This window comes from Dunckerocampus dactyliophorus, chromosome 3 (genome assembly GCF_027744805.1).
Source record: "Dunckerocampus dactyliophorus isolate RoL2022-P2 chromosome 3, RoL_Ddac_1.1, whole genome shotgun sequence".
NCBI lineage: Eukaryota > Metazoa > Chordata > Actinopteri > Syngnathiformes > Syngnathidae > Dunckerocampus > Dunckerocampus dactyliophorus.
The window spans coordinates 3,633,104-3,705,192 of record NC_072821.1 but is presented as its reverse complement, the minus strand read 5'-3'; the positions used below and the strand labels follow the sequence as shown (position 1 = coordinate 3,705,192).

Here is a 72,089-nt window from a genome sequence, read left to right as displayed (position 1 = left end):
TTTATTTGCTGTTTTATTTTTTTGATGTTTTATGTTATGTTTATTATGATATTTTGTGTTTTATTATTTGATGTTTCATTTGATGTTTTATTTTTATGTTATGTTTTATGTTATTGTTTATTATTATATTTTGTCTTTTATTATTTAATGTTTTATTTTCTGTTTTATTTTTTTTTATGTTTTATGTTATGTTTATTATGATATTTTGTGTTTTATTATTTTATGTTTCATTTGATGTTTTATTTTTATGTTATGTTTTATGTTATTGTTTATTATTATATTTTGTGTTTTATTATTTGATGTTTATTTTTATTGTATGTTTTATGTTATGTTTTATTTTGTGCTTTACTACGTTATTTTATGTTTTATTATGTTATGTTTTATTATGTTGTGTTGTGTGCTGTCTTGTGTTAAACCAGGACGTTCGGCAATTCTCAAAGATGTCTTAATTTCAAAACATTTCAATTCTGCCTCCACAGTATGGATAGGAAATGGTTAATATGGTTATTACGAAATACTATTTATAACCAAAGACACAAATTCAAATTGGCTTTGCAGAGGTTACTCAACATGTTTAATTACTTATTATTAATAAAATAAAATATCTCATATAAGTTTCAGCCATGCTAAAATCATCTCTGGAATGAAATAATGATCAAAATAATGTCTCTTCTGTTTTAGAAAAACTGGCCTGTAAGAGAAGAATAGCTCTCCTTTCAAGTCCTACTGGACAAATAAATGACTAAAAAATAGGAACTAATACAAACTATATTAGCAAACCCAGCAGCCTCGCAGGGATTATGTCGCATGCCTTAACGCTGGTCAATTTAACGGCCCAATGAAAACCAGGACAACACTTTCTAACGAAAAAAAATCACAGGAAGGCCAGGAGAGGACGTGAGAAGAGGACATGTCCTGGGAAAACATGAGGTTTGGTCACCCAAATGTTATGTTATACTACGCTACGCTACGCTATGCTATGCTATGCTATGCGAGTAGAGTGTAGCAAGTAGGCTACTCGAGCTAGGTCTCATTTAAGTCCTCACACTCTGAAAATGAACACTACATTTCTGTCACCAACTCATTTTGTACTTGTTCAGTTGTTCTATGTTAGAATGGGTAAATGTACGCCCAAAATCTAGCTAGCTAGCTTGGATAGATGTTTGTGAGGGAGTGGGACACGTTAACGTTGGTACCAAGAGACGTTGGCTGAATGTTTGAGCGTCAGGATGCACAGAAAAGGGTCCCACTTGGAAAAGTTCACTTCTTCATGGACTTACAAATAAGTAATTGTGCCTCTTAACCCACTTCCCTTGTACACTCGCAATTTTTCCAAAGCCATGTGTGTAGCGCGCGTTGCGGCCCAAAACCGCGCTGTCATTGAAAATTAACCAGATTGACAGCAGCATAAGAGGAGGCAGGCGTGTTTGGAGCGTGTAAACAAGTTGCAAAATAGAAAAAAGAAGTAAGAGCACGAAAACCCTCGGTCGTGGTTCCAGTGTTGGTGGTTATTACAATAGTGATCAAAGGCTTGGCTGCTGGATGGCGGCCATGCTTGCAGTCCAGCCGCTGGCGAGCCACCATGGAGGAGCTTGATAACGCAGTTCATTTGAATACAGCCTTTTCTTGGAACAAAGCAACCACGTGCCACCTTATTCATGAGGTGCACATTCCCTATGGTTGCTGTCATACTGTAGCTGCTGCTGTGGTGGATGTAGTTCAGAACCAGGCCTGTGAGTTATCATGCAATGAAGTGAACTACACGAGCTACACCATGCTAATAACTGGATATACCAATAAAATAAGGACAAATAATAAGATTAAAGTTAATAAAATAGTAGCTAATTTACCTCAGGTATTGCTTGTGAATGCTGAGAGGTTGCGTTGAAATACAGAAATGGACCCTTCGAACTAGAGCGGTTTGTTGGTGAAACGATTCAGAAAGATTTCAACCTAAAAGTAGGGAATATAATACAGTACAAAACTTAAATGAAAATGAATAGCAGTGAAAGCTTCTGGAGCTGGTTAGTTAATAGGGGAAATTATTCCAAAATCGAAATAAATCGAAGGTTGAACACACGATACGGACTGTGTTTGAGTTCGGGGAGTACAATGAATTAAAACTATATTATTATTACACCTATCGATTCAGTTTAATAGCTTCTCATTGAATGCCTTCTTGACACACACACTCACATAGCACAATCACAGTTGCACAACACTTACTGGGAGACACAAGCTTAACTCTCAAAACGTAAGTTTCACTTTTTAAATGGGTGCGGCAACTGCTTTATAGCCTCTGTGTACTTTCATTCTGCACTTATATTGCTGTTATTTTTTAATACAATTTGAAAACCTTTTAAATTGTGTGATCAAAGAGAAGCAATAGCTTTTATAGGACCAAACCGCGACATTATAGCATATCAAAACCAATGCAAATATGCCCTTTAGTTGCTATTTGCAGCATTGGTGCATCATGTTTTGTTTTTTAAATTCATTTTCGGTAAAAAATAAATAAACAATTAAGAGCCGATAAGTGCGTTTGCTAAGAAAACTAATATTTCATATATCCCGAACTAGCTGCACATTTTGTGCTTTGGTTGGTTGAGAAATCCCCGATGACGTTGTATAGGTCACGATGACGTTTTTTTGTCTTTGATCTCATTGCCTTGTTGGTGAAAACGTTTCAAATATTTGGAAAATGATATATGTGTTTGCTGTGAAAAATAATTCCTTTAGAAATATAAAGAAACAAAACAAACACTTGGTTATTGTTAAAAAATGTATAGAGTTTTAGTTCGTATAGTCAGAGCGTATGCAGAGTCTTTGATGAGCAGAAGACTCACGCGAAATATGCTCCAGAAAATCAGTTTTTCAGGGAGTAACCATTTTATGTTCTCCGAGGAGAGGCTCACTGTGCCACCCTTTGAAAACGACACAATTCTATCTAGATACTGTTGCTAGATAGCTAGAGGGTTTGGGGGTTTTGGTGCTATCAAGTGTTTTTCTCTTCTCTAACATGTCTCATTTGATTGACAAGTCACTTTGCTCCAAATAGATATGTGCACACTCGTGCTGCCATGCCCCCCACACTCCAAAAAAAGAGAAAAATAAACAGTTTCGGCTTGTTTTCCGCACTGCGGGCCGCAACGTTTGTATGTTGTCCAGTAATGACAATGTCAGGCACTCGAACGCGCCCCACAGGGCTTTCTGGGCCGAGGAGACCGCAAAGTGACACATGCATGTGAGTGATCCAGGCGGAGAGGAACCCTCATCATGACTCTGTGCAACCGCCACCTCTGGCCTTCATAGCCAAGACGTGTTCAGTGACCAGGATAGCATAACCTCAAGTGGATGACATACTCCCATGGCAGACGCTCACAGAAAAGCTGTGTTTTTAAACAAGGGTGTAACCACCAGTTCTTTCTCTTTTTTTCGCCCCAGTGTTGTCGAGTCTCGGTCGTGAAAAAAACAAAGCCACATGTTTGATGTTTGCGTTGGGTTTATGGACCGATGTGATCCTTTAAATGATCATTGGAGTGTCACTAATTATTTCAGCACATATGGAAGGTTGTGGTGAGGCTTAATTACAACAATGCCCCATGTATTCTTGATACCTTCAACAGATTAGCATACGTGATTATGTTTATTCCCGTCAAACTAAGCCAGCAATTATAATATTTCATGTTTAACATATCTTTCTATCATTCATTAGACTACAAACATGAATCACCCTTACAAGACGCAAGGGAATTCACTCCCAGGAAGAAATCTCGAATATAATTGAGACTCGGTGTGGTGCAACAGGATCTCCCTCTGACAATTAAGCCTTGAATCGACCCCAGGCTCGGTGTGGGGCAACGGAGGCAAGGGGAAAACTCCCTTCAAAGAAGACACCTCAAACAGAACTGCGGACTCAAGTGTGGAGTGATGGAGGCAAGGAAAAACTCCCTCTAAGGAAAAAAGCCAGAACAGAAACAAGGAAAAATGAAAAAAGGAAGAAAACTTGAACTGAAGCGAGACTCATTGTGTAGCTGATGGAGGCAGGGAAAACCTCCCTTGGAGGAAGGAACCTCAAACAGAGCTGAGACTGAAGTGTGGAGTAATGGATGCAAAGAAAAACTCACTCTGAGAAATAAAACTCAGAAGGGAGACTCGATGTGGGACGACAGAGGCCAGAAAAAAACTCCCTTGAAGGAAGAAACCCAGAACAGGAACAAGACTTAGTGTGGGGCGACAGGGGCAGGGAAAAACTCCCTCTTAAAGAAGAAACCTCAAACAAATCTGAGACTCGGTGTGGGATGACAGTGGCAAGGGGAAAACTTCTACCTCGAACGGAAAGAGACTCAGCGTGGGGCAACGGCAGCAAGGAAAATCATCCTGTAAGGAAGAAACCTTGGACAGAACCGAGACTTGGTGTGGTGTGATGGTGCCAGGGAAAAACTAAGGAAGGAACCTTGGTGACGGAGGCAAGGAAAAACTCTCTGTAAGGAAGAAACCTCAAATAGAAACAAAATTACACACTCTTGGTGGAAACATGGTTGTGATGGGGAAAACAATAATCAGAATCCTGATGTAGCTTGATTTGAAACTCTAGCGTAGAATTTTAGGAGTTATTCTTTGGCCCATGCTCTGTCCAAGTTCCAAGTTTGGTCAAGTAGTTCTGGTTCTGATCCTGCTAACATAAAAATGAACCCCAAGCAAACGAAAACATTAGCTGAAGTAATAATAACAAGCAGATTTTCCCCATTGACAATGTGCTAATAACTAGTCAAATGTTCTAGTTTTGGATCCAGAGCCTCACTTAAGGGAACCCATGTATTGCACATTCCATTGTTAAATCACCACTGTCAACGTCTCCCAACAAAACTCCTCAGAACATTTTCCAGTTGTTGTCATATTTGTAGTCAAGAACAAAGTCTGTCTCATTGCCATTAAATATTACAGACACACACAAGGGCGCCAAGAGTGATTTCCAACATCGGTTGTTGATGAATTCATTGTTAACGCTTGACTCCACATCATAAATAAATACATACATACTATCCCATGTTAACCACTGAAATATTTCCCCGGGATAAACCAAATGGGAAAAGCAGTGATCATTTTCCATGCATTCATGTTCGTTGATTTGTGACTGAAAAGCTGGAACAAACAGCTGACGAAAACATGACTTTGGTTTGGAAAAAGTGATATTTACAAGATATAATTAATGCCATCAACATGAAATAAAGCCCAGTGTGTTGAGTTGAATGATGCTAGTAGTCTTTGTGACTACTTGCACATGAAACCGCTCGCTATTAGTTCTGAAAGTTTCCTGCAAGGAAAAAAAACACACACAATTCCGCTGTGGCCCAGCGCCGATTTTACCTGTGTCAAAATGTTCGACGCGTCTTCAGAAGTCCTTCACAAGTGCGACTCCCGCCTGACGCCGCGATTTCAAAGACGTACACCGAGAGCTGTGATAGAACACGGGACGGTTGTGTAAGTGATGAAGCTTTTACAAAAGAGGCCCCCAGTGGTCCCGGGAGATTGTCCTCGTCTTGGTGGAAAGAGGTAACGCGGAGGACAAATTCTACCGCACATCTCTAATGTATATTTATAGAGCTTCACTCGCATTTAAAAAGTTTAAAAACCCTATCTGAGGCTGATTAGGATCTTTGATCTGCTTCTGAGCGTAATGCAAACAGATAATTATGTTTGCTTTCTTATGCCTATTGATATAGACAAAGTTTTCCTTATGAACAGAAGAGTCGCTATCAAAGATAAGCCTGTTTCTACAAGGAGGCTTTGTGACTGCAATTTGTCACTGGGATATTTATATTCACTTTCATCTTGCCACTGGCGCCAAAAGTGTGGCCCATAAACACAATAAGATTGATATGAATTCTCCGCTGTGGTTTGATTTACAGTGATGAATTCGGATAATGACAATGTAGACTTCAGTATATGAAGAGAAGTCAAAGGATGCACCTCCCAATCAATTATCGGTCAGGGGGTGGATTTACACTGCAGGTCTAAGTACCGATTTTACTGTCTTTACATTTATTGAGCATTCCCTGCCCAGAAATGCGCATGAGCAACTACGCAAATGCCAATATCAGGTGGCTACAATGCAGAAGTAAACAGTACTACATAAAAAATGAAAAATATTAAACGCTACATACAGTGTACTCCGTTGGTTTAAAGGCAGATACACATTTTGCAGAGGCCTGCAAACATCCGATACAACGCATTGCAGTGCCACACCTGAATTGGGCTAAAAAGTCAGAATTTTGTCACTTTCTTGGACAATGTTGTGCTTTCAACTACTGTATATGGGAACAGTTTGAAACAAATTCCTAGGGAAAGGCCTACTTGGGAACACGGCGCATGTTGGTGTATCCCGACTTCACCAAGATGCAGCAATCTTGACATAACCCAGCAATGTCAAGACCATTTTAAGTATCTGTATTTCTTGATTACATCGTGGGATCAGTTCCTTCAATTCGCCCTGCAACTGACTGAGGGTTAAAAAGTTTAAAGTCCAGGGTAGTGAGGTACACTGGCACCGAGAAATATGACAGTTTGAAGTACAGAACGTACGTTACTTCTAATTTGTCCCGGAAAGTTAGGTCGGACTCCAAGCTTTAAGATGTAGTGTAGTCAAGGTACCGCTGTATATACTAGTATATCGCTATATCTTCTCTGCATGTTTTTTGGTTTGGAATCCCGACCAAATAGATTTTCAGCTGCCTTTGACTCTTAGATGGCATGACTTGGATGACTGAGAATGTACGCAGTTGGAGGTACCCCGATGCACAAACCCAATACATTTTCCTCATGTATTCATATTTGATAAAGAAAAGCAAACAGCTCATTTGAGTCCTAACAGCCATTAGACGAGACGACAGTTGTTTTTCTTACGGCTGACAGCCAATCAGTCACACCCCTTTTTCTCCAGCTTGATCAGCTCGGCGCGTCATGCTAGTCAATCATCTACAACAATAAACTAAGTTGCTTCAGGCGTTTGAGCGCAGCGAGCATACAGAGAGAGGAGCGTGGTGGCTACTCGTCTGACTAATTAAGCATACAGACGGGGGGGTGATGCCAGCGCCATAACCCAAGACAATTCCAATCACAAGGGCTGTAATTGAAGTGACAAGTTAATTACAGGCTGATATTATCGTGCATTCCTTGTAACAACCCCCCCATCACCAACACCGCGAGAACACGTCACGTCTCAGTCGCCTTCCCGTCCTCTAGAACCTGCTCTACCTCAGATGTGTTAATTAACAGAGGACACCACAGTGGAAGCCCCTGGACCCCTGACCTTTCCACCTGAGTTGGATGTATAATTAAACGCAAATAAGTCCACTTTGTCTCATTTTCATTTACAACATTTATGAGCTGCACTTTTGTGGGCTCCCCGCAGCCTCGACGGCGGCAGCATCAGCCACTCGGCCCTCGGGCGCCGCCCTCCTCGCCCGATCCCACCCAGCACCTCTGTGCACCTCTGTAATTAGTGCTAGCGTCTTCTTTAAACAAGCTACATAAAAGTTTAGTAGCGGGATTAAATCAGATCATTACCATAATATGGCTGTGCAATTTGCCCCTATCTCTCAGCTTTTCCGCCACATCAAAGCCTGGCGGAGCTCTGGTGTAATTGGGCCATGCCGCCTTGTCAAGATGATTCAGCCTGATGGCTGCTCCTCTCCCTGCAAAACCTCCTGGGCATGATAATTAATGGAGAAGAAAGTCAAGTCAGCGTGAGTAGAGGAGGAAGAAGACGAGGGAGTGTTGTGGTTGCAGGGTGGGTGGGGGTTAGTTTGGACAGCTCAGCATGAATGTTTCACACCTATGGCTTATTGAAAGTGATCAATTTGATGTTTAATGGATATTAGCTTTGCTAAAACTGTTTTGTTTCAATACAGATGTTTTTTCAACACAGTCCATGACCTTCTTAAGTGATGCCGCTGTATCAAAAGCAGCTTTCACAATGCCTATTAAATCAGGGAATTGTCTGCCTTTTTCTGTACTTGTTCTCATGGTCAAAGTTGCCCAGCATATTTGCCGTCTTCAGCGGTAGTATCAAAGGCGTAACAGAGGCAGGCCTGCGTCTGTGAAAGGAAATAACGTAAAGTCAGATCAGGGGAGGTGTCGGGGAAGTCTGAGGAAGAGTACCCACAACTCATATTTGGATCTACTGTGTTGAAAAACCTGTAGACTTATCTTGACACCAGGGATCCAGGCTCTTTGGAATAAAAGCCAGACACATCTGTAATGACGGCGCACTCTGTCAAACTACTTCTCACTTCCATAGGCAGGCCCGTGTCCCAAACAGGCGCCCAATTTAAATCATCCAAGTGCTTCACCCATCTGCGGGGTCAACTGTTCCAAGGGTCCTTCCAACTGGGCATGTCCCGAATGGCCTCATACCTAATGATCCCACTTCTGACTCCACAGACGTCTGATGAGGCTTACCCTCAAACCAGGCTCCTTGGCATGGTACCCTGAAAGCACACAACCGTTAAGCCTAGCTTAAATCTCTCGGGTCGACTGCAATGGGGTCACTTTTCCCAAGGGTCCTTCCAACTGGGCACGTCACTGATGGCCTCATGGCTAATGATCCCACTTCTGATGCCACAGAAATCTGATAAGGCCCACAGACCAGGGTCTTTGTCATGGTAGCCCGAAAGCGCACAACTGTTAAGCCTCGTGCAAATCTCTGGGGTCGACTGCACAGGGCTCAGCTGCCTTAAGGGGCCTTCCATCCGGCAAACTCACTCACTCATGGCAAATCATCTGAACTTCTTGCGCCATTTACCACAAAGTCTGAGGAGAGCTACCTTCAACCCAGATTTGAACCAGGATCTAACGTGCATCCTTACAACACTAAAGTACCAGGTTCTTTGGCATGGAAGCATGGCACAACTCTAAGGAATGCTTATCTCCCACACAGGTGCCCAATTCTAATCATCCAAGTTCCTTGCTCATCTATGAGGTCACACGTCCCAAGAGTCATTCCAACTGGAAAACTCACTCTCTTACTCACTGCTAACCATCCCACTTCTGACGCCATTTGTTACAAAAAGAAGTTTAACACCTGAGACTCACTCACTCCCTTTTGTGTTCAAAGTAAATGTTGCTGTCCAATAAGTATTGCGTACATCGAGCAAGCCAAACGCAGGTGTGGACGTCACGCTGCGTGCAATTCTGTGATTGTTGCTGTGTGAAAGCGCACATGGTTACGGAAAGATCTGAAAGAGGCTAAAGTTTGTTTGACTCACCCGGGATGAGGTGTCGACACAAGGGCAGCTGCCATTCATTCACGTGACTGATTTCCCTCGGGAGTGACGCTAACAAACAGCGCCTTGTGTATCTATTATAATTTCCTTTTCAAACAGTCTCGAGAGACCGATGGCATTAGAGCAGTCTTTGCGTCTAACACAAAAACATCATCTCTTTGATAATTTACATCATTATGTCACCTTGTAGAGGGGAATGCAAATTACAGGCCTGCTGTGCCTTTGTTGACTTCCTTTGCCAGCACACGTCGCTGATGAATAAGGCGAGGCTTCAAACGCAGACAGGTGCCTGGCGTCGAGCGACTCGAGCTGGTGGAAAGTCGGCATGGGTCACTGTTGATTTGTTGCAAATTAGCACCATATGTTTTATCACTGAGTTTACATATGAATGAGTCAAAACACAAACAAGGGGATTCATATCTGTGATTTTTTTTTGCTTCAGAATGTGGTGGGGTTGGTCCATGTCTGTCATCTGTTCAACCAGTCGGGACAATGGAAGTGACAGTTGGTGACATTGACAGCTGGTAGTCCTTTAACTCTGACACCTAAGAAAAAGTAGGGAAAAAGTATTTGGGTAGCCCGAGAACAGACCAGACGTCCTTCCTGTTGGCACCAATGCCACATCAGACAATACCCTTCTCGTCCTCCTTCCATCTGCCCCTTCTTCCTCGCCATAACCGGCAAGTCATCGGCTCAACCATGTAACCTTTTCTCCCTCTTTCATTTCTTCCAACCCAAATTTGAATATGAAAAGAGTCTCCCTCCAGCTCCTCTCTTACCCAGTCAAAGACCATCACTGTAATGACATTTGGCAGTCATTTGATTTATTAGGTTTTAGAGGGAGGGGAGAAGAAATCCACTAAATATTTCATATGCCATGCTAATCCTTGTAATATTGCCAGCTGAAGCCATGTACCTGCGCCGCTAAGAAGTGAGCCACACGGATCTCTCACAGTCAGATGGCTGGAAATGCCTGCGAGTCTCCTGAATAATAAAATAGCAGCATTGAAATATTTAGACTTTGATTCCCATTAAAGGAATCTTTAAAACATGAGATTTACATTTCAGGAAGAAAAGAATAGAAGTGATAGAGGAGAGAGACGGCAATCACAACACACGTTTGCGCCGAGGAACCTCCAGCCAGTCGGAATAACAGTTCTCAGAAAGTGGATTTTGGAGGATAAACAGGAGGTTCAGACAAAGAGGGGAGCGCAGCGGCGGGATAAAACGTATTTGCAATGAAATATGAGACCTAACGCATAGAACGACAAAAGGTAGCTACAGAAACAGGAATCACGAGGAATGGGGTGTCAGCAGTTCCATCCGAATCATGACACGCCTCTCATCTCCACCCCCCCACAGTTTGACTTTTCCATGGTGGCGCTTTTGTTCACGCATGGACCAAGTTCTAGACAGACTGAGAGAAGAGACAAAGACTAAATAGATGTACTGCATGTGGTCGGGTCTGAAGCTTGACGCCCTCACTTGGTTTACAAGCTGAAGGCACAAAAAAATATGCAGTAGTACTGTAGTCTTTTGCAAAGTACTGTAGTATGCAGCTGTGCCTGCTAGTTAGCTAAAAAAGTTTGTGAAGTCGTGAAGTTTTATAATTACAGTGGAACCTCGGTTAGCATATGCCCTGGTTAGTGTATTTTTCGGTTTACACAAAGATGTTGCTTCGGTTCGCAGACGTTCCCGGTTAGCGTACAATATGTATCATTAATACACTGCGGGAGTCCAGCTGTGTCCGTAACATATTTTTATCAGAAAACGTCCCTGTTAGCATTGTATTAGCATGGAAACCGGAACCGTAAGTCATTGTCCGCCAGCGCCACCACTCATCTATGACATCATCAGTGGTTGACGCTGTAGTTCTTTGTTAACTAACACCGTTACGCCGCAAGTAATGATAAAAATGTATTTGGTTAGAGTGCATTTCGGTTGGAGTCGGACCTTCTGCAACAGATTAATGATGCTAACCCAGGTTTCTGCTGTTATTACAGACATTGTTGTAATTCGCGTGTTATTTTTGTATAGCCCTGAATGCCCGTTCCTTCTGCCAAGCACGGAAATTGGGAGGTTAGATTTTGATCGCAGTAAGTAGTTTGCATTATGAAAAAATATATTTTTACTAGTGCTTTCAAATGATTTTTAATCAGATTAATCACAGTTTTCAAATTAACTGATCATAATTAATCACCATGTCACACTATGTCTGAAATATGCCCATTTTTACTGTATTTTATTGAAAGAAAGATAAATGACGGGGCAGGATATATTTCTATGTATTAACAGCGCCAAATGAACTGACAATTTAAATCAAGTTAAGAGATGACGACCAGTCCAGGGTGTACCCCGCCTCTCGCCCAAGGTCAGCTGGGAGAGGCTGCAGCATACCCCCGTCACCCTAATGAGGATAAAGCGCCATCGAAGACGGATGGATGACATTAAGAGGTGGCACACATGTCTGAACATCTATTTACACTGAAAACACTTTCACAACATTTGAATCGGACTTTAACCGTGTGATTACGAGCAATGAGGAGTTGTGTTCAAAGACACCATGTCATTGAAGTTGACTTCACATGTTTTGAGTGAATTTTCCGGGACTTCCGAGGATACTTAAATGGAGCAAATTGTACTTCCACATTAAGAGTTACGAAGGGAGTGATAAGAATATCCACTTATTGTTTTTCTTTGCATTTGTGTTTATTTAGACCACACGTACACGCATGATAAAGATGTTGTGATGTTTGGAGTGTCTGTGAATGCATCTCATGTCTGTCTGGTGACGTTTTTGGAGGAAGTGTCCTTGCAGTGGCGAATGGACAAGAGGTGTGTTTGTTGGAGTTGGAGAAACATGTGTGGTGTTGGAATTGCACTGCTGTTGATGTGTTCAGGTCAGAATCAAGTTAGAAAAGAGCGGCAGACTCCGCGGGGACGCTACACTGTGCCGCCGTCTGTCGTCATAACAGAGTCGTGGCTTGCCAAAAAAATGCAACATAATTCATGGAATAAATTAGTTACCGCCCTAAACTTGCTATTTTTAACAGCCCTAAGTTGGCTAAGTTGATGGACATGTTTAGAGTGGTTCATCCTCCGAGTTCTGCGACGTTGTGCTCTTAGCCTTTTCAACTGACTGACAATGTCGTGTTTCGTATCTAAACCACACGGTCACATGCCTCACATCTCACGCTTTTTATATTTGGCATTGACCTTGCTGCGACCCCCCCGCTCCCCGCACCCTCCAGCTACTGTGGCATCACTGGGAGAAATGTGATGAAAGCTACCAACGACAAGCCACCATGACTGCACACAAATCACCAACTTTGAACTGTCGGTCTCGCTTTTGTTTCCCACTGGCGACTGGCCGCCATCGAAGCAATGTGGCGCTCACATGCGGACCGCTTCCCAAGCGCTGAGAGACACACACCCGCACATCCAAATACTGTGACAGGAACTGCTAACAGTGCTCCTCCGCCGCATTCCACACAAAACTGCACTGCTGGAGGCTATTTGCAATATGCAATACCCAGTAGGGCTTTGCGGCTGGTAAAAGACGACAATTCGTCGTGTTGACGAGAGAAGAAACTGTGATCTTCTTGCTGCTGCTCCCTGTAGATGTTTTTTTTTTTTATTTCCAGCAGGGGGAATATGTGTCACTGTGTCACATGATAGTGTTGTTTCTAAGTGTGATGTCTGCACTCGCAAGAGATAGCATGTTTACATGTGACGTACAAAATAAACAGGCCCTCGGTGGCCACAACATTAGGTACACCTGCAAATGCTGTGGAAAAGAATTCCGCTTGATTTTTGATTGTTGACACTGAAGGAGAAGAGGCATGAATCCAAATATAGCATATTTTTATTATTGTTGTGGAACTGCACTGTGTTGTGGTGACGGGCGTTTCTCAGGAGTTTGGACACAGCTTCACTCAACAGCATGAAAAAGGCGAGTTAACTGAGGGAATGCTTACAAAAACACCATTTCATAATCATTCTAAAAGCTGATTTTACAATTCATTTTGAAATAATATCATAAATAATTAAATAATATAATTTATTTTTATTGGTAATTATTTTTTTCATTATTCAAATTATTCAAAAAACAAAAATTATATTTAAAAAAATATATATTATTTTAAAAATCACTTAAAACTAAGCAATTTATACCTGAAAACTTAATATCATTAATTAATATTTTTTTATGCTATACAGTCACGTTTCCAAGATGTTGCCATTAGATTTGGGGAAAAATTTAAAAATCCATAAATTCAAGAAAACATGTTTTTTTTAATCATTCTTTCAAAACAAAACAAAAATGTAGAAAAATGTGTATGTATATTTTTTTCATTTAGCCATCAAATATTATCTAAAACTAAAAAAAAAGAAAGTCCAAGGTCAGAGGCTTTCATGTGAAACCAGGGGTCATCTCGACCAGATCCAGCACGTTTGACACGTTTGACATGCGGACATTCAGGTGCGTGTGTTGATGCACTGAATGGTGCCGTTTCCAGACCAGTTCCAAGGCCTTGTCGGAGGGCTTCGCTTGATTGTGTGCTACTCTCCCGCTAATCTGACGTAGCGATGGGCTAATCTTAGCTATCTCGCTGGTTTTGGGGCTGCAATGTCTGATTATTATTCAGCATTTGTGAGCCAGGAGTGAAGGTACTGAACTACAGTATGTTGTTTATTTACTGCAGCCATCAAATGATTAGCATAAATGTGACAGGAGTTGTTAACACTGACATTAGTGTCCTGTGTGCTTTATTTAAAGTGATCTCCACATTGGTCACACTCCCAAATTTCTTCTCCCGCGTCCTCTTTTTCCGCCTCCACTCTTTCTATTAACCTTATCATCAGTGACACCGTAATGATGGGTGAGATTATGCATTCGGACGGGCCTGCGAGCGCCTGTGTTGACACGGTGTTGACAGGCTGCCGCGGCTGCGTCGTCTCAGGTGGGCGCTGTGGTTTAGAGCAAGGCTTCATTTAGATTCGATTACAGTGATGCGCGCCTTACGGGTGTCACTTCCCTTCCACTTCACAATTTAGCAGGGGGGAGAGCGGATGTGCAGTAATTGTGCTACCTGGGCGCCGGAGCCCTGATGGCAAATCAAGCGGCGGGTGTTTGGCGTCACGTCGTGATGGCTGCTCATTTATTTGCCTGCACTTGTCAGCGCGGGAAAAATCACTCGAATTAGCTTGCTAGTTCAAACTTAAAGGAGCTACTGTAGTTCGTGCTGTCCCATTCTGCATGAGTGATGCATTTAATGTCCAATTAGGCCCAAAGTTGTAATGTTTAACATCCAACTATCATCCCTAGCATGACTATGCATGGTTTGATTCATCGATAGCCATTTCCTGCATAGGCTTTCATTAAGATTGTTTAAAAAAATGTAAATAACAAACGTAGATGTAGATGAACAAAATTACATGAAAAAAACAACCTTGAAAAATGTCTTCATCTTGATCTGCACCAAAATTTAAAGTGTGATTCATTTGGTTTGGGTTTTTTGAAGGAGCTTTATTTGCAGTAACTAAGCAAACTTACATAAAATAAAAATGTAATTAAAAGAAACTAAAATAATAAGAAATTAATTCAAATTCAAAAAAAATTATGTATCAGATATTTATTTTATGAATTATTTCAGTCAACAATTGAATTAAACATATATAATTAAATTAATTAATCACCATGCAAAAATAAAAATATCAATAATAATAATAATAATAATAATAATAATAATATTACATTTATAAATGTATATATATAAATAATTAAATTATACATAATATTATATTATTATATTAACAATACTGAATTATTAATTATTTTAAATAAATTGTTGATTGAAATAATTAATAAAATATTAATAAATAAATGATACAGAATTTTTATATACTGTGTTCAAATGATTTTATTATTATTTCTTTTTTTAATTAAATTTGTTTTAATGTAATTTTTTTGTTAGTTACCGCAAATAAAGCTCCTTTAAAAAAGTATATATATATATATATATATATAAAATAAAAATATACAGTATATGCAAAAATAGAAAAGAACAAAAAATAATAAAAAATACCTGCTGGATAAGTGACACACAGTATGTGATGTATCTTTGCCATTATTATATCATAGCAGTATGCTTTGTATCTGGTTGTTTGTATATGTGACCTGCTAGAAAGGGGGGACTTTCTCACCATTGCGGGAGTTTTAATCATTGCTGATGTCAGATGGGACACGCTCAGTGCCACCCGGCATCATTATCAGCACTTCCTGGTGCCAAAGGGGAAGCATTAAATCCTCTCCACCAGCACGCTGATTGAGACTGTGACTGTCATTAACCCGAGGTGACGCTGGCGAGGGACGCTCAGCCGGTTTGCGACGATCCCGGTTGACAGCCGCTGCTAACCTGCCTGCAACACAGACGTATTGTATGTCGTTACAGCGCCTTGCATTGTGTTGAGCCATTGTTTGCTGCTGAGTTCAAAGGGCAAGTTAAAGTTAGTTTATGTGACAAAACATTAGCAGAGTAACAGCTGCTCGAGTCGTCCCTCAGCATATGAGTGACAGCTTTATGTGGATCACAATTTGGCAGGACCCAAGCCACAATCCCTGTACTGTACACACTAAATGGCAAAGGACACTGGCTGTGTTCATTAAAACACAAGTAGATGTTATTGCCTGAATTTGAACACACTACGTCGTAATTAAAGAATATATTTAATCATGCTGTGGAGTGCATGAGAAAGTGGAAAGGAAAGCATAGCTCTCGTTGACCACATGGTCATTTCTGTACTAAACAGCAGCAATAGAACCAAAGTTGTTATAGCAGTAAGTGTTTTCATGTTCAATGTTAACAGTTAGCATGTTAGCCTTGATAGAATGCTAATATCATTGAAGTCATTTTCATTGAAACTTATGTAAACGTTACATAACCCACAGCAAGCTAAACCTCAACTTTGAGCCCCTGACGTCACTTCCTGTCTGCCCCCCACTCAGCTCCTCTTGCCAAAAACACACAAAAGCACAAGTCTTATTTATGTCTTAAATGGTTGTTTTTTGTCATTATGTCTACAAAATTGGGTAATACAAGTGTAAAGATGACTATAGGGATGTTATTTCATGTCTAGAGGTCTCTAATTATGTTAAAAAATATATATATTTCTATGCTCTAACTAAGAAAATATTCTATTTAGAAGTAAAGATTCCTACTTCGCGGAAATTCACTTATCATGGCTTCCCCAACCAATTAACCTTGATAAACGAGGGATTACTGTGCTACTACTTTTACCAGTAATAATAATAACAATGATGCCATTAGTTGTGTGTTTCAGTGAAGAGCATCAGTCAAGGGAGGTGACAAACATGAGCCCACTTCTGGTCAAAGTGAGGATGGCAGATGACAACAGCCAAGCCCCCCCACCCCCCCACCACCACCACCACCCCCCGTTTAATGAGTGCATGTACTTTGGTGCTGGAACATAAGATTTACAGCACGCTGGAATTATTTTTAAGGGCTGACTTCTTGGTTGATGATGAAGTGCCAGTGGGTGGATACGGGAGGGGGTCCACTCTGGAAGGCTTTGACCAGACGTGTGTTCCTCTTTCTTTAAGCCCTACAATTAGAAGCCATCGTCAACCCCCACCCGCCTCCCCGCCCCTCCGCTCCTTCTCCGCTTCCTATGATGGCTCTCCTCTTCTCAGCAGAAATATATTTATCTGAGGATAATTGGCCATTAAATCCTCACTTGACAACTGTGAAAATGCCAGCCCAAGAGTAATCTGGCTGCCAGGAAATGACAACGGCTGGCAGGGCTTGTCGACTGCTGGGAGCCACATCAGGAAGGGATGGATCTATTCCGCACGCTCACACCACACTACATGTGTGCACGTACACACTAAACAGAGCTGGCGGTTCTAATCAAATCCTGTCCTGTTCACACACTTGTGATTTTTTCCCCCCCTTAAAAAAAGGAAACCCCTCATTATGATCCTTACCAACTCAGCTCTAAGGATGAAGCAGCATCCTCTTCCACCATGTGATCGAGGTTCTATTTACTTTAGCCTTTTGTTCACATGCAAACAGTGTTTTCAGCCAATGGGGGAAAAACTCCAGGATGAAAACTTTACAGAACTCATTTCTTGGGGTTCCAGTTACATCTGGTTATGTTACATTTACAAAAAATGACTATTTTTGTCTTCAGATTAACCTTCTTACATTAACATTAACATTAACATGGACCGACTACTTCAAGGGGGTTTTATCTATTTGCTTTCAGGATGTATGAGACAAACGAACGAGGTTAAGTAATCAAACTTTCGAGTTTGCGTCATTGAATGTGAGCGGAGCATGGCGGCCAAGATTGGGTTTCGCCGTTGAGCAGTCATATGTGAGTCTCATTGTTTTTTTTACGACAGTGCTGCATGTGCTGTTGTTTTTCATGACATAGCGTCACTGTTATTGAATTCAAATCGACTTGAAATCTTTCAAACAGATCAAAGCGTTCAACAAAACACACGCTGTAAGTTCAGGGTGTTTAGCCGAATCCTCACGAAATTTGGCACACACCTTTAGCAGACTGACGAGCACGTTTATGTAAAGTTTGAGCAAGATTGGTTAAAAAAACGTGGCCGTCATCAAGCAAAACGACACAGGTGGGATTTCGCAACTAACTGCCCATAAGTCATTGCGATAAAGCTATGAGGGCATCTGTAGCAGATGCATGCTAGCGTGGATTCCAGAACAGTTGTACCACAACCCGTAGGGGACGCCAAGGTAACTCAAAGGTGATGTAAATCCTCCTCAACTTTATACAAGTGCCTTAAATCAGGTTTCTCTGTAGGGTGGCCAGATGAGGTGGCTTGGGCATCTGGTCAGAATGCCTTCTGGACGCCTCCCTGGGGAGGTGTTCAGGACACGTCCAATAGGTACAAGGCCTCGGGGAAGACCCAGGACACGTTGGAGGGACTATGTCTGTCAACTGGCCTGGGAATACCTCGGGATCCGCCGGGAGGAGCTGGACGAAGTGCCCGGGAGAAGGAAGTCGGGGCTTCCCTGCTTAGACTGCTGCCCCCGCGACCCAACCTCGGATAAGCGATAGAAGATGGATGGACTTAATTTTGGTCTGTCAACACAAAACTCACTCGAGAACTAGTTACATAGGGCCCTATGATTACCGCGCTAACAGAATCGCAGACAGAATGCAGAATTGGCCAAGCAAAATGGAGCCTATTCTTAAACTACCCTTGCTGATACTGACATAATGTAAATGAAATGCTGTCACCATGAGGAGAAGGAAGTGTGGGGAGGTACATCCCCGTCTGACCGCTCAATCGTGGCGGAATCTCATGCATGCTAGTGCGGCCGTATGAGTGTGTTTACACCGTGTTGTGTTTTACCGCTTGTTAATGTAAGCAAGCGTTTCACGATGCCCGCTGACGTCGTGAAAATTCCGAGTGAAATAAGGAGGGGAGCCACATTTATTATTGCACCCAGCTTGCCTTAAACGTCAACATCATTCTCAACACACACAACACACTTCCAGCTTTCAAAATAAGAGCACTGTTGTCCACATATTTTCGAATTGTGTAAACGAAATAAGACTGTCATAAAAATGTTCTTACATTAATAACGCAATTGGAACTGCATCGGTGACTACGTCTTCCTTAACCACAAGCACGGGTGTTACGTTTTTTTGAGGATGTTATAGCAATGAGTGTAGCGGCTGACATCACATTAGAAAACCTTTCTGAAATATTGTCCAATGATGTATTGCATCAATAAATGTAAGGATTAATGGACATTTTATTTACTCTGTGCTGGTAAAATAATTGTAAAAGGTAAAAAACGGAATTAAAAAAAATTAAACAGAAAAAATAAGTACAAATTCGGAATTTGGGAAAAAATAAAACGGATTATAAGGCCATAAACAGTGGAAGAATACACTACAACACTCACTCAACACTCCACTGTCGTGGCCATCAAGCATAAAAATAGTATTGTAGCATCTCTTTGGACATTGTAAGATGATGAGGACGTGGTCGATCAACAATCTCTCGACTGCAAAAACAACCCAGGCTAATGTTGGCCGCAAGCACACCAAAACAACATCAGCAAACTCAACTGTCCTCTCTGCACGCATGCGTCCTCCTCCCGCCACCAATCACACATACACACACACACAGTTAGGACTCAGCCTGTCATGTTCACAGGTAGTCGGAAAACACAAACTTGTCCAACACTACCAGGACACTACACTATATTGTCCTTGAGCATGTTCAATGAAAGCGACAGTAATAACAAGCAGCATACTATAGTGGTAATTTGCTCTCTCCTTTTTTATTACTCCGTCCATCTTCTATGCCGCTTCTCCTCATTAGGGTCGCGGGGGCATGCCTATCCCAGCTGACTTCGGGCGACAGGCGGGGTACACCCTGGACTGGTCGCCAGTCACCATTCAACCATTCACACTCACATTCATACCTACGGACCATTTTGAGTCACCAATTAAGCTAACGTGCATTTTTTTGGGATGTGGGAGGAAACCCGAGTACCCGCACACAGAAATGCCCAGGGGAGAATCGAACCCAGATCTTCCCGATCTCCAGACTGTGACCGTGTGGCCAACATACTAACCACTAGACCACCGTGCGGCCCTTTTTTATCACTGTTTCATTAAATTCTTGTATTTTGTGTGTTATTACTGTATTTTACGTCTTTGCACAGTGTGAGGGACTAATTAAGGTGTTAATTTAGGTAAGAGTTCGGACTTACCCCGAAATTCAATTTACAACCTATCATAGGAAAGGAACTCCTTCGAAATCGGAGGACCACCTTTAAAATGTTTGTTGTGCCTCCTGCTGACTCCTTTTGCAGGCCAAAATTTAAACTGTAGGACCTCAGGAGTGTTTGACTTTGGAGGTTTCACTGTGGGGTTTTTTTTTCCACGGGATGAAAAGAAACACATATCCAAGGTGTAGCAGATCTAGGCCAGAGTGCGACAAGGACACTTATAGCACAACACCTCAGTATGGACGCTTTCAGATGACCGTGAGGTTCCGGGAGCGTAAAAACCACGCTTTCTAACTTTATCGTCATCTAGTCTTTTCACATGTCATTTGTGTTGCTTGATTCGTCAGCTTGCTCAAATCACAGCAAGCTGCCAGAGTATGTTTCAGGAAACACTCGTCTCCCAATTCCCAACCAAGGAAGAGAGAGCTTTCTCTAATATCTACCAGACAACAGGCGGAGGATGAAAAAGTAATAATACTAATATTAGGCCGAGTGGCAAGAAAATGGGAGGGGATTGTGCTCTAAAAGCACCAGGCGGCGTTTATTAATTCAAAACGGTGTTTCGCTTTTCGCAATCCGTGTTATCAAAAATTCCAACATTGTCTTGAGTGCAATGTCATGTTGTGGTGATAATGGCAAGGGGGAGCACAGGCAGGTAGGTGGCATCAAGTATTCACCGGAGAGGCCGAAGGAGAGGGAGTGAGGGAGGGAACGCGGTGTATTCCTGCGCCTCCATCTGCCGGCGACGACACCCGAAACAGACGCACACCGCGCTTTTAACGCTTTGTCGGAGGAGCTTTTGTTTGTTCCGTTGTGTTGTTTTTTTCCTACCCCTCCTTGTCACATCTCAGGAGGCCCGCAAAAACAGCATCCCCTCTTCCTGTCGGCTCCGTTTGATGACCTACATTACATTCCCTTTGCGTGGCGCTACACTGGGGGCTTACACGTTGTGCGCGCATAAACCGCGGTGTAAACGACTCGAACAAAAAGGGAAGAGCGGGCGTGCGGGGATGGTAAAATCAAAAGTGTCGGGAGAGCGAGCGGAGCGCCATCGAAACAACATCACTGTGGGAATAAATAGAGTTCTTGTGCGGGGATTCATCCTGATACTCGCAGTTGCACACAAGAAGACCCTAACACCCCTGGGGGTCGAACATGGGAGCGTCCAATTGTCATGCGTCTGCCAATCATCAGAAAAATCAGCCCAAATTTGTTTCATCTGGTGAGCTTTGATCATGAAGCCAACACACCACATCGTGCACGGTACATGCTTCTATTGTATTACAGGCGTCGTGCGCGGTAACCCAAGGAGCCTCTTTTTCGGAAAACCACATATGTTCAGCATGGATGAAAAGTCAACTCTGCGATGTTCACCCAAAAATGCACCCCTTTGATTATGGTTTTTCAGGCACAGGCAATTTCACCATTAAAAAAAAGAAACGTCTCATGAAAACTGTGCTGCCACTTGTGTAACAAGTCATCTTGGAAGGAAAAGAGCCATCACGCAAATTAAGCCCCTCCAAAAACGAAAAAGTTTGGTGTTATCCCAGCGAAGCAGCACTAAAGCAGAAAGCCAGTTAAGCCCTATTAGGAGCCTTCGCGCTGTGACGATCTCAATTGGAAGTGCCGTGGTGAAAATTGCCCGGATTAATGTGTTAATCCACCTCTTTAAAATGCTAATGTCCATTTTATGCCCATTAAATCTCAGTGTGAGTTTTCTTTGATGCGTGCAATTTCTATCAATTAAACACAGAGGAATGAAAACAGGCAGCAGGGAGATTAGTCCCTTTGCTTCAAGCGTGAATTTTTTTTTCTCCATTTGGTTTCATATTTATCTTGAATGTGGAGAGAGAGGAGGGGGCGGTTGTTTGGAGTGGGTTTAAGGAAATACAGAAGGAGAAATGTGGCGATAGGAACAATTCTGGAAGTCCTGCTTGCCTTTCACACAGCTCAGAAAAGCAAACAAACAAACAGTTGCACGCTTAAGATATATTTCTTCACACAGCTAAATGCACTCTATACAGACATATACTGTATATACATGCATGCGTGTGTGTGTGTATACACCTTTAGGACACTGACAAGCACAAAAATTGAGCAATATTGGTAGACAAACATGGCCACCATCAAGAGATAGTTCTGTGCCGGCGACTAAATCCACACAGACGACGGCCTTGAGTCATGAGGGATGCTCCTTGCAACATCTCCACATAGCCAGCAGCCGTTTGACGCCCCTGCACAACCTCAAGCGCCATTGTTCCATTGACGGAAAAGCAACCCAGATCCTCATGATGGCACCCCCGCCCCTGTGCTGTGTGGAAAACATCTCAGGTGGGATCTCGTGGTCATGCCAGTAAGCCATCAGGACCGAGAAGGTTGCATAACTTTCTTCCACCTTTCACTGTCCCGAGGTTGGCGCTCTCGTGCAAATTCCAAACAGCCGTTGAGGGAGACGAGGCCCTTGAAGATGTTTTTTGCTCTTAAAACCCTTCTCTCTCTCTCTCTCTTTCTCTAGCTCTCTCTCTCCGTTTGATGCTTATTGGACTGCACCCGGCATCAGTAACAACCTTTGTTTGGGCCGACGATTGTACCGTGTCTTGACGGACAGCCAAGATCTTCCAGCTCATTTTTTTTTGTATCTACCACTTGACTCTTTTTGGTCCATAAATCTCGGGACCTTTTCAGAAGTTTAAAATGTCTTTCTGCGTCCAACCTCAGCAGCAATGGCAGCTTATGCAGCTCTACAATCCGACCGGGTTCAAAGAGAGAAAGTCTTTTTGCCTTTGCCATCAAGAGACCGTGACAGTGTGAATACCTGGCAGAAAATCACATTGAACCCACATTTTTGCCAATATTTTGTTTTTTAAAGGCTGTGGTGTTAAACGTTTGATCAGCAGATGAACAGCCTATTTCAGTTTAATAGTTGTTTGCAATAAATTGCTTACTCAAAACATTTTTTCTCTCACTCCCATTTCTTTGTTATTTTTATTTTGCAGCGTATTTTGGAACACATTAACAGTTATTCAGCTACACAATAGCTAACAAACCATCGAGTCCAACAAGGAAGTTACTGGTAAGCAAGTTCACCAAGCTCCCGATCTCATTTGACATCACTGAATCCCTTGAATTTTTCATCTAGACGAGAGCACTCTCTTGCGGCTGTCCACAGTAATGTTCACTCCTTGGTTCATGACAGCCAGCATGAATGAACATTTCAAAATATGTTATATTGTATATGTATTTCAATATATGTATAAGTCGCACCTGACTGTAAGTTGCAGGACCTGCCAAACTATGAAAAAAGTGCAGCTTATAGTCCGGAAAATATGGCACACAACTTTAACATGGAAAGGAAGGGGACGAATCAGCAATTTTCCAAAGACTTAGGAGGTAGAATCAAAGCCCTAGCAGAGAGGAACAGTGCCTGTGTGTTAGGGAATGCCGCAATGCCGGGAAATGATTGTGAAGTTTACTCAATTCTCTCAGCCTGTTGTGTTGAAGGCAATTGTCGCTGTCTGACAGGTCCTGTAATAGGGCACACAGATATGGCAATATCCTGTTTCACTGGGTTTGTGGAAAAGGCAAAGGCAATGTTGGACCTCTATGCAGCAATTTTGCGGAATTTATGTGTGAAAGGTGCTACTGATACAGAGAATATAGACTTTCAATAGAAACTAACTATGTGGTGAAACCTGTCTCCCACAAAGGGTACAATGCCTTGCGGATGCCCTCATTGTTGTGCAAAGCCTGTTACAACCAGGAGTGGAGCTCGTCCAATCACTGAGGGCTCTGCGGCTGACCATAAAATGCTTCCAGATTTGTCACACATGCGCACACACATGCACAGATTCATTGTTCGGAGTCGAAATGCTTCCAGTAAACTTGCATCTATCAAGCGAGCTCTATTTTTGAAGTACGGCGCTAGCGATGATTTATGGGGGGCCTTTGGACTCCTCGTGAGCTCGCCCTCCATCATGAGCGAAATCTGCTGCTGTAAAAGTAAAATACACTCTGGCAAACCGAGTGAAAATCTACAAAGTCATATTTTATTTAGGGTGGGCTTTGTGTGACAAGTTGCTATTTGCCATTGGGAAGGGAATGGGAGGTCCGGGAAGCTATTACTATTGATTATTTAAAGTAGAGGTTCAGTTCACCGAGGTGGCTTGAACACACTGACTCCCACAGTATTCAACAAACAGGAGGAATTAGCATACTAAACCAGCTAAGCAACACAAAAGCTAGAAAAACAGACCATCCTCCACCCACCACAAGCATATGCAGTCGATAATTTATTAAAAATCGGCCTAATTTTCTGTGACATATTATATCTTTGCCTCAGTAATCATGAGCCCCATTTCATTGAGTGAATTAGGTGCTCACGGCTTGGTGCGACCAGGGACCTGGAAAATGAGTGTTCACAGCCCGCTAATGGCCGGCAGATGAAGCAGACAATCATCTTTAATGTTCGACAGCAACACAGAGCAGAGCCTGATATAAAAAATATATTATTTTACCATATTGGCCTGGAAGAGAGAAACATACAGGAGCGTTTCGGAAGATGGACGATTGATTATATGATGGGCTTAGGTTACTGCTAATGGTGCTAGGGTAGGTTTGTCACCGTTTCAGCCATTTTAAAATTCTGAGTCAGAATTAAAGGATAACAAATGCATTGTCCAAGCGCAATACAGGCTTATAAGATCCTTGGCACTTCACCTACGTGCAGTACCCCCGTGTTTGCAGAAACAAACTAGTCAAGACAAGTCAAGATTAAATACTCAATGATGAACCTACATGGCTGGAGACATCATCCCACTAGCGTCCAACGTCTTAAGTTGAGCACCCCTGAAGTCGTACAATTCGGAATGTGACCACAATTTCGGAAACAATCCTGTCTAAAGTTGCTTCAGTGCTGCCATGCATGACTTCGCATGAGACAAGGACGGTGGTCAGACAACGTCCCAGAACAAACTCAGTTAGACTGTAGAGATCCTGTTTGCGGCGTGTTAGCATGGAAACAGTTATGCCTCGGGTCTCTGCTTTTCATATTGACCACGGCTGCAAAAATAACCCACGACGGAGCCGAAGAAAGTTGCAAGTGCTTGCAGTTTTGTTAGGAAACACTACTGAATTGGAGAAGTAACTCATAGCAAAACAAGACGGAGGATCTGTGCTCATCTCTGCCTCATTCACTCAGGGGTAAAAGTGGCATGAAGTGTTCATTTATCCCTTTCATTTGTCATTTATATGTATTTCCAATTGGTTTTTGCATGTAAAACTATAATTGTAAAAATATAAGGAAGAGTTTCGTGTGTCCGGAATGGATTAATTGGATTTGCAATATTTATTACGGGAAAAATGTTTTCGGTTAGAGTGCGTTTTGGTTTGAGTCAGACTTCCTGGAACGAAGTTAAGCCAAGGTTCCACTGTATTTCAGAGACAATTGGCAACTACCAACTGTCCTTGCTATAGATTAGGTACTTTGGCACATGGTCCAAACTAACACCATCGCGGGTCTATTGTAAACAGACTGATGATAAGGTCCTGTAGAAGTCGACTGCAGATAATCACAACCTGATAAATACCTGAGAAAATATTGAATGGGGTCAGAAAACTTCATTTCTGATGGCTTGAGAATGAGATTGAGTCAAAGGACAACCACAGAACCAAAGAACCCAGTTTGATTAGATGTTGGTTGTATGAAGGACAGACACGATGTACATAATCAACCTTACATTTTTAATGGTTCCAAATGGCTTTTCTTGGATTCACATTCAGAGCTGTATGGTTTGGTTTGTTTGTCTAGAGTGGAGCTACATGCACTGCTGTCCATTGATCAGTCGACGGAGAATAGCGGCGCTTGTTTACGGACAATGCCGGATAATGCTCAGTTTATCTTCTTGGCTTAATTCATTGGCATGACACCCACTTTCTTGCGAGTATGATGTCATGCTATTTACAGAGAAGATACAGCTTTTACGCCTGACGGTAAAAACGTGAGTGTGATCAACACTTACTGATCCGAACAGGCCTGCGGTGAACCGAGCTTAAGTTAGGTGAAGTCTCCTAAAAATAACAACCTGTGGCCTCCACTTCGACTTGCACCAGATGACCCACATGCAGAAACTGTCCACAGCCCATCGTAAAGTGTAGCCGTCTCCACAGCTAGCCAAAGCTCTGAGGGTTTTCTGCAGGGCAACAGCAGTGTGGTCGTCGCCATGTTCCTGCGCTTGTTCTGAGGTCGATGCAGAATTAGTCTAGTTTGAGGTCAACTGATGGCGAACTCCCACAACATCTGGCCCGCCATATGCCCTTTATACAATTTGTCGTTGCTGTTTTAGACAAACAGGAAACACCTTGAACCTTGTAAAAATGACATAGCAAGAATGCTATCAGACAAGCTGACAGAAAAGGACTGAATACATTGGCAAGACGGTTGGGACTTTTCCCCTCCCATTTCTTTCCTGAGCCAGTACACTTGAAGAGCTTGCCAGCCACTCCAGTGCATGAGAAATCAATCACATGAAAATCATAGTCATTCGTGTTCTGTTTGCCTCTGCTTTTACTCTTAAAACACATGCAGCGTTGTGGCTTTCCCTTCCAAGATTTCCCCTACTGCCCCTCTCTAAGTCCTCCAGCGGTTCCAGCTGGTGTTACCGGGTTGCGCATTGCTGCTCCTAATCTAATCCTTCGGGAAAGTGTTGTTCTGGAAGTTGGGTCTTTCTGCACTATCTATTCGAACTCCATTCAACAGCCACCGCCCCGTCTTAACACCGCAGCTGTCAGCGTTGTCACAACATGACGGGCTGCGACACCACTGAATCTGGCATCGCTTTGTCACCCTGATACACTTAAGCATTGGTTGCACTCGCAAAGACACGCTGTCAAGTGAGGAAAGGCCATTATCTGCAATAGACACAAAAGTACAGGGGATCCCTGCAGACAGAGAGATGATTAAGGGCTAAGTGTCATTCTTCCTGTCTTGGTGGATGTTTTAAAGAGCTCTATTTCTTACTGCCCTTTTTTTTATGACTTCGGAGCTTGCGACTTATCGCCCTATCCCCCTGCGCCTGCAAGGAAGGGACACAGGCCCTGACAACCGTGTTGGGGGGTATTATGGCGAGCTACTGGCCCTAACTGTTCAAGCGTTGCTACTCCAAACAACCAGAGAGGACAGAACTCAATAGGATTTAAACACATGTGGCAAGGGGAATCTGCAATGACGAACGCAAGAGGAATTTGGCTGTGAAGTATTTGAGCAGTGTCCACACAGGAATTGGACACTTGGTTCTGGAGGCCAAAATAATGTAGCTGAGCCTTGCTGACACGACTCTGGCAACGGGTGTCTGATTTCTGGGTGTCTATATCAACAGCGTTGTCTTAAATCTTTCATATTTCTCAGGATTTTGAAGAAATATTATTTTTATTTCCTAATATACTGAACGGTTATCCAAGTATAAACATTACAACATCAGAGTGTTGCTTCAGGGACTTTCAGTAGCAGTTAAGCAAGAGTTTGGATTAGCATGTTGATTCCGCCTGCCCCAGATTTTGTGTTGTTGCCCTGAGTGGGAATTCCATCAATAACAAGCTTCACTTTCCAAATTTCTACACTCCCGTCTGTCCCAGACCGACCGAAGCCCCCAAGATTGGCATTAGTATTCACATGGACAGACACACAATCAGGCTTCTTTTTTTTTTTTTGTCACCCAGCGTTTGTACGAATCACATCTGAGACACACCGGTATCAATGAAAGATCTCATTTCCAGCCTCACGCCAACAACTGCGCCACTTTCAAGATACACTGCGGGTATCAATTGCACCGTGAATAATGAAAAGCAATTACGTGGCTAAACAGAGCTGCCGCTGTAATAGGCTTTGGTTTTAGTTTTACTTTCAAAATGCAAATAGATTCTCTGGCTGTGTGTGTGTGTGTGTGTGTGTGTGTGGTGTTTTTTTCTTTCCTCTACTCCGTCTTGTGGGTCATGCTCGGGACAATCTTCTCGTCGCACCCGTCGACCTACAGCGCTGTTGTGATGGAGGTCTGAATCAGACGGCAAAGTCTATATTGAAAGCGAGCGATAGCAAAAGGGGAAACAGAAGCCGGCTACTTAGATTGTCTCTATTAATTATTCAGGCGCCAGGATCTCTATCCAATGACCCCCGTCAAATGAGCACACATTATTTAGCAGGCAGCCGCACGAGCGTAAGGACGTGAAGCACGGCCGCCCACCGAGGTATCGCAGATGCTGTGTGAACCTCGGCTTATGCCGCTAATGCACGTCGCAGGGCCTCGAGCGGATTGACACTTACACGACTAAGCCTCGGGACACCAGTCTTTATCAATCACCATAGTTTTTTAATTTATTGTTCAAATTGATTATTAGAGGTCGGCCATTTATTAGACTTGAGGCCGATATTTGTAAATTGTTCTTTATTGTTGTACGGTATTATAAGTGTTTTGTTGTACCACTGCAGTGTGGTCATTTACAAACATCTTGAAATACATTCGATTTTTACAAATGGGTTGGAATGAAGACAGTCAATAAGGTTTCAAACACCACAATTATATCGATTAGCTCAAATGGTGGCCTTTATTTACTCAGGGGTTCATTAGCGGTACGGCACGAAGGCATTTATTCCTATGTATGTTTTACCTGTTTTACTCAAATAAATATTACATTAAAATAATACATGACAATACATGCTATGATAAATATGTATACTTTATATGAATAATTAGAATTAAATATGCAATATAAATTTCATTTGAATGAATGAAGATTTAAAACAGCACTAAGTACAGTCATATAATATACAGTATATATATATATATATATATATATATATATATATATATATATATATATATATATGTATGTATATATATATATACAGTTACTGTATATATTCTCAGATAAGAGATTCTCAGACGTACACGAGCTTCAAAACCAATCTCAAATAGTGGATTAAGCAAAACACAAGACTGTGACCAATTTTAGTCTTTTAATGCACTGTGTTTTTTCCTGTCCTTTATTGTTTATTGTGTATTGTTTTCATGCTGTTTACTGTTATTTCTCGGTTACCTGCCTGGGGGCTGCAGATGGAAACTCGCAGTTGTGTTATAATCTGGCATATTTGCATCTGTATTGGTTGCAGATGCTCATTAATATGCATTGTCCCTAATAAATACATAAATTAATAAAAAAAAAAACATTAAAAAGTAAGGTGCAAGAGGCCTGTAGTGTAAATTATTATTAGAAATAAACATTATAAATTATTATTACTGTAACATTTGATTGTATTGTGCATGGTTGATCATTTTTGTCCAGAAATAATTATTCAAACATTACAATATAACGTTCATTGTAGACATTGTTCTAATTTTAATTGTGTATAATTGTGAATTTTACAGGTCACAGGATTTAAAACATCACCAACGTGTTCCTTTGCTCACTCTGACAGCTACCATGATACCACCGTGATATCGTAAGTCGTGGTCAGTTCACCTATTGATAAGAATTTGGACAAATACACGCCTCCAACTTTGTGGGGTCACTTTAGGGAACATGGGGTCATGTTCTAGGAAAAGGTGTACAGGGAAGGTCAATTATGCTAGCAACTAAACAATGCTCTTTCTGGTAGGAGTGTATTTATAGCAAACATTTCTTTCTGGTTGGTATTTGGGAATAAAGACAGTCTTTTCCTGGAGAAAGTCAGGCTTCCTTGCGATGTGTGAGAGTGCAGCGGTTTCCCAGATAAAGCCCTGAACTTGTTGACATCCAGTGAAATGAGACGGACACGTGTGACAGCGCCATTGTCACCCCGCCCTGTTATTTTTGTTGCTCTTTAAAAAAAAAAAAAAGAATAAAAAAGCAATACGCTTGCCACAACCACTCAGGATGTCTGCTAATTTGTGCCAGCAGAGGGAGTGGGGGGATGAAGGCCTCTTAAACACGCTCCCACAGGTGTGTTGTATGACCTTTCATGCTGGTTAGCCTTGATGCTGGGCTGTATGGGGGACCTCACATCGTGGTTGCGGTTCAGGTCGGCCTGTATAGGAAGAGGGGCCGCCACATGTCGGCCTGTGTGGTAGCAATGGCGAGGCGGGGGGGAGATGATTGTTATACTACTGGCTTAAAAAAATAAAAAATGCCATTATAGTAAATGGGAATGCATTTCATCGGGAAGAAGTGGTTCAGCATGCAACGGCTTCAACAGTGGAAACAGGCTGCCATCTGCTGCTGGGTGAAGGAACAGCAGTTTTCCAAAAGGGTCACCAACACTTTTGGGCAGCTAAGTTAGAATAAAATACCATTTTACTGTCAAACAACACGTGAAAATATATCCCTGTTCCATTTTTTAATTGTCTTCTGCTTCTAAAAAAAACCCCAAATATGTCATCCGTCTTGTAACCGCTTGCAGTTGTAAAGTGGCTTAATTAAAAATCCATTCAACAACCCACTCTTTCCACAAATGCTTTTTTTCTCTTAATGAATGAATTATTCAGTAACCCGGGCGCAGGCAACAAAAGGCATTGGCGCCTAATGTGTTTGCCTAAATAGCAAGTAAAGAGCGGGCCTTACCCTCTTAGTGGATAAGGTACCTCTGTTCTGCTTGTGCTAAGTGTGTCTCGTTTAATTTAATTCAATAATCCCGATAAATGAAATAAATCCCTTCTGGGACATCCATTTCTTCAGTGGCGAGATAATATAAAATGAGGTTCGCGGCGAAAGAAATTAGGACATTATGGTTGATTGAGCTTTTACAAAAAGCAGAAATATTACAGCGATATTCTTTATGTTTGTAATTTTGGCAATAATGAAATGAAGGCATCCACGCGGAAAGCAATCACCGCTCCAGAACGGATGACAGCGATTTGGAGGCTTAGCGGGAAGAAGGCATTAGCATTTTCGCACACACTCCCAATGCAAATTGTTTCACTTCAACTTTTTAAATACCATTTTGCGTCGAGACTTAATTTTAATAAGTGCGCAGATAAGAAAGTGCAGACTTGACAGACAGACGGTGCAACATATTTGATTCATGGGGGAAAATTGAAAAAAAAAAAAAAGGGAAAGAAAATGAAAGAGCGTGATTTTCTCGGAGAAATTACAGTTTATGTCAAATTGAGATTATTTGACTATAATGAAAAATATCCATATCAAACATTCATTTGAATTTAATAGCGATGCTGCTGTAATTAAAATGTGCTACTCTGCATAAATGAAATTGGGCTTTTCTAGAGGCTGCAGCTGCTTGATAATCTTTTACTTACAACCAGGCCTTTCTGCCAGTGATTTAATTAACAACCTATTAAATATGTTTCATTCTATCGGAGCTTTATTAAATAAAGAGAGCACTTGTGCTCAACGGCAAGACGCTAAAACACACACGGCACATACTGTGCTGTCTGTATTATTATTGGATTTCTTTCTGTTAAGTAAAGCGACTCGCTATACTAACAAAGCGATCAGCTCGGGAAGATTCATTGTAACTTCTTGTGGACTCACTTCACAACAACTGTTTCCACAAGCAAAGCGAAACAGTCGTGCACACATGAAAAAAGAAACAACGTACGCCTTACTGGGTCTCCTTGAGAAATACGAGTAGTTTAAAAGCGCAACAAATGTAAACGCTGTTGACATATTGCAACGTTACTCACGTGCTAACTTTTCTGGGCCTCTGCCCAGAAAGTGCCTCTGCTGGTTGCAGCCAAGTACTGCACTCCTCCATCACATGAAATGACCAACAATCAATTCCACACGTTTGACAAAATTCTTAACATGTAGAAGAACTGCACGGAACATCAAAGCTAGCAACCACTCATGACTTGACAGGTCACATTCGGAGCTTGGCTCGATGTGGGTATTGCACGTCGTCAGCTGTTGTTAGGAAAACCTTGTCAGAAATGTACAAGATTGAAGTCGCAGCTCCGACATGCGAGAGGGTCTTGATTCTCCATCTTAAGCTGCCGATTGTTCCTTGTACCACCCATCATCCCACCCACTCCATCGCGTAATAGAGGGGCAGCAGAGTTCATTCTCCAACAGACTCCTCCAGTTCCATTCCCACAGTGAACGCTACAGGACTTCATTCAATCCACATGCCATCCAGCTCTACAATACCTCACCTGTCTGTAAAAGATCATTCACAACATTGTTACGCTCTACTGTAAATACGCAAATCGTATTTATGTTATATTCTTTTGATTTATCTTACATTCTTTTTTATTGTATTATATTTTATTCATATTGCATTGCATTTTATGTGAGAGTGTTGGTCTTTTTCTTCTGCAGTTGAGCTACTGCAACCAAGCAATTTCCCTTGTGGATCAATAAAGTCTGTCGAAGTCTAAGAACACTTAACAGCTAGCAATGCTGCAGTTGACTGTTACTCTGGAAAAAACGCAACTTTGTAGGTAACATTTAAAATGAGGAGGCATTTAAGTCCAAATCAAAGCGAATCCTGTACATTTTTGACAGGAATATCATATTCCTTGTGAGTTGTAGCTTTGGAATATCGTAATCCCTCGTTTATCACAATTAATTGGTTCCAGACCTGACCGTGATAGGTGAAATTCCACAAAGAAGGATTTGTAAATAAAATATTATTGTAGTTACAGCAGAGAAAACCTGTTTACGACCTCTCTAAATACAGTTATTAACATTATTAGAGCCATCTAGACATAAAATAACACCCCATAGTCACCTTTACACTCGTATTACCCAATTATTACCCAAAAATAGTAGACATAAGCAGAAAAAACAAGCCATTTAAGACACAAATGAGATTTGTGCTTGTGTGTTGCAGTAAATGTGTTATGGACGTGTGAAGGACAGAGTGGTCAGACTTGAGTTTTATCTTGGAGTGGATTACAGCCACAACAGTAGCCCGTGCTATTATTATGATGATCATTATGATGATTATTATTGTGCCTGTTGTGAGATAATTCAAACTTGCAATAAAAGCCTGTTGTTGCGACGATCAAGTCTGGTGTTTGTGCCTCACCAAACATTAGAGTAACATTACTGACACCTAGTGACCAGCGTAGAATACCACAGAGCATCACATTTTTAATGCATCTTCTGAATGCCTCATATTTGTATTTTAGTTCATGGAGCCATTTTTATTCTTGAAAATGCTTACTTTGGCAAAAAAAAAATACGTAAAATGTGCTTAAATATGCACATTTTTCGCTAATAATAGGCCACATTCAACAGCATGATTTATTGATTAATATATTTTTGAGAAACCGTGATCAAGTGAACCCATGAAATTCGAACCGTGATGTAGCAAAGGACGACTGTAGCAGCTAAATGTTGGTCCACTGCTCCAAAAAAGTCCTTCTTTTTCGCTTGTAGACCTATCACTTGTTTCCGGCAACGGCAGTCGTCTTGCAAGGCAAATTGATTGAGCCGTCCTTGAACATCTGTTGTTCAGCCAAGTCTCAAAGGTAATCCCGCTAATAGCCCTCTAAGCTATCCACATAAACACATACATAAATAAAAATGTTTCCGAAGAGACTCAAGTCATTGACTCGCTCGCAATCAATTCTGCAGTCACATCTGTTGATGAAGGATGGTGAAGTAGGGAACAAGATATATACGCCGATCAATGGCTGGCACAGGACGGGCGGCGAGTGACAGTCACAGCTCCGGCGGGAGTCCGAATTTACGCAGCGATTGAGCGAGTGTGTCGGGCAGGGGGTGGTGCGCGAACACACACGAGAGCGAAAAAGCAAGTGACGGAATGTTGTCTGCATCGACTCAGGAGGGGAAATTATGGGCTCGAGTGAAGTCGGTGAAGTGGAGGAGTGACATTCTATCATTTGGATTTGGCAACGACAGAATAGGACTGTGGCCGGATGAGTGGCACCTCAAAATAGTGCGAGTGATTGGTTGTTTGGAATAGGCGAAGTTGACATCAAAAAGAAAAGTTAACAGTTATAAAATTGTCAAACAACTTCACATGGTCGGAGACAGCCACAATTCATCCCAGCGGCCATGTTTGGATTTCAGCAAACATTTCAATACACAAATGGATGAAAGCGGAATTATACAATATAGTACTTACAGTTCACCACGCCCCCCCCCCGATTAACTGGATAATCGATTGATAATCGATTCATTGATGAATTGTTGCAGCTGTAGCTGTATTACTGCAGCTTTGGAATATTTCGATTGCGTAATGTGGTTGTGATCAGTACCGGCCACTTCAGACGATTTTGCCTTATTTTTCAAGGCGCAGAGAATAAGGTGTTCTATGGCGATATAAACATGGAAAACTCCAATAGACAGATTAGACTCCCATCTTTCATCAGAAAATAAAAGTTGGTTTCTGCCTTTTTCCGTTCTTTAGTAATCAGCAGCAGAACATTGGTAAGTTTCAGGAAAACATCGGTTCCCGACTGGAAAAGGGAGAAAAACAGCTCTTTGTGAAAAGATTTCAAGCATAACTTTCACTTTGACACCAACATTTTTTGCTTTTGTGACAGCTGAAATATTAAAACAACCACACCACAATGTTAAATGCTTTTTTTAAACATCAAATGAACAATTTATTTACAAATATAACACCATGAACTATTTACAATTTTCACATTTGGAACTGAACTTTGTGTGTGCATGTGTGCGCACATGTGTGCGTGTGCGTGTGTGTGCGTGTGCATGTGTTAAAATTTCCCGACAATGCGTAATTTTTCTAACAGCTGGCTTTATGCGAGGGCTTCCTCTTTCTGTCATGATACACGTCTGCCACCTAGTGGCCAATTTTACGGCATTAAAATTGATGTCAAGCCTAATCCATCGGTGAGGAGTTGCTTCAGCACCTCCTTTAGCTTCTTGTGCAACAAAAACCAAAAAGTAAAAGATGTATCAATACATTTTTGGGATCGGGTGTTCGGTTTTATAAAAATGTATCACGACGTCTTTGATATTGAAAGAATTAAAGGGGCTGTGTGCGGTGGATTCGTGCTCAGAGGGTGCCAACATTCGAGCGCATGCAAGTATTGGCCTGCTTTGACGTAACATGCATGATTTTAGCAAGTTTAGCTCCTAACATTACAGTACATATACTGTACCACTGAATGCGCTATCATTGCCGCACAATGACTCCAAATCAATCAGACTTGCTTTTGCGCATGTGCCTGCTGCGCACGTGTTCGTGTATACCAGACAGAGACAGCCAGGAACCCCCACTTATTTTATCCAGGCCCAACCAAAATTTACGACAATTTGTATTTCATTTGTAATTGTGAAAAATGCAGACATTCATTTGTACAATCTGTTCTTTTAAACCGTTATTGGTAACATATGCTAGCTATTGGTGGTATCAGTTGGAGCGAGTTGAATACAGTCACTTGAATTGCAGTGGGGAGGAACAACTGCATTGATGATATGATACCTCCGTGTTACAATCAAGCTGGGACCAAGTCCACCTCCTCCAAGTGTGCCGGCGCCAAGAAAGTGTCCAGAACTTGGACCCGAATCTGAGCACTCACTCTTCACAAACGAATTCGGACTTTAGGCATCAAGTGTGCCCAAGCTTGGTATACAAGACAGAGTGTGACTGCGTCTACGGAGACTCAACTAAAGTAAATCAAATCCTGACTACGCACCTTTATCCGAACGTTCCGTAGGTCAGCCCTTCGAGTTTTGTGGAAATTCTTGTTGCAATCCTGCTAACGAACAAGGCAGACTACCATTTAACAAGGACGAGCATCAACGCTTCAATTGCAGACGTTCACGGCTCCAGAAATATCTTCATATGAGACACGGCTCTTCTTTTGGATCACTGCTGCCGCCACGCAATATTCCTAAATTTGATTCCCGATCTGCTCTCCTTTTATTAGTTTGGGTGTTATTAAACGCGATTGCTTCATCTTAATAGAATATATTTCCAGGAGCCTGCGAATGTGGTTAGGAGCTGATATTCAAATTCAATAACATGGCCTGTACTTAGTGCATGGCACTAATAAATGCCAATGCATGATGCATATGCAGACAGGGCTCAGCGTGGAAGTCGCGGTAAGCAGTAATAACGTCAGGAACTTCCTTCGGGGGTGGGGGGGAACCCCAGGTGACCTACATAAAGATGCAGGAAGGATGAAAGGATGGAGTTGCTAAAGAGAGGAGAGGCGGCTTTTCATATTGTCTTGTATTTATGTTGTATGTATTGTGTTGGATGTAACTGGCCGAGACAAAGCTCTCGTGAAGAACATGCACACGAGGCACTGATCGCACCCGTGACGTCACGTGACGTGGACAACGAGCGACCAGAAAGTTTCAGTTCGAGCTCATAGTCCGGCTGCCGTGCGTCACCTCTTGGCCTTTGCAAGGTTAAAACTTTGCTCCCTTGCGTTGTTCTGATTTTGATCAGGGAAGCTGCTCTTGCAAAAGGTTGCAGCTTTAGGAAGCTTAGCAGTGGCGGAGAGTGACCTTTACTTTTATTATGAATATGTCTATTTCATCGTGATTATTATTATGGAGTGAAATCTATGCATATGATCAGCACAATGGATTTCTTTTTCATTAGTTGTGTAAAATGCCAGTCAGTGAGTGACTAGAAGGGCAGTGGCTGACAGATTACCACCCCCCGCACCCCCATCTTTCCTCTTGCTCCTCCGCTGGAAGGATCTGACAATTGGAATTAATATGCGCAAGGCTCACCCTTCTCCATTTGTTGAATGAGGTTTGCTGGGCAACTTTATCAGGGGGTAACAGTATCAAGAGCTTTGCCGAGAGCTTCTTCATCTTGCTCACAACCGAGTGTGGCCGACACTTGTCACTGTCAATCACGAGGTGATAATACACAGACGATTCCCTCATTTGGTTTAATAAAATCTCTGGGCTTATTTGAACTGCAGTCATTACAGCAAATAATTGCTGCATTGAGGTTTTAGCCCGGCCATAGCCTCGGGGATAAGAACAGACTATTGCTATATGAAGGATTTGCCGGCTGGGCGGATTTGTTTTTTTAACCCGTGCTCCCCAGTTGTTCATATGTCCAAAATGAATATTACATTTGAATCCAGATCTGGCTTTCTTTATTCAAACTAACATTGTTATTAAGCATTATCTGAATATGGAGTCATCCGTTTTCACTCTTTTCTCTGCGCTCGGGCTGCCAAGGCTGCTTCCACAGGGGACTGCCGGCTGTCATTTAAACCAAATTGTGGATGTGAAAATCGGCGGGCCCAAAACTCTCGGAGGGAAAAAAAAGACTAGCGGAGGAACATATTTCATCTCCAAGTTTAACTATGCCGCCAGCTGTCCAGATTGCATATTATGAATGAGAAATGCAAACAATTAGATGATAAAATGACTGGTTGCTTTTTGTTGTTGACAAGGCAGACTAATATGAACAATGTGTTTCATTGCACTGCAGACCATCTTAGTTGGGAAGCTCCATTATGGGGAAAACATGCCTGTCTTTGCACGTGTTATGCAAAAAGTACTTAACCGATTTGGTTGCTTACATGACATTTTGGAACGTTTTTTCCCAAACCACAACCATTACGACCTTGGCCAAGTACAAAAGCTACCCAATCAACCTCCAAATACCACCACTATCACCTCACAATTATACAAACCATCAATAATGTACAAAAATAAAGCCTTTGCCAGGATGACTAACTAACGCGCACACAATGATGAACAACACTGTGTCTGTGCTATTCATGTGCTGCTATTCATGTGATGATGCATTCAAGCACACGGTGTTAGGTGAATAGGCTTTCAGGCATCAACCAATCAAGGATGGAAAGATGCTGACGTCACTGTGGCCTTGTGAGGTGAATCTAAAATCTGATTGGTTCAAAAAACAGTCTCCTTGATAATTGTGTGTTTGTAACATGGGCCAGCACTCCCGATTCTGGCGGCCCTGGGCAGATTTCATTAGCATGGCAACTACATAAAAGCTGAAATCTGATTGGACAAAAAAAAATTCTAACATACACATACACATACATGAACTGGAAGCAGTGCCGCTAAAAGACATGCTACAAAATGAAGATAGTAGACTGCTGGGAATAAATGAACACAATTTCATGGAACAAATACTATAATTTAAGTTGTAAATGTAGGGCAGTTTTTCTTATAGTGGCCTAAAGCCAGCAGAAAAGGCCTTGCTGGCTCTGACTATACATTCAGACGTAGTTGCAAATGGTGATTAATCATGATTCCCTGATTTATAAGGGTGGTACGAGACACCCAACACATGAGACGAGACACTGCACGAGGTTGGGTCCTCGAGAATGAGACGAGACAAGATTTTAACATTCATTTTAATAAAATTACAAAATCTGACTGGACAAACAAACTTTTTCGTTTAAAAGAGTCAGAAAACAATGCAGGTGCACAAATTGATGCTCAAAGATACTGAAAAAGATAGTGTCAACATTTTGTGAAACCAAATAAACCACTGTTATGATAATATGTGATCATAGCAACTCACCTTATACATATATTTAAAGACAAATCTTTGTGTTTCTGTTAGTTATTAGTATCAACATTCTAGCTTTTTCTAGTTACATTATGCCTTTTTGCTGTACTTTTGCTGGGTTTTTGTTCTGTAAAAGTGTGGCGCCACACTTTGGGCACCCATGCATGTTTCACCAGGAAGGCAAAGTGGTGACGGAGAACAGATGCTTCACCTTTGTTGGTGGCTTGTATTTCATTCCTGAATAAATGCATGACACAAGAACACTTAAATCCTTACTGGCTAAATATACGCTGTAAATTCAGGTGTATGAGATGCTACTTTTTCCTTAAACTTTAAACCCTGCGGCTTATACAGCGGTGCGGCTAATTTATGGCTAAATTCTAATCTGGTGACATCTCCTTTACTTCAGAACTACTAGTAATTGTTTAAATACTGTGCCGCTTGAGGGTCAGTGAGGAAACGGCAACGGTAACGGTCTTTGAGGTCATTATATAACAGTATGACAAAAGTCTGGTGTCATCTTTCAAAGAACACTCTACTAACAACATTAAATTCATCACACAGCAACTTAACACTCAAAAGTTGTACCTGACAAATATACCAACATGTACCAAAAAACCCCCAGCATTTTAATGGTTTCCCATAAGGCATTGCGTCTGACCAACGCATTCATTGCTGCAGTGACGTCAGCCTCCCTCTGGGCTTTGGGCTGTGGGTCCTCTGGCTCCCTCTGGTGGACAGAGGCAACATTTCATGCTTCTATTTTCTCCAACAAAATGCATTATGGACAGCAACAAGTAGGAAGCAGCTGTTAACTCCGATGGAAGAAACAGCCTCACGTCACTCGCTATATTTACTTCAAAATGTATATTTTTTTTGTAGTTGTTGGATAACCTTTCCAACACACTCAAATCTAAAAACATGACCTGCTTGGCGGAGGCAAATGGAAATGATGTTTAATGGCAAAACATCTTAAAAATAAAAGGTGCAATAACAAAAATACGTTTGTTTGGGTATTTAAAATTTACAAGCGAGTCACCGCTTTTAAGAAAGTTGACGGTTGGCAGTTTAAAAACAATAAAACTCCAGGGTGTCGCACATTCAATTAGTCAATCCAATCTCCCCACTGTGATTGCATTCATTAGTATATTTGTTTGACCAAGCAAGGTCACAAGTTGATTCGCTAAAGATAAAAAAACAACTCATTACAAAAGCAGCCGTGTGGATATTTGCACCCTTGTTAGCCTCGGATAGTTTAGCTCAATGTCGACAAAGGCAAAGGCGCCATAAACTTATTTGTTTTTGTGGTCGTCTTTGATTTGTTCGTGTCAAAAGTGCGCTGGTGACCTTGCCTCCTCCGCTGCTCAAACCAAACTAAGAAGGACACTAATTAGCTTTGTCAGTCAAGTGTACATGGGACAACATACAATCAAATAACAATGATGAGGTCAATAATTTCTATTTACTCCCAAACTTGGACAATGTCATCCCTACCAATTAATACAAGCGCTCACGCGTTAAATTAGTTTTTTTCCCCTCGCCCAGAAAAATAATGAGGTGTAATTGTAAGGAAATCAATTCATCAAGCGAGTGCCAAAGAAATTGTGCTTAAAAACTAAAGAAATGCGAGACGCAGATGGCTTGGATACACCCTACCCTCGAGGGACGTTTGCTGTGCAGCGCACCGAAACGTTCAATTTAAACCGACGCTAATGCCACGTGTGTATTGTTCTTTAAGCACAGGGGGTGGCCAAGGTGTGGCCCAGGGGCCATTTGTAGCCCGCGGATGCTTTTTTTTATTGCCCCGCCGCCCATTCTAAAAATATAATTGAACAAGGAAACTGAAAAAAACAAAACAACAACAATAGCAAAAATATAAAAATCTGCAATATTTTTACAAGAATAAAGTCAAAATATTAACAAAAAAAGTTGTAGTTTTCCAAAAATGATGTCATATAATATGAGTAAAACTAAGAGTTTAGTAGCATAAAGTTAAAATATTCAATAAAAATAAACGAATTAACGTTGTCATTTTTGGAAAATTTGATTAAAGTCTAAATATTATGGGAATAAAGTCATAATTACGAGAAGAAAAGTGAAAAAAAAAACTTCAGAAATGCAGAACACCATTTTAAGAGAATAAAGTCAAAATCTTAAGAGGAAAAAAAGTCGTATTCTGACAAGAAAAAAATCCTGATTTTGCAAGAATGAAGTCATTATGTGGAAAAATAATGTCACTTTAGTAGCAGAGAGTTCAGCTCTTAAATATGTTATTTTTGAAAAGTCGTAATGTTGTGAGAAACAAACAAAACAAAATAAAGTTGTAGTTTTTGGAAAATTAGACTGGGGAAAAATATTACGGAAAGAAAATGTACAAAGGCTATTTAAGAAGAAAGTTGAACTATTTGAAAAATTAAAAAACAGTCGAAATGGGGAAAAAAAGAAGAAAGTTGATACTAATAGTAGGCTTTTTCACCTACTTTTCTTGTAATATACGTCACTTCTTTGCATATCTACATGTGTTGCTTTACAAAATATTAAAGTGGCAAAGTCGCATCCTTTTATTTTTCACTATGTGGCCCTCGCTGAGGACCCCAGAGGACCATTTATTGCCGTTTGCTGATGAACTGATTATTTCCATGTGAGCTGGCCACGTGAGAATAGTACTTTAGAATTTGAACCACTATTGATTGGGGGGTCAAAGGTCTTAAAGGTGTTTAACTGTCGTCGTCATACAGCTTCTAATGTTAGCCACTTAGCGTTAACTAGGGGTGTCACGCGATACTCAGTTCGCGAAACAAGACGATACACGGGATTGGATCCATGAGAAGGAGATGAGACGAGATTTTAGCTGCTTTTAAGAAAGGTACAAAGAAAAAAAATACAAATTATACGACAATATATTGCAATCTACTAAATATATTTCTACTACGTTACGTTCTTCTGCACTCAGTGTTTATGCTAGCGGCCCCGCCTCCAACGACTGAGACAAAGTGACTGTATTCACGCCGTTGTTCTATGGAACAAATGCGAACAAATGCTGTCTGTTTGGAGGCGCGGGACGAGGAAAACAGACACACATGCACACGTAAATGTATTGTGGCCGGCAATATTATCGAGTTCATTTTCATTTACAGTGTGATTCATTAATTTATTTGTTACTGTCCCATACTGCCTGTGAGACAATTTTTTTTCTGAATGACAAATCTTCTTGTGTTTTAATCTCGCGAGATCTTGTGACACCCCAAGCATTAACTGCTGACTCGTTCTCTTATTTTGCGTTTTGACTTATTTTTACACTTACATGACAGCTTTTTATGTTATGATGTTAATTTAAAATGACTCATACAGTGTTTATTGCTAGATTGGTAATCTAGTAGTAGATTTTTTATGACTTTTTTTTACTGCAGGAACATGATATGGAGCTTTCTATTTACTTTGGTTTTTTGAAATACCACCTGCGCTTCCACCAAAACGTACCCGAGTAAGAAGATTGCTCTAGCAGAACGAAAAGCTCCAGTTGGCCACTAGGATCTTTTTCAATAGTTCCTGGAACTATTGGGGCATCCGTGTGCCAAAGAACGTTAAGCCGTGTGCGGCTGCAAACTTGTTTTTTCGTGTTCACAAGCTTCATTTTGATGCACGAAGCTACGACAAGCGGACAGACTCTTTTGAACATATTTACAGAGGGATGCGGAGTAATCAGAGAAACTTTTCAGGCGGCGACTCAAAACAAGCGAGTGTGTGGGAGAATAGCTGACAGGCTGGTGGATGTGCTGTCAATGTAGGACACACGCCCAAGCAAATTGTTGAAAAGCTGAAGAAACTTCAAGTAGATTATAAGGACAGTCGCACTGGTCCGACTGCTGTACTACTGCACAAACAAGCCTGATGACCAATTTAGCTCACTGCAGCGATCTTGCTGCCTGTTAAGCCTTTTTATGAGCTCCACAAGATGGCAGTAGCTTCTGTATCATGAGTGGTCAGCATCTACAGTATAACAGCTTTGACTAAGCCTCTTCAGCTTTATTTACATAGATAGATAGATAGATAGATAGATAGATAGATAGATAGATAGATGGTCTTTTTCTCTATATATTCTTTGGTTGAGTCCTTGCCTGCTGGATTGCCTGGTCATTCTTCTCCACCAATTTGTGTGCTGCACCACAGGCGTATTCAGTCATTTGGGGGCCCAAGGCAAACCTAGTCATTGGGGCCCTCTACATCCTTATTTTTTAAACATTTTTTCCTGCTTTTGAAACCTGTTACTGTCAGCTTAAGTTGCTACTCATGTTTATATGTCCCCTTGAAATATTCATGTTTATCATCTTCTAACAAGTGTGAATATGAGAAAATTTGCCTATTTCCTGAACTAGATAAAGTCCTTAAAATCCTCCCGGGGGTTTATTATTACCTAGCAAGTGAATCATCGCAGCTGTAATTGATAAGAACATACTTTACCGCTTGAATACTCACATCTGTGTGATGAAAAGCATCACTCGCAGCTTCATCTACTTCATTCTCCTTGCCTGACGCTGACTGTAGCGTTGCTGCTGTCGTCGTGTCCACGTTGTGACTGTGAAAAAGGTCGACACCTTCAGTATGCCTGGGAACGTAGCGTTCCCTCGCTACATTGCGGTTCACCTCTCGTGGACTCGCCGTTTAATTTAAAGTGCAATTTTGCATGTTTTTTTTTAACAGCGTATGAACGTGCATTGCTCTGCGTCCTTGTGGTGTAATACAGCGAGCTATCGGTGCTCTGTTGTATGTCTGTTATTGTATTATTGTATTTTATTGTGTTCTGCATCTTTATTGGCTAAGGGAGAACCCGCCCATTGTGTTTTGCGTTCTCATTGGCTGTAGACCATTGTCAAGCAATCTCCTTTGTGCAGCACTGCCGTGTTTCCTGTTGTGTGATCGCTAGCAAACAGCTTGCAGTGACTCTGACCTCTGTATGTTTGCACGTTTCCCCCCCAACAAAACCCACAATGTCCACAAAACGTTCTGCACCCAAAAGGCAGGGGAATCCGACCATCGCACAAAACATTGGACTTCTGGACATGCTGAAGGAAGGTAGAATTTGCAGCTGTAGGACACCATTACGGAATACTCTAAATGAATCTCCGGTTCAAGGAGGAGGACGAGGAGGAAGGAAATACAAAGACAGCAGCAATGTGTTTTAACAAGCATAAAAAAACGCTTCAGCGGAGCGGCGCCAGGATGCAGAGGCACGGTGTCAAACCTAGTAGGTTGATCAATAAAATTCTAACAACATTTGAACTTTGAGAGGGTTTAAACATTAGAGAAATGTGAGAAAATGTTAATGCCTGCCTGACAAAAGTATATAAAGTGTATGGTGAGCCTTAAAACATACTGTATATAATTAACTTGGCTACTTCACGGATTTCACTTATTATAGGCTCTTTTGGGAACCTATCCCCCGTGATAAACGAGGGAGCAGTGTATTCTCATTCATCCAGGTCATTGTATTCTTTGAGCATGCACTGATGAAGCCTGCTCGGAAAAAAGTCTTTAAAAATTACAAAAAGTCTTTAAAGACAACCTGAGCAGTCCAGTTGCGATCGATTGAATGCCCTGAGGACACCTTCATTGTTTTGGATAAAAACGGTTTGTTTTGAACTCGACTTCTTCTCCTCTCCCGCACCACTGGGGTAAGACCGAGTTTGTTTCACTTCCGTCTTCCGGAACCAATGTGGACATGCGCAGTAACATGGAATAGTCCATTGCATGAGAAGGGAGGGGCAGCGGTCGAAGCGCTTATGAAATATTTTGCATTTTGATGTAGTTTTAAGCCTAAAACAATAGTATGTACTTTAAATTGAAGAAAAAAAAATCAATAATCACTTCTTATGAGAGGGGCCTGTGTTTGCCTAATTGTGAGTCCGCCCCTGTGCTGGACTCCTGGTGACTGATTGAGTATAGAGTGGATCCCCGTATATTCGCGATTCAGCATGCGCTACTTTTTCATCAGCTATCGAAACAGATGCTTACACACTAATATACATGCAAAACAATACTGTTTTATACTCATGTATAAACCGCAAAACATGCTGGGAAGCCCACACGCACACTTCCCCAAAACAGCATTATGGGTTATAAATTTAAAATAGTATTGTTTTGAATGTATGTTACTGTGTAGGTTTTTATCTAGCCTGTGTTCCATGGGTTACTTTTGTTTGCACCGTGAGGGAGGCAGGCATTTAGTTCGATGGCCTCCTGTTGGTGTGTGGATAGTTGCAAATGGCAAGCCAATTTGAAGTATTCTAGTAAAAGTAGTAAAAGTATTCTCAACATTCTCTCTTAATTTTCAAACATATTGATACGAATGGCATAGACACAGTGAAGGCTTGATTAGAGTGTCATAAATACAAAATTTTATGGCCATCTCAATTACCATTTGGAAGTGGTCCAAGAATGCAATCTATTAGTGAATAATGTCCACTTTGCACACTTTTCTAAAATTTTCAAGCATAATATCTCGACACATGTGTGACTTTGCATTCTTGACAGTATTTGATGGACAAAAGTACTGTAATTTGATGTCTTGGCACTTGACAGCTGCTAATAGTGACAGGTGGCTGCGGAGTCATTTGCTAGCTTTATGTCCTTTTCTAATTGTGAAACTGGCATGAGTGAATGGCGTTACTAATTTATAGTGGTGGTTGTAGGACACAGTTAATGATTAAATGAACTTCGAGGTGTCTGTTTCTCCAAAACTGTGCCTTTTTGCTGTTTCTTTCACCTTTCTTCCACACGTCGTCGCTGTCACCAAGGATCCATTTCCTGTTTCTCACGTGACTGAATTCAGGCGAATAAAAAACACGAATGACATATCACTGGACCAATGAGCATGTGCGCTCCCACATAGAAACGCCCCCCTTATTATGTTAGCTTGAGCTCCGGCTGTCAAAGTGTTTAGCTCCATAGCTCCACTAACGCTACCAGCTAGTTAGCCGTGTTTACACCCATGGGATGACGAAGAGATGAGTATTTGCCGCACTTAAGCTGAGGTACACCGCTTTTTATGTTATTGAAAGTCTTGGGGACGTGTGTTGACTGTTTTCGGAAGGCTAGCGCGGTAAATTTGAGGAATATTCACGTTGTCACCGACGCTAAATCGATCTTGCTAATGCTAATGCTAAAGGTTTGGTTCAAGTAAGCAAGTGAGGTAACGTCAGATTGTTTAGAAATTCATGTATTGAGCGTTAGCCAGTCGTTTGGAAAAGATAATGCTATGCTGTGTATAGGAATTTCAAATATTTAGGTAAGAAGTTATCCGCATAGCAGTCGCTACCCTGCTAATGTAAGCCCTCAGCCTAGCTAGGCGAATGACACTGAAGTTCAACGCCTGCAACTCATTTTATATACGTTTAACGTGCATTCGTAATATTATTAGCCGACTTGAACATGTGGTTATACAATTGTTAACGTACACAATTTGACAATACAGTAACACTACTGGAATTAACCAATTTAGCACTAGTTTGTGCGGATGTTGTGAAGACTGCTGTGTGACAAGTATGGCAACGTCACGTGTTTATCTGTCCTCTGTCTGCAGAGCCACACAATTTGTTTCATGTATGGCCTGAAAAGCCCTTGTCATGGGACCTACTTAAAGGGAAAACGGGGGAGCACCATACTGAACCTCTTCATGAGTAATGAACCCCTTCTGGAGCATGTCTGCCAATACGAGTCGTAAGGTAAAGTATAAAAGAAAACGGTCAAAGCTGATGTGTGATAGTTGTGGTTGTAATTGAAGGTTTGGCATTGTCACACACGCTTGCTGTAAAAACAGTAAGTCTGGGAAGGCATTTTTGTGGAGTTGCTACTTGGTCATGAAGCTGTCAGCTGTGTACTTGCAGTCACAACAGACGAACCCCCAAAGTCGACTGCTCTTGAAGGCACAAAATGCAGAGTTGGAACCATCATGCGTGGCGTCAGCTCATGGAATGAGCCCATGAAAGCTTGTTTGATGTTAGAGTTTCAGTTTTTTACCCATAGAAAAAAAATGACAATTAGAAATCTGCTCCAGTGTCAAACTACTCGTATGAAACCAAGGTTTTGATCAGGGGTCGGCAACCTTTACTATCTAATGAGCCATTTTGCCGGTATTATACTAAAGAAAAATAGTCTAGAGCCGCAAATGTAAAGCAAGTTTGTCTTTTTTTTATGTTTTTTTTTTTATTTTTTTATTTTACCGATTACGACAACAGAATACAACACAGAAGTGCAGTTTGCGAGTTCTTCCCGTATTAAATTGTCTAAAACTCAAATAAAACCACGAAACGGCGATCATTTATTAATTCATTACTTTGTGAAAAAAACACGATAGAGTGAGGGTGCGATGTTCGTGCGTGCCACGATGTAGCAAGGGACAACTTCTGTTTGCACGCGGATGGGAATGTCCAAAAATCATCAAAGGAAACTATGCTGTAAGACACATAGTCCACCATTTGGGGTCATTGCTTAACCCATTAAGTGCTGAACAGCCAGGAAAGACACAAGTCACATCCTTTTTAAATGGTGAATATCATCAGGACAACTTCCTGGTACGTTCCCAGCATCCTTCTGTGCAGTTGTAAATGTCTACAGTGCCATTTCCTCAAACGATTCGCCTATGTAAGCACACTTTTGCTTTGACTTCATCTAGATGAGGTGCACCGTAACCTGAGAAGACGCTCAAAGCACATGTAGACCCCGCCCTGAGCGCGTCCATGCTGAGATGTCAGCTGTGTTATTTTGCAGAGGCCTGATGGCGAGGACCAAGGCGGACAGGGGGAGCAGAAGACCAGCCCGCCCCGGCAGCCCTTCAGCAAGAAGCAGCTTCCAGCCATCCCCAAGAATGCAACCGCCGTCACTAAGCCCACAGGCATGGGCAGCCCGGCCCACTCTGCCAACAGCCCACATGTGCCCTACGGACCATTTTACTTGGAGTACTCCCTGCTGGCCGAGTTGTAAGTTGCTACATAGGAATCACTTTTGGTCACTGCTGAAAGAGTAGAGTTATATGCTTTTTTTTCCCCCCACTTTTTGTGTTTTGAATTGATTTGAACTTGGCTGTCATGTGACCTGCAGCACACTCGTGATTAAGCAGAAACTGCCTGGAATTTATGTGCAGCCGTCTTACAAGTCAGCGCTCAGTGAGTGTTTGTTGGATGTGGATATTAGTTGCTCTATCCGCCTCGCACCTTCAATGCTAATATTTTCTGTCTCCTTGTGTTTAGTGTGGTTTGGAGTCATATTCATCAGACATGGCTTATACCAGGATGGAGTCTTCAAATTCACTGTGTATATCCCAGATAACTATCCAGACGGCGATTGTCCAGTGAGTAATACTTTACATTCACATTCATGAGCTGTGTATAAAGCGCATGTAGAGGTAGATAAAGCTGCTGGATGCCGACTACTCATGATGCCGCAAATGCAGGTGCAGCCATCTTGTGGAATTAATTACGTTTACCAGTTTCTTCTCTAATGGCTGTAATCGGCTGATTAATTGGTCGGGCCCCATTCCATACCAAAGCAATTGATCTTAATGTTAATCCATTGCTAATTTATTGGTATTTATGTTTATGTGTTTATGTTTCTTATGTTCTTATTCTTTCATTTGTTTTCTTTCTTTTCTTGGGAGAATGAACAGAATAAGATTTTCATTGCATGGTATAACTGCTGTTGTACTATGCACATGACAATAACACTCTCTTGAATCTTGAATCTCTTGAATCTTGAAGTCAGCCACTGTAAAATATAAAAACTGTCTGCCTTGATGGCAAGTAGCTCATGGTGCATTTTCACCATAAACTACTTTTAACCACTCTTGTTGAGGCTTCTTTTCGTGTAAGTGTCTTGAAAAAGCAAAAGCTCAGTTAATCAAGTTAATCATTTGATGCTCGCTTAACTGAAGTCAGGGTTCAACTGCACTTCAACAATAAATGTTCGTGAATTCAACTCTTGTACATTTTCAGTAGGATGGTCTTAATATAATATTGTTTCAATGCTGTATTACAGAAATTAGTGTTTGACATGCCAGTCTTCCACCCGCTCGTCGACCCAGTTTCTGGCGAACTTGATGTCAAAAGAACTTTCACCAAATGGAGGTAATTCTCTCCTTTTTATTCCTATGCACTTTATACGACATAGCCAACACACATCTTCCTTATCATGTGTTCTTTGCAGACGGAATCACAACCACATCTGGCAGGTCCTCATGTATGCACGTACAATTTTCTACAAGATCCACACCACAGAACCCCTCAACCCAGAAGCTGCTGTGCTGTGAGTGTCCAAAATCATCACCTCTGAAAGCAAAAACAACCTCTCACAGTCAAAAAAACAAAAAAGCACATCAGTAAAGGGCCACTGACGTGATTTTTCAACTTTGCTTAAATATGTTCTACATTGTTTGTAATTATTTTCTATGTTGTTAGTTTTATGAAAGCGAATGTTAAATTCTTAAATTACATTTTTGTACGTGGCGGGCGCCATTCTGAATGATCTGCCCAGAAAAGGGTCATTTCCGGAAGTAACGTGGGTGAAGGCACATTCACATGTAAACGGACATAGTGGCATACAGGCAGAGGATGTTTACATTCATTGTCGCGAGGATTTGAGCAATGTGCCCATAGTTTTTGAGGAGCAAGAAACATCTGGAGATAACTTGCAGAACAGGGTATTAAGCCGTTTTTATTCGAACCACTGACGATCACACTAGTCTGATGAGGGAAAAGACGTGGAGATGAAGAGAATGGTAAGTGTAAATGACCTTGGAGTCGTTTAACCTTCAGTTATTGTTTTAAATCTGCTTCTTAATGAGCGTAAAGGGTTCTTTATAGCCTTTTTTTTTTTAGTGTGTATTTTGCAGCCGCCAACATACTGTCAACATCCAACCATTTTCTATGCATGTTATTCTCACTATCGCTGTGAAAATGTTTTATAACATGTATAATGCTTGTCTCGATGGTGGCAAAGTGTTTAGAATCCAATATGTAAATAAGACATGACTTGCAGTGTTCTGTGGCAACTTTGACTACATTCTCCTCCTTTTGTCTTGTGTAGCATAGCATCCTAGCATCCAAAATGCCTTTATACCGTACTTTCAAGCCAAATGCTTCTGGTAAAGGGTGTTTCTTCATAGCAGTCTTCAGTGAAATAAATGCAAGGCGGTGGTCCATTGACTTGCGTCATTAAACCTTTTGTCTTTTTGGGAAAGAAAAACTGACAGTATCACTCGGGCACTTTGAACAGCCAGCGGCAGCACAACGTTTTGGCATGACTACGATTTTGATGAGAAATATTCCGAAGGAAGTCGACGAACTGCCTCTAAGGGTTGTTCACGAGGCGTAAACTGAGAGCTGCGACTTCACTGACGTCACGTCCGGAAACGCCCCGCACAGAAAATTCAGAATGGCGCCCACCATGTACAAAAATGTAATATTTACGATTTAATGTTCACTATCAAAAAACGAACAACGTAGGACATAATTACAAACGATGCATAACATATTTAAGCAACGTTGGTGGGAAATTCTTCTGAATTCCGTCTTGGAATGTGGGCGTTTCCCAATTGACATCAAAATAGGGACGCCTCTCATCTTGGCAAACAAACACTAGAGTTGGTGTGTTGACTTCGTTCTGTATATTTTTCATCAAAACAGTAGTCATGCCTAAATGTTGTGCTGCTGCTGACTGTTCAGTGTCCGGGTGATACTTTTCCAAAAGACGACTGTTGAACAAAGACTACAATGAACAAAGCAAGTACGATAGCCACCCGCCGTGGCCGCCGAGGAAAGTGCTTTGTTGTGAGCAGCACCGGGTGGAGCTATGGCTGTCATTAGAACGGAGCAAGTACTAATTTCGGTATGTGTGATATGGACCACCGCATTGTATTCATTTCACCGAAGACTGCGATAAAGAAACACCTTTACAAGTATGGTATAAGTGCATTTTGGATGCTAGGAAGCTAGCAACAACACTAGAGGAGGAGAAAGGCGTCAAAGTTGCCGCAGACCACAGTAACATGTCTTATTTACATATTTTTATAGCGTAACATTATGTGTTTATAAAACGTACTTTCAAAGCGATATGTTTCTTTCTCCTCAAACTAATGACACATCGCTCAAATCTTTGCTATAATGCTTTTCTATAATCACTGCAAATGTCTGTCTCTGTCTCTTCTCTCATGTTTGTTTACGCTGCCTAAGATGAGAGCTGCGCCTTCGCTGGCGTCACTTTGGGAAACACCCCTTGTCTAAGAAGTTCAGACCAAAAATGGCGGCCGGCACGTACAAAAATTTTATTTTTAATAATTTAAAGTTCACTTAAAAAAAAACGAACAACGTAGAACATAATTACAAACAATATAGAAGATATTTTAGCAAAGTTGAAAAAATACGTCAGTGACCCTTTTAAGTTTTAGCTACGTGCCACTAATTGTTGGAGTTGTGAGCGTTGGATGTATTGAATAATTACACCAGTTTGGCCAACTTGGGGGGGGGGGGGGGGGGGGGAGTTGTTCCATATTTCCGATTATATTTTTGGTTGTTTGCTTTATGAATGATTTTACGTATGCATCCTTTGCATCCAAGTTCTCACAACTGTTGTCCCCTCAGCTATGAGAAAGATGTGCAGTTGTTTAAGAGCAAAGTGGTGGACAGTGTGAAACTATGCAACAGCCGTCTGTTTGACCAGCCCAAGATAGACGATCCCTACGCAATAAGGTAATCATCTTATTTCACCTTTTTGTGTACGGGATGAATGATGCCGTTTCTGCTGCAGCTTTTCTCCATGGAATCCAGCTGTTCATGAGGAGGCAAAAGAGCGAATGTTCACATACAAAGTAAGTTGCTTCGAAGTCGGTATCTTGTTGGGCTGTGGTAGCTGAGGACTGCTGTGCTGGTGTGCCTCATTTGGTGTCTCAATCTGTGCATTTTTGTTCGGAAAATGTGCTTGTCATGATGCAATATGTCACAAATGCGGTTCATTAATGCTTTTGCTTTTTACTTGGCAACTTTTGTTCCAATTATGATAAAATTGTGCGAAGCAAAACATGTTACCCGATCCCTGTCCGTTCCGACCCACATCAGGTTTGACCCCAATAAATTATTTTGACACAACTATAAGTAGGACAGAAAATGATGAGACCATTCATTGACTTGGCAAACACCTCTTTGGTTTAGCACATAAGCGGTTAGCATGTTGTTCTGATAATGCCTTGCATGAAGTGCACGTGTCTATTGGTTGGTATACTGCAGCCAGTGAGATCATCCATGCAATTTCCCTGTTGACACAAATATAAGACGCTATTTCCCTCCCCCTAAGGGAAAAACAGGTCATGAGTTGTCTTATATTTGCAGTCTAGAGATTGATACATGCACACAGGTGGCGTTGAACAACTTAATCCCCAAGCGAGTCAGAGCTTTTCATCCTGTCACACACACACACACACACACACAGACCAGTGACCTGGAGGTTGTTAGCAAGTTGGCAAACAGAGAGGAGTAGGCAAATTTTATCTGGTCGATAAATGTCCTACAAATTTTTGTCGATAATCAATATTATTGACATTTTTTTGAGACCATTCTTTTCATTAATTATGCGACATAATAATGAGAGTACATGGTATCAAAAGCAGTAAACTTTAATTTCTGAAGAGCATTTAACATTGTAATTGGAATGTCAAGAGCTTTTAAATTAAACAAACAACATAAACAACCAAAAAACCATGTCTCTTTTAAGAAAAAAAACCCACTCCAATAAAAAGAGCACACACACGTGCAGTTATGAAACGTATTGTTAAATTAATGTAGGGATTCATTTTTGAGCTGGCCCACATGTCCGTGGTGGCCGACTCAAATATGTTTCTGATGTCCTTCAACACGTCTTTTTTCGCTGGGTTATACCGTTTAGGAATTGGTGTTTGTCTGTCAAACATTTTTAACATTTCTGGAAATGTTGCATTTCTTTGGCAATGTAGCAAGCGACACTGACTGTCCAGACGAAGGCTCCTCTCCACCTTGGTTTCAGGTGTGCATACAAGTTGGTCGTATTGCCCTGCTTCCTCGTCACTACTTTTGAACAAATGCGACATCCCAGTTCACCGTGTTCATTCTGTTTAAAACCGAAATGTTCCCACACCGGGGATGTGGCATTCGCCTTAGAAACGATTGCTTTTGTGCCACCATTCATGTTAGCATATGCCGGCTCATGAGGCTAATGTACTGCTAGCCAAGGCAGCCGCACCTCCACGTACAGGGACAAAGAGGGGAGGAGACGACAGGAGGGTTCACTCTCTGTTCATTCCGCTGTAGCCCCAATGAAAATGAGCGTGTTTTTTTTTTTAAAAAAATTTCAATCGTTCGATTAATCAATTTATCGATTATCGTGACAGGCCTAGGGAGGAATTATGTTAACGTTTAACATAATGGTCAAACTACCGTTAAGAAGCTTTTTTTCTTCATTATTTTTCCAAATAAAGGTTTTGTGAAAGAGGGGTTGTCTTATATTAGGGGGCATCTTAAATATAGCTCAATACGGTATAAGTTGAGTCGTGTTGTTTTACTTATTAGTCCTTACTGTAAACCTACCTGTTTATGTTCTTGCAACCAATAAGCACTCACATTGTTTGTGATGCATTTTTATTGTCTGGGATTTTTTTCCTACTGTATAAAAACAACCGAGCACAGAACGCAACCCAAGTTTACAAATCCACCAACTGATTTTTCTAGCAGAGAAAGATGTATTCTTTAGCCAGACACCTTTTTTACGTGACCGATTTCCTCTAGAGACGACCTGAGGATCACCACAAGGGAACGCAGGGCTCAGGCCTGTCCTGGGTCAAACCGGGATCAACGCAGCCCTTCAGCAAAGACGACAGTCCCCCTCCGAGCTGAACCTGCACACGGCCACTAGAGGGAAGCACCTACACCACTAGCCACGCCACTTTTGCCTCCCCCAATCAATGTTTGTGAGCTGGAGTCCTCAAGAGAAGGAAAAAGAACATTTGTTGTTTTTATTGCTCAGCTTTAAAAGTTTAGCCCGCCAACAGCTTTAGCGTAAGGAAAACAAAGTTTCTAAGTAAAATGACGAATGGATGTCTCCAAGTAAAATCAAAGAGTCTTCTCTCATAGATGTGAGTGCAGTGGATGACATGCTCACGCTCTGGCTCAGGACTGTTCTACTCATCAGACCAGGAATGTCAATCACAGCTGGGTTGAAGACCTCCAATCTGTCAATCTTGGCGCTGTTTGTATTGTTTTCTTACCAATTGGGTTTATTTTTAATGATGTGCAAAGCATTGTCTTACGGTTCATAATATATTGCGGAATGGTTTTAAATATTCTCTAGAAGTAAATTAGCATTTTATCTTTTTTTTTTTTTTTAATTGGTGATCATTTATTGAAGGGTAAGTTACGTAAATAACGGTTGCTGTGTTCAAGGTTTGATTTGAGGAGATGGGATGTCTTGAAAGATTTTCCCAGTAAAGATTGCAATCTGATTTATTGCCCATTTTCAGTCCGTTGGCACACAATTCACCCATGGCTCCAAAGGATAATCACCTTCGTTGATGTTTTTCCCCACTGTTCCAGATTAATTAACTGTATGACTGGTTTAAGAATATTAATAGATGGTGCTAAAAGCTGCTGGATCTATTTATAGTCGCTGTGAAAGGACAAATATGTTGCTGCCATTTAGCCTCCCATCTTAATCAAACTATTTTATTGGACTTCTGTTCACCACAGACCCTTTGCGTTGTGTGTGAATGACATTATTGCATAGATCTATCAATGCTTTTCTGTTCATGACAATAAAAGATTGATTTAATACAGTCTTCTGTTTTATCACTTTTCATAGAAGGTGTTTTACAATGCCAGTCTTCAGATTTCCCTTCATGGCAATCTTTTAGTAGTACTAATCGGCTGTAAGTTTGGGAGCAACAAACGTTCTTTGCAGCAGATTCCTTAAAACAGCAGGACACTCCTCTAATAGAGGATCTTTTGACGAGTGTTGTTTTGGCAGTTGGTCCTGAAAAACAGCAGTGCTCCTGTTGAGGATTTTGTTTCACTAGATTTTTTGCAGTAAGTGCTTAAAAACAGCAGACCACTCCTGTCAAGTAAAGATTCTTTGATTTGCTGTTTTGCAGTACATCCTTAAAAGCAGCAGAGTACCCCTGACGTAAGAGGCGATCCTTGCCTTGTGTTTTTGACTTTAGATCCTTAAAAACAGCAGCGCTCCTGTCGAAGAGAATATTTGACTAGATTTTTTTGCAGTAGGTCCTTAAAACCAGCAGAGCACTCTTGTTGTAATCAAGGATCATTGACAAGTTTTTTTTTTAAACAGAATATCCTTAAAAACAGCAGAGCGCTCCTGATTTATAATCTATGACTTAATGATTTAGCAGTAGGTCGTTAAAAACAGCAGACCACTCCTATCATGTAAAGATTCTTTGATTTGCTGTTTTGACAGTGGATCCTTAAAAACAGCAGTGCTCCTGTTGCAGAGGAACTTTGATTAGATTTTTTTTACAGTAGGTCTTTGAAAACAGCAGAGCACTCCTGTTGTGATAAGAGGATCATTGACAATGGTTTTTGACAGTAGATCCTTAACAACAGCAGAGCACTTTTGACATATAGAGGATCTTTGACAATGTTTTGCAGAAAGTCCGTAAAAACAGGAGCCCACTTTTTGCAGTAGATCCTTACAAATAGCTGTGCTCGGTCATGTAGAGTTTTTTTTTTTTTTTTTTTTGGCAGTAGTTCCTCAAAAACAACAGCGCGATCCTGTGGTTATAGAGGATCTTTGACTTGTATTTTTTTTACAGTCGATCCTTAAAAGCAGAGGATATTTGGCTAGATTCTTTTGCAGTAGGTCCTTAAAAACAGTAGTGCTCCTGTCATTTAGAGCATCTTTGATTAATTTGCCTAAAAACAGTGTAGCACCCCTGTTACAAAAGGGTCTTTGACGAGCGTTTTTACGAAGTTCCGTAAAACAGTGGCTTTAACGGTGTAATACCTCAATCAGTCCACTAGAGGTCCGTATATTCTCATGGTGAATTATGCTCTCTCAGGTCCTTTCTGACATGTTTTGCATGGAGGACTGACTTGTACCGCCAAAGTAAAAGCTCTCCGGATTGGCTTTGGCTCCTAACGCGGCCATTTTATATGCGCCCGTGTCATCAAGCACAGGACTTTGGCCGCCAATCCATGATTGAATCAACCGCTTTCCTGTGCATGGCTGTGGGCGGTGCCGCGCGCCTCGCTGTCTCCCAGACCGGGGGAACTGGTTTTTAAACGGGTCCAAATTGAAGCGAACGCTCCGTCGGACGACCAATCAGGGAGGAGGTCACTAGTATGCAAATGTAGCGTTATCGCAGTCACGTCAGCAGCAGCAGCAGCAGCAGCAACAGCAGCGGCGGTGCTGGTGGAGGAGCAGCAGCTGTGTGGAGCCGAGGACTGCAAAACTAACTTCACCGAGAACACGCAAGCGAACCTGGCTCCATTTCGGGTAAGACACCGTCACTCGGCTAGGTTTGTTCCGGACGCTTCTTCGGTAAAGCGAAGAGGAGGAGAAAGCTGTCAAGTGTTGCGCCTCATGTCACTCTGACGCCCGTTGACTTTAGCGCACTTGTTCCGGGGCCACTTTGGAACAGCATGGCCGCACTTTGGCGCAGTTTCCCGGGTGGAAAGTGGTAAGTGTGCGTGTGTACGCTGGAGGCTTGGTTGGTAGTCCTGAACTGACAGCGACCAGTTCAGAGTGAGTCGAACCCGTGTGGTGTGGCTCGTCTGCCGGGCGAATGAATCCGAAACTCGGCCCAGGAAATGACACCCGGCGTAGCTGCTGCTGCTGCTGCTGCTGCTGCTGCTGCTGGTGTCGTTATCTCGGACACCATCACCGACGACCCCCTTTCTAACCTGAAGCCGTCATCCATTCACCAGCCACCCCCTTCCTCCTCGACACGTTATTTGAAGCAGCCAAAGTGAAGCTAACACTTTTAAGTTGTTATTTTATTTTAATTGATATAGTTTAGCTAGCGTTGTTTATGCTAGAGTTTCGAAGGAAGGGCGGAACGAGCCATGGCTGCTGAGGATGCCACTTGACTTGAGAGGTTAGCCTGGTGGCCGTTAATTGAGACAAGAACAAACATGGCGACCTCTTCGTCCTCAATGGTACCACGTTTGGCAAACTTTTTAATAATGATGTAAAGCGATCCTGTCTTAAAGAGGATCTTTGACTACTTTAATAGTAGGTCGTCAAAAACAGCAGTGCGCTCCTGCCATATAGAGGAACTTTGACTAGTTTTTTGCCGCTCAGAAACAGTAAAGCGATCCAGGATCTTTGGCCAGTGTTTTTGCGGTAGGTCCTTCAAAAACAGCAGTGTTTCTGTCATCTTGAGGATCTTTGGCCAGTGTTTTTGCTGTAGGTCCTTAAAAACAGCAGTGTTCCTGTCATCTAGAGGATCTTTGACTAATGTTTAGCTCCATAGAAACAGCTGGACAGCATTTTTGACGTTTTCGCACTAGGTTCCTAAAAACGGCGGAATGCTCTTGTCACATAGAGGATCTTCGACTAGTGTTTTTGCAGTTGGTCCTTATAAACAGCACATCTCTCGTGTCATATAGGGGTCTTAAACTAGCGTTTTTGCAATAGGTCCTTTTTAAAACAGCAGTGCTCCTCATATAGAGAATCTTTGGCTCACATTTTTTGTACGAAGATGATCTTTGACTAGTTTAGCAGAAGGGCCTCAAAAACAGCATTGCGGTCCTTCCATATAGAGCATCTTTTTGCAGTAGGTCCTTCATCAGTGCTCCTGTCATATAGAGAATCTTTGACAAGGGTTTTTTTTTGCAATAGGTCCTTAAAAACAGCTGAGAACAGCTGTCATATGGAGGATCTTTGACTAGTTTAGCAGAAGGTCCTCAAAAACAGCATTGCGGTCCTTCCATATAGAGCATCTTTTTGCAGTAGGTCCTTCATCAGTGCTCCTGTCATATAGAGAATCTTTGACAAGGGTTTTTTTTGCAATAGGTCCTTAAAAACAGCTGAGAACAGCTGTCATATGGAGGATCTTTGACTAGTTTAGCAGTTGGTCCTCATAACCAGTAGTGTGCTCCTGCCATAGAGCGGATCTTTGACTCACGTTCTTGCAGTATGTCCTTAAAAACAGCAATGTTCCTGTCATATAGATGATCTGTGACTAGCGTTTTTGCAGTGGATGCTTAAAACCACCAGAGCAGTCCTGTCCTAAGCCAAAGCCAACACGCTTGGCAAAACATGTCAATAGTTGTGTTTGGGTGACAAAAGTGTGAGTTTTCGCCAACAAACGGGTCATTAAAAGGGCTAAGAAGGGAGGAGAGGGTGAAGCTGTGTGTTGATATTGTTGGGTATGTGTCGTCACGATTGTGCAGGAAACAGCTGGAAGTCGACACCATGTGAAGGTTAGAGCCTTAGGGTGAGAAGGAAGATGTGTGTGTGGGGGGGGGGCAGGGGCGGGGGTGTAAAAAGGTTAGCAAAAGCTCCGGATTATGTCTTGTTGATTTAAGGCAAGTAAGTAAGCAGGTAAAGTTGTTTTTAGCTAGCTTCCCTTCTAATTGCTTCCCAAATGGATTGTTTACACACAGTTTTGTCTACGCACTGACAGCATAACTCAAAACTAATGAGTTTCCTTCAACATCAAGTAGCACGTGTCCAGAAGGATTTAATTTAAGCATTTATTTGTGTGAATATTCTCTAGCTTTTAATAATTATTGTGAAAACCCCAATCCACAAAACATGGCGGCTATTGTCTCTTCTTCAGTTGTATGGCAGTTAGTATGTTACCACCACCTACAGGGCAGGAGTGGAATACTATCTTACTTTAAAAGGTCCCACATTACATTTGAAATGCGCCCCAGTGGAAATGGCTGATAGAAACGGCATACAAATAGAAACAATATCAATTTGGCCTACCATAGAGCCCTATCACGATAATGCGTGTTGACGCAGGCTAGCTGTGTCCTGCAAAATTGAGAGCAACAAGCCGCGACGAGTCGTCAGCGTGACGTAGCACTGTAGCTAGCACGGCTTAAGTATGTGCGGAGCTGCTCCTCAAAGTCACTAATCCTCACCTCCACGGCAGCAAATAAACTACATTTCTGACAAGTACCATTATCACGAAAAAAACAATGAGGACTACAGAGAAGCCATGCTAATGGGTAAAGCTATCTTGAATGTAGAGTAGCAAAACAATAGAAGTGCTGTGTACACTTTAACAGAAGTGTAGCTCTAACAGCGTTACAGTGGAGACTAACCAGCTACGAACAGGAAATTAGCAAGTAGATTAATAAATGAGTCAGGTGCCAAAGAATATATCGCAGTATATATCGTTATAGCAAGAAGCTGTAATCTCTATCTCAATATGGATTTTGGTCCCTGAGGTCCCACAATAGTCTGTTGTCCAAAATCTTGACACTGGAATTTTGATTATTTTTAAAAGTGCTTTTAGTGGCTATCCACACAAAAACGTTTTCAGGTCCAAATGTCAGCGTACTTCATCGTTTCAGCCTCTCATCCACATGAAAATGAATGGTGTTCTGGGTGCCATGAAATGGTATTTTTCTAAAACTGCTTCCAGTAGTTGGAAAAATCGGAAAACGCCGGCTTGTTTGTTTCTGTAAAGACGAGCAATCCACAGCTTTTTAAAAAAACATTTCAACAATGACAACAGCGACCCGTCACCGGCACATGACCAGAAGTGAGCTTTGACAACAAGCCAACATAATATCTGAATATTTCCAGTGTCATGACTCACTGCAGTCGACATTCTCCCGGTATTTTCTTGTCTTTTACTCCCAAAATTACACACATGTAATTCCATTTTGTCGTAAGTCTTGACGAGCATTGGAAAGTGGAAGACAAACTTCCGCGCATGTCCTTTCTTCTTCTATAGTATGGTGTAGGGATATCCCAATCCGATCTTCAGGATCGGCATCGGCTGCCGAGCTGCTGTATTTAGAATATCGGATAATATTGGCTTCCGCCACGAGATCGGGCCCATCCAGTTGCAGTATTGCGTTCATAACTCTGGGCCGCACTCCAACATGGTAGGTGCGGTAATGCGCCTCAAAGCTGGTTGCCACTTGACTCCCGCTACCCGCAAGAAGGAGAAAACGCAACACCGCCATGCAGATGTCTCCGTGGTGTACAGTGGTGAAGTTAGTTTCGGTTGGACGTTGGATATTCAGCTCTGAAGCTACAGCGGTAGTTCTTCCTCACTGTGCCCGGACTGCTGTGTCATGGTACGGGGAGCTCGCACGGGAAGTGCCGCTGTACAGTGGCGGCCAATGGTAGCCATGGCCACCCTTGGTCACTCTCTGGCCACCCCACTGGCCAGCTAGGCATTTCAGGTATCAACTTATTGCCACCCCTATGTGAGTAATGGTCTCACCTTGGCCACACCAATGAAAAAATTCCGGCTCCGCCAATGCCGCTGTAACCGCTGGTTGTTTATATTCAGGATTGTCAAAGAATTACTATTGCGTTGGAGAGAGTTTGTTAAAAAATAGGTAATATACAGTATTCTAAATCACACCACAAATTGATCTGTAACCGTTGTGTCAAATGATTAGTCCTACCCTAAAAGTATTTGGCACGTCCATTTTTCCAATTTTGTCTTTTATTGGATGGAATATTATTAGACTAGGGACCTGACTCACAGAGAAGAGCTATTTTCATAACCATATTCAATTCGACAAATTCATGTTTGAAACTAAACCTTAAACTATAAAAAAAAAAGTCGGCCTAGTGTGGTGTGTCACATGGTTTTCGGCGACATGTCTGTTCATTGCGCCACACGTAGGTAGGTGTGCCTTGTGTATTACATCGTTTTCATTCAGGGATCCGTTTCCTTCTGGATGCAACTATTTACTAAACCAGGACAATGTGGACAGTTTTTTTTTTTTTTTCAACCTAGTCTGGCCTCCAGGGAACATGCTGTTTTAATGCTAATGAGTGTGTGTTGCTACATTGCATCCAAGCGCTATTGTGCTTTTTATATACATACTATAACTCTGCACTTGGCCAATGTAATATTAAGGAGTGGGACAGGAGGACAAATACAAAATGTTCAAACTTGTGGCTTCCATGTCTGTAGCTGACAAGTTGGCCGTGTTTTGGGCTTTACTTTAAGATGTGTACTGAAGCCTGCATTTAAAAAAAAATAAAATAAAATTTATAACAAGGCGGTCTTTCGTGAAGTGACAGAAGCTTACATGGGGTAGGCTCATCTAACTAGGGGTGGGTCAAATGATGTATCATGTCCGTGAGGAAGGAAGTTTTTTGCTTCAGGATGTCATGGAAAGCAACTACAAAAGTGACCGTTTGAGCGCCTCTTCCCTAAGGGAGATGATAGGTTTTTCTCTCGTTTGGTGTTCATAGACGGGCTCTAGGGACACGTACTACCGTTAGAACGTCATTAAAAAGTCTTCTTTTTCAGTTATGAATGGCATTTGTCAGTCACTCTGTAAAGTGCATCACCACCACCTACAAGATTGGAACGGCAAAGTTCCGAGCGTATTGCGTATTCGTTCGTGGTGCGGCGCTCACTCTGTTAGCTTTGACTTGCTGTCACAGGAACTCTGCCTTTAAGTCGTATCATAAAGTTTGAAAACAGTTTGAGGGTAACTGCTGTATAACTTTTATTTTCCAGTATGGTGTTTCTTGTCAGTCTCGCATCCATATGCTGAAAATTGCATCCGGATTGCAACAGGTGCTCAGAATTCTTACCAATGGTAGAATTTCAGGGTGTCAAAATAGTAATGAGAGGAGTGTCTGTTCGAGTTTTCCCAAACAAACCACCGGCATGATTAGGCTCATTCTTCCTGGATTGGAGCGGCGACGTAGGCCGAGTACACGCCTTCAAAGAACCTCGTCTTTCCTGCGCCCCGTGCTGTTGAAATTCTATCAGCTATCTTAACGCCTTCTCCTTGCTTCCTGGCCGGCAGCTCCGTTGGTTGTTTGAGCTAGGGGAGGGTTGGTTGGATTGGAAAGAAAGAGGGGGGTGGGGTTGTTGCAGGAAAAGGCACCTGCTGCCGGTGGCTGGCAGTTGGCTCGCAGCAGCAGCTGCTTTGCTGCACACATGAAAGGCCTGCTGATAGATAATTGACAGCGTTGAGTTTCTGACCTAGCTATTACGTGGCTTTAGAGCGCCCCTTTTTCAACCCAGCAGGGTGGGCCATTATGAAGTTCTTCTAGCATGTTTTTTACTGCAGAAGCAGATGGTAAAAACGGAGGTTGGTAGGGGGGAAATCACTTCACTTAGTCATATACGGTGAGAATGATCGCTGTGATTTGTTTTATACAGCGACCATCTACAACAAGTTATCCCAAGACCCTTTTCATAAGGAGCAGGTTTAGGGTCAAGGTTCTTACACCTTAAAGCAGGGTTTCCCATACATTTTTAGGTCAGGTCCTCCATAGGACGCAAACTTGCCAAAATATACAGACTTGTGTATTTTATTGTATTTGCCATAAGACTGACATGTACTGTACATTTAAACATTTGCTAAATTCCCTTGATCAACTGTGAGGAAATTCAAGATCAATCAATCATAGAATTGTTAGTTTTCCAATATTATTTCATGGGATGAAAGAATCCGGCTTTTAATATTCTGAACTACTGGTTGAATGTTGTATTGAAGAGAGTCATACCTACCAGAGGAGTTACCATAACAGAGGACTGCATGGATGTACTAGAACTGCAACAATCCAATCAATGATTCATCGATTATCCAATTGATCAACAACTATTTTGGCATTTGATTAATCATTTTTTGATTGAAAAATGTGAATATACTATCATTTGAAACCTTTTTAAATGTGAGTATTTTTTTTTAATTTCCTTAGTCATCATGAAAGAAGACCTATTATCTGTGTGTCTTAGGCAAAACAACACATTTTACACGCATCAGCTTTGAGTTTGGAAAACAGTGAACATGTTTTGCCTCTTTTCTGATATGTTGTGGACCAAACCACAAACTGTTTGTTTCATATTGATTTGGTTCATCTAGGGCCTAACTGATTTCTCAGTAAATCAAAACAACAAGCTTCAGATTAATTGACTAAGAAAATAATCGTTAGTTGCAGCCCTAACGTAGCCCAAACTCCAATAGCTGACGTCATGTTCTTCTTTTGACAGTCACACAATCGAGAGAATCTTTAGCAAGATATAATCAATTAATTCCCATCCCTAAAACCAACAGAATATGCAGTATAATATCTGCCTATTTGATCATCACTAAACTTGTTTACAACATTTTACTTTGACTGTTGGCGGCCTGGGGACCCTTTTTGTTTCCTGACCCAAGAAGTCCCAGCAGTTTCTGCTTAGTCAGCATGTCAACAGGATGACTCAAGACTAGCATTTTAATATTATTGTTAACCAAACTCTATATTTTGTCTCCCCAGGCCCATTTAATATGATGCCATAGCTCTGTTGCTGCCGTGGTTCATCGGAACCATCCGGGATCCACACACAATTCAGAAGGTTCCATCGACTTTCAGAGCACCGCCATGGATTTTTTTGACGACCCCAACCTCTTTGGTGGAGGTCTTGAAGGGGTGGACGTCGACTGCTTCCCCTCGGCACCGTCGTTCGCGGACGAGCTCAGTCTCGGCACTGACTTTGAACCCATCCAAGTACCAGAGCCTCTCGGCTCGGGGAAGAGTCAGGACATGATGCTCCCGGTCTCTTCCACATCTACCCAACAAGCCATGCCATCTTACAATCAGCAGATGGGTCACTATATTGGAAGTAAGGTGCAGAATCCTGTTGGTCGGGCATTTCCTGGTCTTGGGGGTGCGGGTAGCGGAGGTGGTGGCATGATTGTGGAGCAACAGGGCCCGTACCACAGCGCCACCGTGACTCAAGCACCTCAATCCAATGGGTTATTCTTCAACAGTAGCAGTCCAATGTGGGGCAACCAGGACCAGAATGGGAACATGTACCACCCCATGTCCCAGCAGCAGCAACAGCAAATTTGTCATCAACAACGGCAGCAACAACTGCACAACCAGCAACTACACGTCAGACAGCAACAAACGCATCACCCACAGCAGCACAGAATGGGCCAGCAGCTGCAACAACAGCAAAGTCACCCGCAACAGCTGTTAAACCAGCGCCAGCACCAACAAATTAACACGCAGGCCATGCCCCAGGAGCAACGGCACCATCACGGCTTCTCCTTTCACCGAGGTAGTCAGCCTCAGAGCCAGCAGCAGCAACTTCACCAGAGTCCGCAGCAGGTCCAACACCATCTGACCGCAGGAGGAGCAAGGTTTCATTCAGGGGTGCTGCCAAGTAAGTCCTATGTGGATGGTCAAAATGACCCTCTGCAAGACCCCGTGTCTTGCTTACAGCAGCAGCAGTGCAGCTATCAGATGAGAGCTCAAGACTTCTGCAGATCAGGAATGACCAACAATAACCCACCCATGGATGCGTCATCCATGGTCCACTCACTGCCCACGTACTCTGTAAGTTCTGCCACCACTTACCAACCGGCTCAGTACCCTGCCTACCCTGGAGAGCCAGAAATGCCCAGTCTCAGTCAGCCGTCTTTGTCCTCAGCTTCAGTGGCGGCAAGGCCTGCCGCCACTGCTGCTCCCCTCGTCGCAGCTCTGCCCGAGCTCCCAGGGGCAGCATGTCAGTTTCCATCTGCGTCAGTTAGAGGCCAGCAGCATGCTAGGATCCCAGTTAGCCAAGCAGAGGATTGTCCTTTCCGAGCTGTACGCTGCTCTGGAGAGACACCAGGAAACAACAGGTCGTCTGAGATTTTTGGGGAATCGATGAGCTGCTACCCAAGTGTGACCCGCCAGTTGCCCTCTGAGCAGCCGCAAAGCTGCGGGGCCGTCAACACTAACGGATACCCATCCCTCGGAGACAGTCTACTGGCATCAGAGGCTCAGGATGGAGATTTGGGAGGGGTTCTGGAGCCCCCTGACCTCCTGCCTGACTTGTTGCCCCAGCTGGAGGCCGCCCTCAGCCAGCCGGATCAATCAAACGCCTCTTGGGTGGATTCAAACCAGGCATGGGGGCACGAGCACAGGAAACCACTACCTGTTGAACAAAGGGAAGAGGTAATATATATTTTTAATTCTTTTAATTGTATTTAGTTTAATATGGCAGCACAGCAGCTTAGTGGTAGTTGTGCCTCACAGATATGGGTAAAGATCTGTGTGGAGATTGCAGGTTCTCTACATGCTTGCGTGGGTTTACTTTAAATTGTCTATAGGTGTGAGTGTGAATGGTTGTTTGGTATATGTGAACTGTGATTGACTGGTGACCAGTATAGGGTGCACCCAGTCTCTTGTCCGAAGGCAGCTCGGATGCTCTCTAAGGAGGAGTGCAAAAAGGTTCAGGTTTGAATCTGTGGAATCTTCAACAGCATATCTCAACTCTGAACATTTCTGTTGCTTCCCAGTGTATAATGGCACTGAATCTAACCTGTCGTGTAATGTTTAACTAGCTTTGCCTGATAAAACTTGTTGGGTATCTGCAAGTCTTATTCAGCAGCAAAGTGGAAGAGGTGACACTGTGGCCTGCTCGAAATATACTGTATGTCGCTGATGTTCTTGTCCAGCCCTGGCTTGTCTGTCTATCTGTCCCGTGCACCGACAGCAGGTCAGGCCTGATTAGGCTAAGTGCGGAGTGTCTTCAGGACTTAGCTGTAAGCATACTTAGGGCTATATCAAGATGTGGGTCAGGGCAAGCCAGGAGCACTCGCACAGTGCCTCGCTGGAGTGTGGGGGAGGTTGTGCACTGTTGTGGTAGCTGCCACAGTGTCCGGCGTGTGCATGTGTGAGAGAGGCAGGCAGTAGGAGGAGGAAGAAAAAAAAAAAAAACTAGAGTGTGCTGAAGGAAAGCACTCAAGGGAGGGGGAAGGGGTCCACGAGATGTGGAGAGCAGTAGCTCATGGAAAAAAAGACGGACAGCTTAGGAAAGGAAAGGAGGGAATGAGACAGCAACGGAGAGCAATGAGTTGGGGGGGAGGATGCTGGGTGATTTGCCTCAGCTGGCTGTAACAGGCTCGAGGCAGATCCCGGATCTTTAGTTGGCTCGTTACCTAGCAGCATCCGCACAGACGCTCAGTGATGACACATGTCCAGAGGCAAAAGCAGCCGACAAAGTTTGATAGTGGTCGCTTCACAGGCACGTGCGTTCTTTCTTTGATGACAGCAATCAGTACGTTTACATGCACTTAAAAAAATAATAATTATTGCATGAATTGGCTTAAAACCAGCTTTTTAAAAGACATGTAAACACCCAAATTACATTGTTTGGTTTTTGAAAACATACCTAAGTAATGCGATTGGAAACTACTTTTCTTTTGGATGAACACGCTTGGGATCATCGAAGCGAGCTTTCTACGCATGTCCCAGTCTCCGCTCTTAACAACATTACTTTCACAAACGACGAAGACGAAGCCAGAGGGAGGGGGGCTGTTTACATTCACAATAAGACCAATTAAAGACACAGAGGACGAAATAAGCCAATATTTTAAGTGTATGCATACAATACACCTACCTGTTTAGGTGTCAGAATGTTCTCGAAGAAGACCCTTTTAATACGTGACATGATGGTTGACAATTCCCGGTGAGTGGGTAGAGTCATACTCGTATGACAGTATGTTCATCCTGGTATGGTTTGTTTCTCGAGTTCAAATCAGTTGGTGGTATTGTCAGCGGCTTCCTCAAAGGGAAACGGCCTTTTTTTTTTTTTTTTGAAAACGCCGGCTTGTCGACACGAAAACGATGACGTTGTCGACCAACCGCCACCTTGTCGCCGTGACCAGAAGTGAGCTTTGACGACCAATATCAGAATATTTCTACCGGCATGACTCAACCCTGTTGGTCACGCTGAAGTAATTCCACTTCTCGAAAATCTAGATGAGCCTCGGGAAGCGAAAGACGACCGACTTATGCGCATGCGTTATTTCTACTAGTGTGTCAGATGGTTCCGTCTGCGTGTCTGTTCAAAGCGGCACACGTAGGTGTGCCTTGTATTACATAGTTTTCACTCAATGATCCGTCTGGATGTACAGTAGCTATTTACTAATTCGGCACAGTGTAGACACAATTTTTTTGCAACCGGCAAAAAAAATATTCTCAGCAACGTACCCGTGTGGACAGGGCCTCACTTTGGTTTCTTTGCATGCTGTAAAAAATCATTTATAAGCGGAGGGCACCAGGATGTAAACTGCAAGAAAGTTTGGTGTAAGGACAAGTAAGTTTAAAGCCCTTACCGCCTACATCTAGGAAGAAAGTGGATTATGCTTTTGCGCAGTCACTACGCCGTCATTAACTTTTTGTAGTTCTTTGTCGGGGTTCAGGGTTTGATGTGCAATTCTCTGCCGAGAACGCTAGGGGCGACGTTTTCCAGAGAGTCAACTCGGTGAGCAAACATGACACTCGTCGACTATTTATTTGCTCGCCCTCTCAACATTTCACAGGAACACAGTATATGAAATAATGTACGAATTATATACGAAAAGTCGACCAATCAAAGCCCTTACGGTCTGCATCGGTTCAACGCAAGGTGAACCGTTTTGTTTTGGACCAAACCGAGATCAGAAACCGTCTGATTTGGTGCACAGCCGATTGTGATTACCGCGTTCCCACCTGACCAAACGAACAACACCAAGGGAGGGAACACAAACGTTTAATTAAAGCTACTGTCAAAGTGCCCTAATAGCGCAGCCCCTGTTCACATGACTGGGGGTCTCCTCATGCCTTTGGTGTTGACCACATGTTGCAGGACTGCCCCTTCCCCCCTCTTTTGCAAACAAACACAACCGTCTTGAAATGCTCTGACAATGTCCTCGAATACCATTAACTGTGAATGAAATAAACACTATGGGGAAACTATGGCAGCTACTGTGTATATAAGACTTTATAGATGGTCCAATAATACTGAGAGTAGTAATCATAGGATAGTATTTGGTCTTTAAGGTCATGTTTGCATTGTCTCTGCTGCTAAGGATGTTGGCCAGATATTATACTTGGTGCATTTTAACCTGAAAGGTCCATTTGTGATGGAATCAGAACACAAACTAAGATCAGAGCAGGGCACCAGGTGACGACCAACCATGTTTTCCACCTCTCATTTGTGTATTAAGCACAGAAGATGCCAAATTGATTTACAAGCTGTATATCCAAGTAAACCCCCTTTTGAAACGGAAATAGGTGATTGCTGCCTTGCCTTTGTCCTTATCAAGACCCTTTTGACTGTACCCTTTGTCCGGTCTCGCGTTGATGCCTCCAGGCTGACAGTGCTAAACATGTGCACTGATTTGTGAAGAGCCTGCTGACTGTGGTGTGTTTGCTGAACAGCCGAGGCATCAGGGGTTAGCGGGCCCATTTTCTCTCTCCCTCTCTACTCTACTCCCCCGCAGTGAAAGCACCTAATTAGGAGCTCCAAATGCTGCCACCATCAGCTTGCAGGTGTGATGAGCCCCTGGGGTTCAAGCGTGAGTCATTGTCCCAGGGGACTGGACTTACTCAGAGGTTCAATTGGGTAAAAATAATGTCTTTGACTCCTATATGGATGTTGATATGTACATTTCTAACCCTGCCTATCAATCACCATAGACTGCAAGCAGCTTTTTCTACCTGATCGGGTACACCTTGAAATTAATGAAATTCAATATTTGCAATTATTTAAAATCAGTACATAACCTCATATTGAGATTTTGTGCACATGAAATTCAATGTAGTGGGCAAACCTCGTATGTCTTTTTTTTTTTTCTTTTTTTTCTTTTTTTTACAGCTACAAAAAATGAATTATCTGAGTACGCTCTATACTAATTTGGCTTTAAAAATGTTTTAACAGGACAATCATTTTTGCATTAGAATGCATACATTTAGCTGTAATTTTAAGCTTGTTTTTGAAACACTCGATGCCAAAATCAGTTTTCCCCACTGCAAAATAATGTAAATCAAATTAATCCATTTATGGGACACCCAAAAAAGTTAACACAAAATACTTTTTTTTTATAGTTTTAAAAATAAATAAATGATGAATGAAGGTGATAAATGAACTTTTAACGTCACTTTTACCTTGATTGAAGACCTTTTATTGACAAAGACTGCTTTGAAGAGCAACGAGGAAGGAGAAGAGTGATGATGGCTTCATACTTTGCTGAGTACTTTGTAAGTTAGTTCTTGAATTCAATCATGTTTCTCACCGTCTTTATAAAAATACTGGCCCTTGCATCTTTCTTTGACTCCATTGTGGCTCATTTTCCAGCAGTGATCAGTAAGAAAAGCAGAGACCAGTGGCGTAACTGTTAGCTAGCAGACTACAATTGCTGATGACGCCCTTGACGGAAGATGCAGCTGGGGGACAGCTAACATACTGCTATTGGGGACATATTGTGATAAAAGTACATTACAAACACAGTTGGACTCATGCAGTGGATTAATAACGCGACAACATGTTGGCTATATTGTACGCTAACTGAAAAATATGCTAACTGGGGCTTAGGCTAACCTAGTAGAATTAGCATTTTGCACATTTGGTACCTAAAGCGGTTTTAAGTAGAGTTACAGTATGCACAAATAAGAAGAGGGAGTGAGACAAAAAGCATTTTGAAAAAGTCCTTTTAGTGAAAACAATTAAACTGAAATAGGCTGTTTATCAGCTGATCAAAAGTTTAAGACCATCGCTCAAAAAATAACAAAAAACTTTCCAAACCAGAACAAAAAATGTTCTCAGTAGGACTCAGTAATGAGTTGTGCCACCGTTCTTGTTAATCACTTCAAAAATTGGTTTGGGCATGCTTGATGTGAGTTTTTCCAGGAGGCTAGTGGGAACATTGCTCCAAGTGTTGAAGATGGCTTCACGAAGGGCATCAACTGTCAACATTTTTATAAACGTCCCTTGCCATCCAACCCCAAATGTTCTCTATGGGATTTAAATGAGGGGAACATGCAGGATGGTCCAAAAGAGTGATGTTATTCTCCCTGAAAAAGTCCTTGGTCAAGCGAGCATTGTGAACTGCAGCGTCGTCCTGTTGAAAAACCGAGCTGTTACCACACAGACGAGGGCCTTCAGTCATGAGGGATGCCCGCTGCAACATCTGCACGTAAGCAGTCGCCGTTTGACGACCCCGCACCACCTGAAGCTCCAGTGTTCCACTGAATGAAAAAGCACCCCAGATCATGATGGATCCCCCTCCACTGCCGGGTAGAAATCTGGACCGTCAAGGTCACATTTTTTCTCATCAGAGAATAAAACTTGTTTCCACCTTTCAATGTCCCATGTGTGATGCTCCCTGGCAAAGTCTAAATGGGCAGTTTTGTGGCATTGAAGGAGACGAGGTCTTTGAATTCCTTTTTTGTTTTTTAAACCCTTTTCCCGCAGATGCCGTCTGATGGGTATTGTGCTGCAGTTGGCACCTTTAAGGGCCTTAATGTGGGTGGAAGACCGCCCTGTGTCTTGATGGACAGCCAATCGGATCCTCCGGCTCAATGCAGGTGTGATTTTTGTTTTTTTTTTTGGGTCTACCACTTGACTTTTTTTGTTCCATAATGGTGAGGATCTTTCAAAAAATGTAGAATGATTGTCTTACTGCACCCAACCTCAGCAGCAATGGCACGCTGCGAGAGGCCTTGCTTATGCAGCTCCACAATCCCACCACGTTCAAAAAGGAAAGCTTCTTAGCTTTAGCCATCAGGAGGCCATGACAGTGTAAATGCCTGACAGAAAATGAAAATTTTGAGCAGATTTTGGCTTTTATAGCCTGTGGTCTTAAACCTTTGATCAGCTGATAAGCAGCCTGTTTCAGTTTAATTGTTTTGAATAAATTACTTTTTCATAATGCTTTTTGTCTCACTCCCCTTCTTGCTTTTGCATATTGTAGCTCTACTTTAAACCCCATTCAGATCCAAAATGTGAAAAATGCAAATTCTAGCGTCCCATCCCTAAGGGTGTACTCACACTGGGCCATTCGAACTGTGCTTGACCCCACTTTAACACCTAATGTTTGGCAAGCCTGAGTGCTCTGACGTGCCAAAAAGTTTGGTACGCTTCCTTTCCTCTATCATGGATGGCCATGCTGTCACGCGTGCACACAGCAGGAGAATGACCGAAAAGCAAATACACCTCACTAGTTTTGAATGATAACTAGTGGTACCACAAGGCGAGATTAAAACATGACAAGATTTTGCCTTCAGAAAATAGTCTTGAGGGCACTAGGCCTGTGACGATGATAAATTAAATGAAATTAATCACACAATAAATGAAAATGGGCTGGATCATTTAGCCGGCCTCAATACATTGCCATGTGCATGATTATCTGTTTTTCTCGTCTCCCGCTTCCAAACATGCAGGAAGAGGGTTCACGCTTTGCATTGGTTTCAGCACCTTGGCACATTTTGTTGCATGGAACAATGGCATGAACGGAGTGAGCCCTTTTGTCAGTCATGCAGTCTCTTTGTCTCGGTGGGTGGAGGCGGGGCGGCTAGCTAGCATACACACAGAGTGCAAAAGAGTGTAACGTAGTAGAAATTATACGAGTAGATTGCAATATATTGTCATCTGTTTTTTATATTTTTCATTGTACTTTTTTATAAAAAGTAAAGTTAAAATCACATCTTATGACACCCCTGATGATTACCATCACCTTTCATGATAGAAACACATACCAAGAGTCTAAAAATGCAAAGCTGACCTTTTTAAGACTAAAAAATGCAAAAGTGGCCCCCGCATGCTTTGATTTTTCAGTATGCGGCCACTCACTCAAAATGATCCACCAAACCAGAAAAAATGCAGTAATACATGTGTAAGTGATGGCACAAGCAAACGAACTAAAGCATGAATGTACTCGTGTGAGTACGACCCTAAGTTGTGGGGATCGTTGATGTCGCAGGAAACTAGCAGGAGGCAGTCTGGGAGCGCTTTCGTTGTTGATTTGAATGTATTACACTTGAGGCTTAGCTGACCAGTACAGGAAGTACTGATGGATGCAGTGACGCTGTACGGGTACACTGCACACACTCTTGCTTTGCTGATGGCCATTTATTATCTGTCTAAGTGCCGTCACTCATCCTGCTCTGCCTCGCCTCGCCTGCAGGCAACCGAGGCCGAGTGTGCGCTCACGAGCAGGGTCGTCTTCCACCTGCGTCATGCCGGCTTCGCCGCCTGCTGCCGACCTTCCTAAGGTTTATATAACGCTCTCAAACGAGCGATCAGAGCCGTCATCGCCCCCTGAAACGCGACACCCGACACCGGCCCCCGCCCCACCCCCACCCACACGAGCCACACAACATGCACATATTTCACACAGCCACACACACACACACACACACACACACACACACACACACACACACACACACACGACCCGTGGAAACCTGCTGCTTCTAACCAACATGCTGATAGGCTGTCTCAGTCGTACACCCCACCCCCACTCCCCCACCCCCTTTCATCCTGCCTCCCGCCCTCGCCGTGTCAAGTAGTCTGCGTGTTTGCACTCGGCTCATCAGCTCCTCTACTGGGAGGCCTGACAGATA

At 42.3% G+C, this 72,089-nt stretch overlaps 2 protein-coding genes across 9 annotated transcripts in view; both read left to right on the top strand.

Moving 5' to 3' along the window:
* The first annotated feature begins 45,433 nt into the window (after positions 1-45,433).
* Positions 45,434-54,371, top strand: aktip (akt interacting protein). Of its 3 annotated transcripts, XM_054771951.1 has the most exons (11): positions 45,434-45,562; positions 46,111-46,252; positions 47,298-47,506; positions 47,628-47,692; positions 47,777-47,877; positions 48,561-48,649; positions 48,729-48,827; positions 51,161-51,268; positions 51,327-51,387; positions 52,525-52,574; positions 53,333-54,371. In XM_054771951.1, the coding sequence occupies exons 2-11, from the start codon at positions 46,211-46,213 to the stop codon at positions 53,457-53,459; spliced, it is 951 nt and encodes a 316-aa protein (XP_054627926.1). In that variant the 5' UTR covers positions 45,434-45,562; positions 46,111-46,210; the 3' UTR covers positions 53,460-54,371. The 3 variants fall into 3 exon arrangements, with proteins under 3 accessions (XP_054627926.1, XP_054627928.1, XP_054627927.1); XM_054771953.1 differs by lacking the exon at positions 52,525-52,574 and having other exon boundaries at positions 53,678-54,371; XM_054771952.1 differs by lacking the exon at positions 52,525-52,574 and having other exon boundaries at positions 53,333-54,370.
* A 1,389-nt stretch (positions 54,372-55,760) lies between these two features.
* Positions 55,761-72,089, top strand: part of chd9 (chromodomain helicase DNA binding protein 9) — a 94,145-nt gene continuing 77,816 nt past the window's right edge. For 5 of the 6 annotated variants that reach the window (XM_054771481.1, XM_054771479.1, XM_054771476.1 and 2 more), the window contains exons 1-2: positions 55,762-56,051; positions 62,988-64,655. In XM_054771481.1, coding sequence (XP_054627456.1) covers positions 63,093-64,655 — 1,563 coding nt within the window. In that variant the 5' untranslated portion in view covers positions 55,762-56,051; positions 62,988-63,092. Of the gene's footprint in view, positions 56,052-62,987; positions 64,656-72,089 lie in introns of all 6 variants that reach the window. The other variant, XM_054771478.1, reaches the window with a different exon arrangement.

Excerpts from the sequence above, each read along its gene's own strand:
- aktip (XM_054771951.1), top strand. The coding sequence starts at position 46,211 with ATGAACCCCTTCTGGAGCATGTCTGCCAATACGAGTCGTAAG. Across the intron at positions 47,507-47,627 it reads TACTCCCTGCTGGCCGAGTT|CACACTCGTGATTAAGCAGA; the intron begins GTAAGTTGCTAC and ends TGTGACCTGCAG. Across the intron at positions 47,878-48,560 it reads ATCCAGACGGCGATTGTCCA|AAATTAGTGTTTGACATGCC; the intron begins GTGAGTAATACT and ends GCTGTATTACAG.